The sequence below is a fragment of the Poecile atricapillus genome, chromosome 2 (assembly GCF_030490865.1).
Source record: "Poecile atricapillus isolate bPoeAtr1 chromosome 2, bPoeAtr1.hap1, whole genome shotgun sequence".
NCBI classification, from domain to species: Eukaryota; Metazoa; Chordata; class Aves; order Passeriformes; family Paridae; genus Poecile; species Poecile atricapillus.
Window position 1 is genome coordinate 150204355 of NC_081250.1, and position 71096 is coordinate 150275450.

The window sequence follows — 71096 nt, forward strand, 5'->3', positions numbered from 1 at the left end:
AAGAACAGAAATATAAAAAAAATGCCAGTCAACGTGGTTTTCTGGATCAGGGGTCTTGTCGTTACTTTAGATCATAAGGTTGGCCCATAAACATAACTGTGTATGCAACATGCTTGTAAAATATTAGATTTGTACAGTGCAGTGTTCCAGTGGGGGTAAAAAGCACCACACATCAGTAGAGCACGTGTTGAATGAACTAAGAGTTGGCTGTCTGACAGATCTCAAAAAGTGGTGGTCAGTGGGCAATCACCAGGGCCTGGATCTGTTTCTTCAGTGGAAAATCCTTGGCCCAAAGCTGTGTAGCCTTTTTCTCCTAGAGCTAGAAATGTGAAATTGCTCCTGAAGAAGCTGTGAGGGGAGAAAAATGGGGTGGAAAAAGGACAAACACCCATAGGGACTGGTCAGGCCTTCGTAGTATGAAGCTAAGAATCATAGAATCATTAAGGTTGGAAAAGACCTTTAAGTGCATCAGGTCCCACCATTAACCTCGAACCACCATGTTCTCCACTAAACTGTGTCCCTAAGTGCCACATCTATAAGCCTTTTAAATACCTCACATCCCCACTCCAGGGATGGTGACTCCTCAGCTTCCCTGGCTGACCTGTTCCAGTGCTTGATCACCCTTTCTGAAAAGAAATTTCTGAAAATAATTTTTTCCTAATGTCCAATCAAAACTTCCCCAGGTACAACCGGAGGCCAAATCCTCTTGTCCTGTTATTTGTAACCTGGGAGAAGAAACCAACCCCACCTGGGTCCAACCTCCTCCTTTCCTCCAGGCCTCAGCTCCCTCAGCCACTCCTCATCAGAGTTGCTCTCCAGACCCTCCCTCAGCTCCACTGCTCTTTTCTGGGTATGCTTTGGCACCTGCATTTCCCTGCAGACTTCAGTCATCCATCTGGAAAGGACTCCAATGGTGGGTTGAGGGATCAAAATGTGAGGGGCCCCAGCTCAGACTCTTCAGGACATGATGGATCACATGGCAACAGCTGATGGAGGCAGAGACATCTCTTTGCAGGGCTTTGAGTGTGGTAAATCTGCATCTCATGATAGGAACACTCTCAGAGAAAACAAGACAGGTTGAGTTGAGGGTGCGTGTAGGGAAGTGATTTAACTGCTTTAGATGAGCCTGAAATCCACATCTGATGAGTTGTGGATGATAAAATCCTCTGACAAGCTGTGGATGCCCCATCTCTGGAAGTGTTCAGGGCCAGGTTGGACTGGGCTTGGAGTAACTTGGGATAGTGGAATGTGTCCCTGCCCATGGCAGGGAGCTGGAATCAGATTATCTTTGAGACCCTTTCCAAGTCAGACCATTCTGTGATCCCAGGATTCTGTGACACTCAGTACAATCACACTTGAGAGAGGATACTGAGCTGTCTGTGGGGGGAGCAGGCAGCCTGACATAATTCCCTCTGCAGCCATGGACATTTTAGCCATAACAGACGGAGCTGGAGGAGACAGGTGCAGTGTCAGGAGAAGATACATGCCCCAAGGGGAGTCTCTGGAATCTCCTTCAGTAACCCAGTTTTGCACTCTGTGAGCTATAAGATATCCTTTCTTCTCCAGGATCTTCATAGGACTACAGGATGATTCAGGCTGGAAGGAGGCACCCTGCTCAAAGCAGGGCAGTTATGGGGGTCAGCCCAGCTCCTTACAGCTTTACCCTGAGATATTCCCGAAGTGGAGACTGGATAGAACAAACTGGGAGGAACTGCAAACAGAAGGACTAGACTTCTCTTCCCAGATGTGTCACTTCTGCAGCTGGGGTAGTCACAGTCGTGCCTCTGCATTTCCCAGCTGTGTTGTCTCACTCAGCCTGGCAGATTTGCAACACAGAGACACGAGATAGTATTTGGCAGCTCCAGGTGAGTTTTCATGATAAGCCCTTTATTACAGCCCTTGTTTTGAGTGCTGAGCACCCATCCATGAAAACCGAGTGCCTTGGACTGGGCCCCCCAAAACCAGCCTGGCCGTCCTTGCCTGTCACCCACGGCTGCCAGAGCGCTGCAAAACAAGGCGGCGTTGTTTGCTTTAAAGATCAAAGCTCATTTAAATGCATTGCTTCTCCCTGTCTCCACCTGATATCCAGACAAGATGCCCTGGCTTAGGTGAGTCAGCCCCTGGCTGAAGTCAGCCGCAGTTATCTCTGCGAGGCGGAGGCAGCTCTTGCGTCCTTCTGCCAGCGCCGACCCGCCAGGTCTCTCTGATCACCTCCGCCCCCGGTCCTTGGACCGAGCCCGGCTTGGCCGTGGCACGTCCCTGGAGGCTGCCCGGCTGCTGTGGGAGAGCAGCGCTGCCTCTGCTCTGCGAGCCCCAAGGGAGATGTTGCAACAGAAACCAGCACCTGCAGCCAGGGAAGGGCATTTTTCACAGCCACTGCTTCTGCACGGAGCTCCCCGGCTGCGTGCGGCACATTCATCTCTCCAGTGGGATGCGGGAGAGGCTATCAGTTGAGTTTTTTTCCTTTTTTTTTTTTTTTTTTTTTTTTCAAACGATGAGCTGACAAAGCTCCAGGTGGCTGCTTGGCAGTCACGCTTTTCTCGGTTGCTGACGCCGACAGCGAGTGACTCAGCCCTTTCCAAGCTCCCTGCAAGCCTCTTCTCCTCCTGCCACTCAAATGTTCCTTCTCTCCGATGGTTAAAACAAATTCTGCCTCGAGGTTCTGCCCAGCGAGCGGCTCAGACAGGGCAGCACGGCTCCTTGCTGTGGTCATGGCATGGAGCAAGGATTTGCAGGATTCCCTTTCTGAACCGTGGGGGTTGTTGTGTGAGCCTGGGCAAAGAGTTTCTCCTTCCCCTCGTTCGGTTTCCCAGGGAAAGCTCCCAGGGCAAAACCCACCCCTGGTGATCTGCATTCCTGTACCTTTGCCAAGCAGTGCCTAATTCCCCACTTGACTTTTCAGCTATATTTGTTGCAAACATTTTAATTTTCTTTCCAACCCAAGAGCTGCCCTACATTTTCATCTCTACGAGCACGGGAGTTTCCAGGTACTGCAGCGCAAGCAGGGCAGCGCCTCCCACCTTCCAGCACCATGTGCCCAGACCCACCGGGTCTGCCAGGTCCTGGGGGGAGGTGAGACCTTTGCCCCTGCACAGCTGATGGTTCAAGACTCCCTGGGCACAGGGGGAAGTGGGGAGACCCTTTCAGGCAGCAGGATGTCCTCAGGTGGAGGGGTTGCAAAAGGGCTGATCCCCAGCAGGTAGGTGGGATCAGTGATGAGAGCTGTGCTGTCCCCAGGAAGAGCCAGTGTTTGCCATGGCAGCCAGCAGCAGTCCAAAATAATCAAAGGAAGGTTTCATCATGGTTCAGAATGTACCAAGGCACCCCTCGGAAAACATTTTTTAATCCAGTCTTATGAGGCTGGACTCTGGCTGGTTTAGACTTTACTGGAGACCCTGCAACCTTTGCCTCCTTGCTCTGTGGAGTCCTGGCTTGCTCAGGTGGGTTAGGAGCCTGGACAGGGAAAGCTGTGAGCCATGGGTCATCTCCTAAGGCTTTGAGGTCTCCAGTATGGATGTTTCTGTGTGAGCTGAGAGTTCTGGGGGTTCCTCTATGGTGGTGGAGCTCTGAAAGGAGTGTCCATAACCATCTGAGATCAGTCCCTCCTGAATCTGTGGTGTCCCTTGATCTGATGACTGGAAAGGGAGTCAGGGATAACCCAAACTGTGGATGTCTGCCTTGAGGTGGGGGCAGATCTCACTGATTTTTTTGTTGGCAGGACTGAACACACTGCAGTGGGGCTGTGATGGGCCTTGCAGGTACCAACATCCTCTGCTGAGAACAATTTAAGGCACTGTGGACCATGGCACCCACTGGAAGAGATCAGAGAATCATAGAATAGAATCATAGAATGGTTTGAGTTGGAAAGGAACTTACAGATCGTCCAGTTCTACCCCTGCATCCACCATGGGCAGGGACATCTTCCACCAGATCAGGTTGCTCCAAACCCCATCCAACCTGGCCTTGTGTTGTAGTTGATAGCTTGAAATGTATTTTTCCCCATCTTTTAGTTGTGATTTCCCACCCCCCCCAGCTTCTCTTTCTCCTAATTGTTTACCTGGCGTCAAGTTACCATGGTTACAAGTTTCTCTCCTCAGCCCCACGGCGAGAGGCCGGATAGAGTAAACAGAAGACCGTGCTGGCACCTCCAGCTGCTTGAAGTTTCTTTAGCCCAGAAAAGCACGGGGTTAGGGGAAGAGAGACCCTTCTTTCTAATACGGAAGTTTCTAATTTTGTTTTTCCTGTCCCAGAATGCCTCTGACCTATGGAAGCTGAGCGGGCATGCTTACCTTGCCTTCCCTTTCTTTCCCCCCTGTGTTGCCAGGAAACCAAGCCCCCCTTCTCTCCCCCTCTGCCCCTCTGTGGAGAATACTCCTACACCTTTGTGGGCATTTGAAGAAGTTGGTGTCTGTTATTTCTTATCTTGGTGTGTGTAACCTTGATTTGTAGAAAGTTTGTAAGATGTACTAACTGAGAAAAATAATTGGTTCTCTGATGTTCCCTCCCTCCGAGAAACCCTGTTAAAAGAAACCCCCCAGACCCCAAATCCTTGGTCTCTCGTCCTTTGGATTCCTCTTCACAGAAATAAACTGTGGAATGCAAACCAGAGAGAGAGAGTCCTCCCCTGATTTCTTTACTCGCTCTATAGACTTGGATTCTTGAAGAATATCAGTGAACCCCACAAACATATGCTGGCTCGAAACTCGAGTGAAGAGAAACCTCATCACTGAGCTAGCCGGGCCACTCGAGAAGATCAAGTCAGCCTTGAACACTTCCAGGGATGGGACATCCACAGCTTTTCTGGGCTGATCCCTGCAAGTGGCCAGCTTAGCCTTTTCCAGAACCCCTCAATTTAATGAACTTTCATAGTACTCCTCTTAGGGAGGGCAGGGACTTGTGCATGGAGTGGCAGCAGCCTAGCATGGAGAGCTGGGATCTGGCCTGCAAAGGGGTGCATGTTTTTGGGTGACGGAGAGCAAGGAGGAATGCAGCAGGTAGGAGACAGCATGTACAGGCAGGAGCGCGGGTGGGTGTTTCTCCAGCACACAAGCCGTGTTCAGCAGTCCCCCTGGCCCTCCTGCTTGAGAGGAGAGGCAGCAATTAGGCTGATTGAAGGCCCAGTTGCTTCTTGCACAAGGAGGAGGCAGTGCCCCTTGCAGCTGCGGTTCAAAGCCTGCAGGAGATAAGGATCTGCTGTGCCAAGCATTTGGGAAGTGCTGGGGGAATCCAAGGACAGCTCTGGCCACGCCACACTGCTTCACCTCTATCTTCTTCCCAGCTGGCACCTGGCTTAAAAGCCTTCCTGAGCCTAGAGCAGCACAAGGGGAGTTTCCTCCCCACTCTTCCATGCAACCCCATGTAATTACTTGTGAGCTAGCACAATTTTGTGTTAGCTTTCCTTGCTTACCAGCCTGTTTATGCAAGCTCCAACTCCTCAGCCTCCATGGAGACTCTGGTCTTTGCCTTCCTTGGTCATGGGAGCAAAGTTTAAAACCCAACTGATTTCATGAGACGATCAGGGGGAGTGTGTGTAGTGTCTCCTCTGGGTGTATTCCAGGGTGTCCAATCAAGGTTAGGCCATACTCTACTGGATATAAAATCACAGAATGGTTTGGGTTGGAAGGGGCCTTCAAGATCAGAGTTCCAACTGCCCCACCATGGCCAGGGAAACCTTCTCCTAGATCAGGCTGTTGTTCCAAGCCCCATCCAACCTTAAACACTTCCAGGGATGTGGCAGCCACAGCTTCTCTGCGCCAGGACCTCACCACCCTCAGACAAGAATTTCTTCTTTGTACCTAATCTAAAGCTCCCCTCTGACAGTTTGAAGCCATTCCCTGTTTTCCTGTCACTCCAAGCCCTTGCAGATTCTCTCTCCAGTTCTCTTGTAGCACTGGAAGGTGCTCTAAGGTCTTCCTGAAGCTCTCTTTTCTCCAGCCGGAACAAACTCCCCCATACACTTCCCCCCTTGGCCAGAGTTCAGCTCTGCCTTTGCCTCCCACATCCTGATAATTCCCATTAGCAGGCACACAGGGATGTACAAAACAGTGAATGCTTTTTATTTCGCTGCTGGAGTGTAACCACTGTAATTTCATAAAACTCAAAAAAACAACAAAAAAAAAAGTGATTACCGAAGGCATACATTTTTTTTTTCCTTTTTACACAAGACATTAAGTAAACAGACAAGTTTCTTTTTAAAAAGGTTATAAAGTGTCAAGATCCTATACCTCATCTGCATATTCAAAGTGATGCCATCTGATACAAAAAGCATTTGGGTACAATAATTTAGCTATGGCTCAGACCAAAAAAAAAAACAAAAAACAAACAAACAAACCAAAACAAAAAACCAAAACCAAACCCCTCCCCCCCCCCCAAAAAAAAAAGTCATCTGGGCTTAATCTACACACTACTATGGTCGCCCAGGGGGTTAAAAAGGAAAATATGCAGTTCTTTGTTGCACAGAAAGGAACAGCAGGGAAGTGGAGAGTTCATTGGGAGATCAGCGTCTGAAGGGAAGCAGTGGAACGCCCCCTCCCCAGGAATGTCTGCAAGAGCCCAGCCCAGGACCCCCCCTCTGTGCCAAGAAACCAGCCACATTTGTCTCCCACCAGACAGAATCCCATCCAAACCCACCCGCCAAGCTGCACCTACCCAGCATGCTGGCAGCAAATAAGACACAAGACCTTGGAAACTGCATGGAAGTCACGAATCTCCCTGTGCGCTTTCCCACTGGGACTAATAAAAACCAAACAAACCCAATGAAAAAAATAAAAAAGGAAACGACTCGTTCTATTGTGGGTAGAGCCAGACTCTGCTTTCTCGGGAAATCTGTTCCTCATAAACCTCTGAAGCTCCCAGTCCAAGCACCAGTGTCAGCCTTACAGCAAGACTCATAATATGAATTTACAAATGCAAAGTCTTTAAATGTGTGTCACCAGAACTTTCTTAAATGAAGAGCTGGACATTTGTGATAGCCACGTTTCCTGCCTTCCCACCATCCCACCCCCTCCACGTGCTGCATCTGACTGGAAAACAAACAACAGAAGGGATATTTGAGGGCAGATGTGTGCTGTGTGCCACTGCTGAGAGGACACAGCTACAAGTTCTTGCTCAGATTTATTCCCTCACATGAGGCTAAGCCATGACTGACTCCTGGGTAAAGGCTACAGGCTCTTGGTTTGATTACATTCCTGCTTTGCCATCCCTTGGGTCTCCAAAGTTCTTACACCAATTTGGACCCCTGTCCCTGCAAATTGTGGTGGCTTTCCATGGAGGGTGAGCGAGTGCAAAGGGGTGAGAAATTTTAAAACTCAGTTTGAGCCTTTGCTTCTGGTGAAAAGGGCAGGATGAGGTGACTGGTTTGTAGTCAAAGCCACGGGGGTGTCTGTTCCCTGCGACATCTGCCAAGACTCAATGGAAACAACCGGAGCAGTGACAGCATTGGCAAATACATCAGATTTTTAAGGCTCTCCTTTCAGCATCTTGGCATTTGAGGTGAAATGAGGATTAGTGTACAAGGAGAGAACTCAAGACCAGCCCAAACCATGAGCCCTTGGCTGCTTAAGCCTCGCTGTGGTGTTGTCTACTGAGCTTCAACCTTCCCTCCTGCTTAACTGCCTCAAGACTTTTGAGCTCTTGAGTTTTCTAACCCAGATTCCCCTTGGAAGACCTCTCAATTTTCCCAACCTGTTGCTTCTGTAACCCTCCCTAGGCTGAAACATTGAGGAGCTGGTACCTCAGAGGAAGGAGTCCAAGTCCATATAAAAAAAACCCAAATATTTGCCCGTCCAACCCAGAGAAACTTTTGAATTCAGCCCTCCATGCAAAACAGCAGCTCCTGGTCTGCCAAGGTGTCCTTTCCACTGAAGCAGCACATTTTAGGGTTAAAGGGGAGAAATCCATGAGAAAAAGAAAAAAAATATCTAGTACAATTAAATCAGCATGATTTGGTTTGGTGGTTGTTTTTGATGTTTTTTGCAGTGACTCATAAACTGAGGAGGATCAAGACGCCACTCTGCTAGCCAGATGCCCTCAGGATTTGGCCACACGGCCAGGTCAAGGACTGCTTTTATACCAGAAGTTCCCTCATTTTAAGGTGATTGGGTTGATGCTACATAAAGCAAAGCCTGTCCCACTCATGTTCCCTCCAAGCCAGCCCCCCAAGTTGAGGCCTGAGTGAAGTCTCACTCAAGAATGGCCAAAAGAGGCTGAATTCAAATCCCTCTGTCCCCAGCCTGACTCCAACTCAAAGGCATCGTGGCTGAATCCCAGGACCTCTTGCCCTGGTCAATGTTCCAGGTGATGCTGCCACGAGCATGGGTGAGGAAACCTCATCTTGCCGGGGCAGAAACGTCTCCAAGCCCATAAAGCAACAGGTCCCATAAGGAAGGGCATGGGATCAGGAGGTTTCCTGGCTAGCAGAGATTGGGGCTGTCACCACCACAATACCAAACCACCTCCTATGTCCCTGGGGAAGAAGCAGCACCTATTTTAGCAGCAGGAGGACAGACCCAAGCAGGAAGGGGATGGTGACCCACCCAGCAGGGTGCTGTAATAGAGGGTAAGGCCTTTTTATCAGCCCAATTCACTATTCCAAATCAACCCAGACCCTTTGGCCATTGCTGCCTTCTCCATGAGTCATGGGGACCAACAGCCTGGGATAGAGCAGAAGACTCCAAGGGACTGAGAGCTGTCCCACAGTGTTGGACAGGTCCAAGGTGTGTGGTTTGACAACTCCAGGGCCATGTGTAGAAGATCCCCACCTCACTCAGCACCACAGCTTATCCCAAAGGATGGCCTTCCCTGCACTGCAGTGGGGTTGGCCCCATCAGAACAGGTGAAGTGGTGCTGGAAACAGCTCCAAACATCTCTGCTGCCCACCCATGTGGTGGTACAAAGCAGTCCCCAACCTCTGCAGGTACTGAAGGTGTCTAACCAGCCTTCCTCACCACCTGTCCCAAGGGATGAACACCCTGAAGCAAATGTCTCTGGATATCTACGTTTTGGAAGGCACACAAACCTTTTGGAGAGATCCAACACAGGGCACTGAGGGCATCTCAAGCAGGTCAGCCTAAAACCCCACGAGGTGGATGACCAGCCCTCCTTGTCCCAACAACTGTGATGCTCTGCAGCTGAGGGGTGAGCAGCAGCAAGCCCAAAGGCCACCTGGAGCATGCCCTGGGCCACATGTATGTCCTGGTGATAGTGGATGGCAGCCAGCTGTGACAGTGCTGGGGATCAAGTCTGGGGGACCATGGGTCACCTCCTGGGCTCTACTGGGCAGTGATTGGAGAAAATGCCAGAGGATGTGCGGAAGACAAACAGGGTATTTTTTAAGTTGGTTTTTTTTTTCCTTTAATTAGCAAATTTCTTTTTATCCTCATTAAAAGAAAAAAAACATCCCCACACCCCCTATGTGCCCACTGCTCCAACTGCTGCAAGCATTCAAAGGCAGAAAGTTGAGAGATGTTTAATGTCCCAGCTCAGTGGCAGCTCTGAGCCCACCCCACCTGGGTGTGTGCCAGGGGTGCCAGGTGCCTCGGTACAGATATGGAAAAGGCAGGTGCAAAATTTGGTGATGTGCTCTTGCCAGGAACACCCAAAATCCCCTAGGAAAGCTGCAGCCGAGCCCCTCTGCCAGCAAATGCAGTGGTGGTGGTGGACATGGATGTGCCATGAAAGGCACACTGTGTCCCCAGGGCACTGCAGCCAGAATTGGGATTTGTGCCACAGCTCAGGGATGGGGACACGACAGCAGAGAACCCACCACCCTGGGCACTGAATTTGGAAGCTATAAATAAAAGTGCCCCACACTTTGGGGGACCCAGTACTGATCCAGCATCCCAGCAGAGCTGAGTGCCTAAAAGCCCTGCTGGCATCCCCGAGGTTCCCAGAAGTTCTGCCTTCACTGGAGCAAGTTCCTAGCGAGCCCCATCTGCAGCATTCTGGCTGGCATTGAGGCAACAGAGAGGTGGTGAGGTGACAGAGGGGCCAGGAGAAAGGGAATGGTGCTGGAGGTCTTAGCTCAGCCCTTCCACTGGTCACAAGGGTCACTGAGTTAAGAGCCCATCACCTCTCCCCGCTATCATCACTTTCCCCCCTGAGGCCACTGTGCCACCCCCACCTCCATCCCTGCTGCTGCAGCCCTTATTTATGGGGAAGAGGTGGGGAAAGGTTTTTCTGGGGGTGCTCTGGCCCTTCTGCACCCCATCCCTTCTCAGCTGGCACAGCCCTGCCTGCATCACCCCAAACCAAGCACCCTTTGTCCACCCCTCTCAGTGCAACGGGAGGGGAAAGGAGGGAGGAGGATGGTGATGAAGAACGGTCACACGAGCTCATTGCCTGCTAACACTGAGAGTCAAAGGGCAGTGCTGCCTTCCCTCCTCAGGGCTGCAGCTGGAGACAGCAGCCTTTTTTGGGGATCCAGCAAGACGAGTGTGCTGTGAGTGCTGGAACACAATGGAGATGTTCCATGTCCCCAGCCCAGCCCTGGCACAGGGGCAGCGTGTGGGGAGCACAGGGCTGGGTGAAGAGGTGAGGGGGTGGGATGTGTGCGAGTGCCTGGGGGTCTGTGCACGGATTTTGGCAAGAGGTCATTGAGGTTACATGATGCAGCATTTGTTCTTGTGGTTATGAGGGTCCTTAAATCGGAGTCTCTGCTTTGGTCGGTATTTTTCCAAGTACGTCAGCTGCTTGCTGTTGATGGCTCCTCTGCGCTTCCTGTAGGGACAGAGAAATGCCAGAATAGTCAGAGGTGTGGCACAAGATCCCCCCAACCCCAAACCACCCCTGTTGGGGTGCTGAGCTCTCCTGCCTGGAGCAGGAGGGGATTTTGGAGGCTGAAGCCAGGTGCACCCTCCAAGGACAGAGACAGGCACTGACCCCAGCAGCATTCCTTGCTCACCCAGGAGCAAGTCCCAGGACAAGGAGAGCTGGAGAGGAAATGTGGGACAGAGCTGGGGTGACTGCTTAAAGTCCCTCAGGGATGCTTCCAGCAGCTGCCCCAGCAAGGGGCAAAGGCACAGGATACTCCATGCCAACACCTTGTTTACCCGTCCCCAAAGGAGAGAAAAGCAACCCAGGTGTCACCAAAAAAACTAAACCCTGGGAGGACATGCCAGATCTCTCCATTCCCTCAGAGATGGACTTTCTGCCCTAACATCACAACACTGCTTCACTTACTGTCGGATGAACTGGATGGCATCTTCATACTTCATCCCACTCTCGATCAACGCCAGTGCAACAAGGACGGGAGCGCTGAAAGGCAAAAGCAGTGGCTGTCACTCCCTAGTCACACAGCCCAGAGGCTGATATCCATCATTTAAAGGTCAAGGAGAAGGCCAGGTAGCAGATCCCCCCCATGAACACTTATTCCCACTAGGGTTTCACAAAACCCTGCTCAAAGAGGGACTGGGAAAAGGAAGGAGGAGCACTGCCATGGTTGTCCCTCTCCTGCCTTTGTGAAGAGGTGGCAGCTGGGAGAAAACCCTACTCAAAGGGGGACTGGGGAAGGGAAAGAGGAGAGCTGGCATGGTTTTCCCTCTCCTGTATTCATGAGGGGTGGCAGCTGGGGTGCTGGGCTCAGACTCACCGCCCCAGGCCAGCCACGCAGTGCACGGCCACGCAGCAACCGGGGTCCTCGCAGAACTTGGTCTTCAACAAGTTGAGCCAATCTTCCACAATCTTGCTGGGAGGAGGCGCTCCATCATCAAATGGCCAATCCTGCAAGGTAGGGAAGAGAGAAACTCTGTCAAGTCTTTGGGGGAAACCTTTAAGGGGTTGTTTTTTACTCAGGGTGATGGTGTTTGGGGTCTCAGCTACAGGGAGGTAGAAGAGTGCCAGAACTGGCATAGCTCTGTGAAGGCTGTTTTGTGGCATCATCTGGGCCTGATTGCTTTGGCTCAGGGTTTGAAGCCACACAAATGAAGGTCTGGAGTCTTTCCACCTTCTATGGCAGGTTCAGCCTTTAGGAGCACTTGTAGGATCTGCAACATGGTCCCCATGACCTCCTGCCTCTGCAGCCCAGGATGGCCACCCCATGCTCCATTCCCCATCCAGATGACCTCACTGAGCTTTGGGGTGATGCAGTTCCCATCCTCCCCCCCTGCCAGCTCCTAATTCCAGCACTGCATAGCACATTGTGGGGGATTTGAACGAAGGTGGCTTGAAGATGGTTGAAATCTCAGAGCTTGCCTGATGCAGTGCTGAAATTCAGCTTCCTGCTAGCACAGCCCTAGAGAGAGAGTCAAAGGGAGGGAAATCACTCCAAATGGGGCCATTTAAATACCATCCTTCAGGAAAGGACAAAGAAAAAAAAAATCCCGTCTTCTGAGCTTTATTCTCAAGTTGCAGGGCTTCAAAATTGGAGCATGATGAGGAAGCTGGTCAAATGGGTTCTGCATTTGATACCTCTCAGCCATGGGCTCAGTTATGAGGGGTGTTGTAAAATGGTGATTTCTTTCCCAAAACAGATTTGTCAGGAGGAGCCTGGCCACTGGCTATGCAGTAGTGGAAGAGAGAGTCAGGAAGGGCAGCATCACTTGGAGAGGATGTGGCTTGGTGAGCCCCAAAGGGTAGGGGGGTATCAGGCCCTAATCCTAGATTTTGAGGGGTGAGTCATTAAGCTGCTGTGCTGGAGTCATCCTTGGTGTGAGATGGCAAAATAAGCTGCTTCACTGCAGCGTTTGAACAGGTGGTGTGACTTCTGCTGGGATTTGATAGTAAAGGAGCATACTGGGCTTCAGGGTATTTGTAGTGCTTGAGCCAGCCACCTGCCTGGCCTGTGCCTGTCCTGCAAGGCCATCTTCTCCTGCAAGGCCATCTCCTCCTGCAAGGCCGTCTCCTCCCTGCAACCATGAGTGCAGGTCAGGAGCTCACACCAGGGATGACACAGCACACCACAGCATCATCTTCTGATGGAATGGCTGAGATGGAAGGCACCTTCAAATATCATCTAACCCAGCCCCATGCCATGGTAGGGACACCTTCCACTATCCCAGGTTTCTGCAACCTGGCCATGAACCCTTCCAGAGACAGGGCAGCCAACAGCTTCTCTGGGCAACCCGTGCCTCACCCTTCTCACGATAAAAACCTTCTTCCTTATGTCTTATCTAAATCTGCCCTCTGTCAGTTTAAAGACATTCCCCCTTGTTCTATCACTACATGCCTGTATAAATAGTCCAGCTCTCCTGCAGCCCCTTTAGAGGCTTTAAGGTCTCCCCAGAACCTTCTCCATATATAGACCTATATATGGTCTATATATAGAAGCATAGAATTGTTTAGGTTGGAAAAGCCCTCTAAAATCATCAAATCCTACTGTTAACCCAGCACTGCCAAGGCCACCAGTAAACCATGCAGATGTGGTCTCCAAGTGCCACATCCACAGGTCTTTTAAACCCCTCCAAGGATGGTGACTCCACCACTTCTCTGGGCAGGCTGTTTCAATGCTTGACAACCCTTTCATTGAAGAAGTTTTTCCTAATAACCAATCTAAACCTCCCCTGGAGCAATTGGAGGTCATTCCCTCCTGTCCTGTTGCTTGTTACCTGTGAGAAGAGACCAACCCCCACCTGGCTATAACCTCCTTTCAGGGAGTTGTAGAGAGGATAAGATCTTCCCCAAGCCTCCTTTGCTCCAGGCTAAACACCCTCAGCTGCTCCTCATCAGACTTGTGCACCAGTATATGTTTATATGTCAAATATATATATCAGGATACAGATAAAAAATATACCAAACTGCGTATACCAAATAAAAATATATACCATGATATGTATATATATATATATTTAAAATATACAGAGATTTTTATATAATTATATAGTTCTGTGTCTGCAGAAATACATCTATCTATAGAAAACCAGGTTATAGATATCTCTTGATTTACTTTATATATTTTCTATGTGGTTATAAAAACTTTGATATAGAAGCTATTTAATTTCTATTCAGTGTCTCGTATAGTTTCTCTAACTCTCCATATAAAACATATCCTAGATATGTATCTCTCCACATAAGAGAGATATAAGAGATGTAAAGAGGTACATATATCCTAGATATAGAAACTCAGACTGGAGGATCCAGTTAGAAATGGGGTAAAATGCAGACTTTGGTGTCTAAGTGAGCAGACATGATCTCCAACATATGGATTCTATATATGTAGGATACAGCTATCTTTCCAAGATATATCCTGTAGAGACACAGATTGCATCTATATCTAGAGACATCTGCATCTGGAGGATCTGTATCTAGAGAGCCACGGGATTATCCACCTATATCCCTGAGGATCTAAGATAGAGCCTCCTCTCTCTCTAGGATATACATTGTACAGACAGAGCTATATGAAGAGGTCCTACACACAGAGGACCACCCCAGGAGACACGAGGCACTTCCAAACCCTTCCCTAAATAATGAGCAGAGCCTCACTTCCCAGCTGGAGCTGAACTCCCTGGCAGGGCTATCATGCCTGACATCATCTCCAATTACTTATCAGCCAAGATACAGCCCAGGCAGCTGCCTGCTCTGCCTTTCCCAGCTTGCTGCCTGCTCCCTTTCATCCCCCCCAGCTGCACCAGCCGGCTGCTGGAAGAGCAAAAAACCCTCACAGCACCCCCCAGGATAAGATAACGCCGCGGGTAATGAGAACCACGCGCATCTTCCACGTGGGATCAGGCGCTCTCATCCCTGGACGTTTCAGAGCCTGAGCAACAGGCAGGGAAGGCAGCTGCCGACTCAGCCGGGTGAGTCACAGTTTCGGCTGCGTGGGCAGCACTTCTCTTTTTAAAGCACCAGCCTCAGCTCAGCTCAGCTGGGCTTCCAACTCTGCTGCTGCCTCAGTGTGATGCTGTACTGGGCTACTGGGGTGTTTAACAGCCCCAAGGGATGAGATATTTAAGGGTGGTGTTGGGGCAGCCCCCCCAGTCCCCATCCTGCTGCACACCTACCATGACAGTGATGCCGTCTTTCTCCAGGGGGGTCTTGTCATAGGTCACTTCACACACTCGCACGACCGTGGTGGCACCGTATTTCTTCAGGTCCTGGGGAGGGAAGGAGAAGGAGGGGTCTGAATAGATCCTGCCAGATGCACCCCAGTTAATCCAACACACCCAAGCCCTGTTATGACCATGTGGAGCAGTATGGACCCTAAAACAGTGCTGTGCCCCTTCTCTGAACCTTTGACTCGTGGTCCACCCAGCCTGGCAGGCACAAGGAAACATGAAATCCCGGGACACCAAAGCCACGTGGCCTCATAGGATTTTTAACCAGCATCTTCATGACTCCTCACTCGTAAGTACCAATGGAACCATTTATTTTTAAGCCCTCACAGCCACATCAGCAGGGATTTTACACCCCAGGCAAAGAAACATCCCTGACATGGGTGCAAGTTCTCTGAAGGAGAAATTATTTGTGCCTGGGGAGGTCACACTCCTGATGCAGAAATGCATGGAGGCAGCTGTGGGGGGAGTCGTAGCATGCCCCACAAACCAATCTCAGCATCTCACAGATGGCTCAGGGGCTCTTTCTCCACCTCACTGCTGTATCCCATCATCATTCCAACATGCTGCAGGCTCAGGCGTGGGACTTGGGATGTTTCCAGCATGGCTCATTGCCCGGCGAGAGGATTGCCCCCGGATAACGTGCCCGGTGCGCCGGCCTCTCCAGGCACCATGAGATCATCCCTACCAATGATCCACCTCCTTTGTTCCCCATGTGCGCTCACCAGACCGTGGTGAGCCCCACATGCTCAGCAGCCCAGCTAAAAGTCTAAAAGACTGGAGGAAAGGGAAACTTTTCTCTCTTCCCACTGGTGTGGTCCCATTGCCTGCTGCACAGCATGCAGAGTATGGGGTGGCTGTCCCCAAATCACAGCCACCTTCCTGTCACTTTGAGGCAGTGGCACTCACACAGCTGCTACCAGTGCTGGCTCTTCAACACCAAGCTCTCCAGCACTACCCAGCACACTCTGGGCATTGGAAATACGCTGGGACATTTGGGATGAAAAGCTATTATTGAGGTGCTGGGAGGAACAGGGCAGGTTGCGTGCACCCATGTGCATCGCACCAAAGCCCTGTGACATGATGTGCTACTGGATCTGGCAGGAGATGGAATGGGAATGGGGAAACTCTGCTCCATCTCTAATGTGTGCAAACATCACATTTGGGGTCCTGAAAAACATCCCATCCCAAAAAGCTGACAATGATTAGACCCACTGCCCCAGGATGGCACCTAGGGCTGTGGCACCAAAGGGGATGTGCTGTCCTCTCATTGACATCAGCTTTTATCCTCAAAAGACACAACTGGACCCAGGTCCCCACCTTCCAGTCTCCCCTCCTTACCTCCAAGAAGGTGCTGAGTGTGGCATTGGTGGGGTTGTGGGTGATGAGGAACCTCATGTTTTTGTAGCAGACCTCCACGGGTGCAGGGCGGTTCATCCGGGCCATGGTGGGGACAGTGGGAAGGTGAGGTGGTGCTGACAGTGGTGGGGGAAAAACCCAAGAAAAGTGTGGTGTGGAGGGGCAAAAAAACCCCAAAACAAACAAAAACCCAACAACCCCTCTGCGCTTCAAAAATAAAAATAAAACAGGATCGAGAACTCAATATACAGACGTTGTGCAAATAATCCCAACTCCTGGGAGCGCGCCGGCTTCCTTGACACACCACAAGCTCCCCCAGGCACAAAAAAAGCCAGATGGGGAAAAAAGAAATAATATTAACGACAATAATAATTAAAAAAAAAAAAAATCCCTTTGCTGTAGTGTTGGCGTTCTCTGCGTGTGCGCGACGGTGAGCGGCTGCTGCCTCCGGTGCCGCGCGCTCCCGGGCGCTCTAGAAAGGCCTCTGCATATGGGGGGTGGTGGTGGCGGGAGGGTGACCCCCGTCACGTTACCCCATCGGGGTATGTGGAGTACTTGGGGGCGGCACGGGGGGCCGGGAGCCTACGGGGCGGCGTCGGCGGCGTCCGGCAGCGGTGCCTCGCTGGGGCGATCCATGCACAGGAGCCTTGAATGGTTGAGTCGGAGGGTCGGGGTGCTGGGCGAGACGAGGAGAGGCGGCCGGGGGCTGCTTCACAGGGCGGGCTGCCGGGGGCTGCGGGGCTCACAGCTGCTCCTCAGCACCTCCATAAATCCCAGCGGAGAGCGAGGCTGCGGGGGAGAGAAAGGAAAACACAGTGGTGAGAGTGTCCTCCTCCCCATGGAAGCCCCTGCCTGGTGTGGGTGCCCCTGATGGCACCATCACTTTCTACATCCCGTACGGGCATCCCTGACCAGAGCATCCCTGACCATTGTCATCTTCACAGGAGACCATAGATTAGAAAGTGAGGTGGTATTTAAAGCTAAAGCTGAAATATCATCTGGAGAGCTGAAATGGCATTGGAAAGCCAGAGAGGGTAACTCACATTTCACCCGCAGAACGGAAAAGCACATGGCAGGGAAGGCCTTGCTTCAATATGCCACCCAACATCTGCACCTGCTGGTGGATTTAAGCACCCAAGCCACACCAGCTGACCCCCTGACACCCATCCAGACCCCCCAGACCTCACCTTTGTGTCCCCAAAAAGCACGCTGAGTATCTCCACCCCAAATGCACGCTGTGTCTGAAACCAGCTGCCGCTGCTGCTAATCGGCCACATGCTCCTGGCGCTGGGCTCATGTCCACCAAATGCACCTCTAATGCTCTTAGGAGAATTAAGCTGCCTGCAAATGAGCTATCTTGGGGAGGGGGGGCCGAGGAGGGGGTTGTGTGTGTGTGGTTTTGCCGGGGTTAGTGATGGATGTGTCTCCCAGCCTGCTCATCCACATTCCCACACAGCCAGCACATCGCTCCCAGTAACGGAGCCCGGCCCCTCAACCCGTGGCATCTTTGCTTTCAAGGATGGCAGTGGGAAGAATTAAAAAAGAAAATCAGTTCCCACTGTGGAAATACCCAAATCCATGAGATATTTGGCCCAGCAGGGAGGCAAGCGCTCTGCCAGCCCCACTCAGAGCTGAGGAAAACCCAGCTGGAGCCTCCCCAGGTTGTTCCCCGCTGGACTCTTGTTTTGAAGCTGGTCCTTTCCCCAGGTCAGCGGCTGCTTAGTGCTGGGTGGCCAGGGTCTCAAAATAGACCATAAGCACATAAGTAACCCGAGCCAGGCCAGCAGGCACCCCTTTGCCTCTCACAGCAGCCAGAAACTTTCCCCTCTGGATTGCTTCACCCTTATGCAATGAGACAAGGTGAGAGCAGGGAGATAAGCTGAGCCTTGATCAGCTCATCGCAGCACCTGGGCACTGACAATGGGTTCATCCAGGCATGAGCATCATTTACAACGTGTTTAACAGCTCCTGCTTCTCCAGTGGTACCCAGGAATTAAAAAGTTAAATAGTAACAGGAAAAAAGCTAGATGAGGTGAAAGGAAGCAGAGATGCTCTGCTAAATGTGCCCAGTTTGGCTGCTAAAATCATGGACTCTTCCCAACAAGCATCACACCTGAGTCATTTTTTTGCCCATGAAAAAGGGGATAATGCTATCCCACAGCCCTGTGAGGATGTTCTGCAAAGTTCAGACCCTGCCTGAGCTACAGGGGATGAGTGGGACACTCAGGGGGAAAGATTTTCCAGTCTCCATTGAGAAATCAGATTTTAGCAGTTGATGGAGGCTGGGAGCTTGGCTGAGGCATGGGAGTGAGGTGGGAGCTGTGTCCCTGCAGCATTTTAGGTGTGATTCAGAGCAGCTCAGCCCACAGATGATGCTGAACCCCCCCCGGATAGATGACCCTCCCCCCTGGACCACAGCAGCTGGAATTTTTGCTCAAAGCTTGCAATGATCCTGCGAGATGGGCTGAGAAACCCGCTCTCCTCACAGTGTACACCATGCTTTTTCAGTGATGATCCCATCCATTACTTTGTTTGTGGGATCTGCTTCTCCCCAAGACAATCTCACCACAGCTTGGTAAAAACCAATCTGGTATTTCTGGAGGGTAGTTTTGGGCTGGTTTTGGCCATGTGGCTCCTACATGTCCAGCTGCCCATCTGCTGGCCAGCACAACCATAAAAAGAGGCAGCAAGCCAGTGAGTGAATGCTTCCCAAGGAAAGCCTGCTGGCAATCCCCTCAGCAAAGTTCATCTTTTTAATTTCAAGGAAAAGAGCGCTTAAAACCCTCCAAAGGGATAGGAGGTGCAAGAGATGGGCAGCCACAGTTGCTTGCATAAAGGGAAGAGCTGATGTGAAATAGGAATTGCCCCAAAACATCACCTTGAAAGCCCAGTTTCTCTGAAGCAAAGGACTTTTGCTTTTACTTCTTATGCCTTTGCTCTGCAGGCTTCCAGTGTGTTTAATGCCATCTATCCTAATGATTTGATCTGATCCTGATGATCGATCTGATTTGACGCACCAGCACCAGAAGTGCACAAGGGAAAGCATTAAAAAACTACTTTTCTCCCTCCAAACAACCTCATACCTTGTTCTAACCGGCTGCCAGGGACATTAAAACGAACTGTGCCCATGTTTACCCATGTCCTGGATTAAATCCCACCCACTGAGCAACCCCATGGGACTGGCAGCTGCTGCCAGCACCAATGCCTGCGCTGCCCCCTGTCATCATCTGAGTTCATGCTCCATCGGCGCTCCGGATCCCGGACAATTTTTTATTGGCTTGGGTGTGCTTGCTGCCAGTAACGGAGGCTCAGTGGGAACCGCCTGCCTACGGGAACAGCGAGTGCTCCTTTCCCACAAGGTCTCCTCTCCAGTGGAAGCGTTTCAAGTATTTTGGCAATCGCATGTCCCAGCAATTCAGCCCCGAAGCCCGTAAATCCCTAATGGATATTCAATCACAAATCATCCCCGGCGTTTCAGGCTGCAAGGCTGATCTCCATATTAAGCATGGCAGAACAATGTGGAAAAGGGAATTTCAGCTAGTATTAATAACCTGCCAAGTGGAATATAAATCCTTCTGATTTGAGCACTCCGGGGGATCTAGAGGAAGCATGTGAGGACACAGTGAACAAACCCTGGATGAGGATGCTCAGAAATGCAGCACTGGCCTGTCAGGCTCAAACCCATCTTGGGGAAGCCCAATGAAAGGAGCCTGTAGCCACGTGGGGGCCGGTCTCTTCTTCCACGCAACGAAGCAACAGGACAAGATGAAACAGCCTCAAGTTGTGCCAGGGGAGTTTTAGATTGGGTATAAGGAAAAATTTCTTCACTAAAAGGGTGCTCAGACACTGGAGCAAGCTGCCCAGGGAAGTGGCAGAATCAGTATCCCTGCAAGTGTTCAGAAGAGACATGGACGTGGCGCATGGTTTAGTGGTGGACATGGCAGTGCTAGGTTAACAACTGACCTCAGAGATCTTTTCCAACTTTAATGATTCTGTGATTTTCTTTTCACCTTGACTGTGAAAATTTCTGATTCTTACACAAGAATTTTGCAGCCAAAAGCCCACTGAGGATCCCACATGAACACAAAACAGTGTGGCAAGAGAGAGTGAATGATGCTGCTCTAGGGGATGGGGACCCCTGAGCCATCGTCTCCTTGTCTTACACCTCCAAAGCTGAGGAGATCACAGGGCTCTCCAAAATATTCCTCTGCAGTGTGGCAAGACCATTAGAAATGTCTTGGCCTCATCCCAGATGTCCAGGGACTGAGCCTCCAACAGAGGCATGAGGCTGATTTTCCTCACAGCAACTTGATAAAAAATAAAGGTCAGATCTTCTTTACCCAGTGAATGCAAGAGCTTGGTTGGAGCGGTGAGCAGATGCTTGACCCGCCAGCTGTGCTGCTGGTACCCGGCTAGTGGGACACAGATGGTGGAGTCAAGTTTTCCTAAACACAGCACATCCCCAAGAGAAGGAAAAGGAAACTCTGCAGAGCCAAAGTGTCGCTCCACATGGGCTTTAGCAGTGGGACTCGGAACAAAGGCTCTTACTCACCCAAACAATGTGTATGTCACCCGTATATAAATATAGCAATCTTGGAGTGAGCACATCTCCTGTTCAAAGTTCACCTTCAGAGAAATCCAACAAAACATCCAGCTGTGTCATGCTTTCTTGACCTCTCTCCTGCTTTCAGCTCACGTAGCAAGACACTGACCAGCTCTTTCCCCTTAAGGCTGATGAAGTCCTGCTCTCCCTGCTCCCAACACGCACTTCCATCACCCCAAAAACTGACTCCAAGTTTCTGAGTATTTCCAGTTATCCCCATGCAGAAGTTTCTGCATGCATCCGTTGGCACTGACATGAGTGACCACGGGGAGCAGGTCTGTGAGGCTCACTACACACGAGATCTGTACCAGTGGTACCACCACTGTCACCGTTGCCACCAGCATGAGCAACACCACCAGCATCACCAGTGCCACCAGCACCACCACTGACACCATTGCCACCAGTGTCACCACTGCCACCATCATCACTGTAACCAGAATCAGCAGCACCACCACTGACACCATTGCCACCCACAACCAGCACAATGACCACTGCCATGAGCACTGCCACTTCCACCAGTGTCACCACTGCTATCAGTAGGAGGAGTGCCACTGGCATCACTACCACTGCCAGCAGCATAAGCAGCACCACTGCCACCAACACCATGTCACCACTACCACAGACATCAGCAGCACCACCACCACTGCCACCATTCCAATCATTGCCACCAATGTCACCACTGCCACCACTATGAGCAACACTAGCACTGCCACCACCATGTTCCACCAGCATGAGAAGCACCACCACTTCCACCAGCACTAACAGCATCACCACTGCCACCATCGCCATCACTGCCGGGAAGGACAGGTCCCACGACACAGAGAGCCACAGTCCTGCTCCTGTGTCCTCAGCCTGTGGCTGCAGCTGGGACACAGCCAATGTGCTGAGATTTCCTCCAGTTGCATCCGCACGGAAGGAAACAGGAAAGGTCCAGGAGGAGAGCGACGGAAACAAAACACCCGGCAGGAGCCGGCATCTGTGGGGAGAGGTGTAAGCAGCCACTGGCACGTCCTGCTCCAGGTGCAGAGCTGGACAAAGCAGATGGGATGTCCTGGAAAAGCCATGCTGGGTACTGTGGTGGATGTGGGGTACCTGCTGCCAGGAGTGAAGCAGTGCCTGGCACCATCTGCCAGGGAAGCATCGTGGGGTTATTTTTTAGGTTGTTTCTCTCGCTGCATGTGATGTTTTCTGAGCAAAACGTGACAAGGAGAATTAAAAATGTACAGGTGCAGAGGGAGAGCGACGGGAGGCTCTTGGCAGCCCATGAAAACACACCTGCAAGATAAACCAGGTCATGCATCTTTCCCCACCTCTTTTTTGGTGTGCAGTAAATACCACCTAACACAAAATTTCACCAAAGAGAGCTGTGCAGCCCTTGATTTTACAGCTCCAGTTGGACTTAAGGAGTTTAGTAATATTTAGAGAGCAGGGAAAGACACCGACATGATGTTGGCATGGACATTTGCAAGCAGGAGGGACTCAGGACACCAGAAAAGAGAGAGGAATGGGAAGCTGAGGCAGCAAGCCAGCCAGCCAGATAAAAAAAAAAGCACAGTCCTCCCAGTACTGAGCAAGCTGGGGAATGCACCAGAGGCACTGGTAACATGATCAACCCTTTCTTATCTTGTATGTGCACCTTTTGTCTTTGAAGAGAGGCTGAGGCACTGTGGAAAGTGTCTACAAAGGTCCTTTGGGAGTTGTTTTTCCCTCTCACCCAGACTCACAACCCCTGGACATGGACCCTGTGCCCACACTGGGATTCCTTTGATGCCAAAAGTGTCAGGGCTGCCTCTCCTCTCCAGAGCTCATGGGACAATGCCCTGGAGGAAACATGATGCTTTAAGCACCCCTTCAACAGCTCTTTAGCTGGAATTTCTGCTTTTCCCTTCACATGCATTCCCTCCCCAAGCAACTCGAATTTGACGTCTCCATGGACAGCTTTTTAATCTAATTCCTGCTGGTATCAGAAGAGATTCAGCCATCAGAGGATCATAAAAACCACAAAAAGGCACAAAAACTTCCACACTGTGAGGAAAAGGAACCCCCCCAAGCTGAACACAGTCCCCCATCCATCCCTCCCTCCCTGTCCCCAGCAGTGGACAACTCACAGGCAGCCACCGGTGGCCCTGCTCACAGCAAGATCCTGGTTTTATGGTCGGGGATATCCCCTCCACTGCCTTCCCCCAGCAGCCACAAGGAGCTTGCAGCCGTGGTGCCAACGTCAGAGGCTTTTCCTGGCTTGGATTTGAAGGGAAAGGAGGAAAAAAACCAGAAAGGGGGGAGGAAGAGAGGCCAACTCCAAAGGGAAAAGTAATAACAGGCTTGGGGCTGGCTGCCTCCCAAATCTGCAGAGGGTGTGCCCTAGAGGGCTTTTCTGGGGAGGGGTGAAAGGCTGGGTTGTTTGGGGACGGATGGTCCCCACGCTCTGGTGCCCGATGCACAGGGAAGTCAGGCACCCCAAATACTGGGGGCCAGCTCCCCACATCCTCCAGGGATTTCTTTTGGCCAGAAGTATCAGGAAAAAAAAGCAATTTTGTGTGTGATTGGGCATTTCCAGGCTTCAAGCCTTGTCCAACAGTATCTTTGTAAAGAAAAGAATCCAAATGTAGCATCCTCACCCCAAAACACACACTGGGGGCACACTGACCCAGTAGTCCTCCCCAACAAGTGCCACTGCCACGTGTCTCTCCCACCCTGAAACTCTGGTGCAGCTTTTTTCTTGTGGTTTCTCAAAGTATTTTGAGCTAATTTAATACTTGTGGCAGGTGGCAAAGTTTGGGGGTGGGGGTGCAGAATGGTGCAGTTTTTTTGGGGGGAAACATGAGAAACAGCAGCACACTCCTGGGAAGGGCAGGGAGGAGCTGCCATGACCTCCCCTTTAAGGTCAGTTTGAGCGTGAGCCTGTGCCACCAGACCTTTGCTATTTGCCATGTCCCTCCTCGGTGGTGGGATCCTGATGGGAAATTGTCCCTACATTACCTGGTTTTACCTTGTCAAGCCACCAGCAGCCCTGACCCAAGGCCACCAGAGCTCTGTCTGCGTCACTGGTGCCTCTTGCACAACCCCCAACCCAGACAGGCTGCGGCGGCTTTGATGGAAGTTGCTGATGATGAAGGGGGCTCCAGGGGACTCAAATCTACCCAAAGGGTGGATTTTGACCTGCAGATAATGTTGAAATAGTGCTCTGTGACATGCTGGGGATGTCACAGGACAGAACATGCTCTGCCTCTGATGTGTCCCATGGAAAGACCTCTGGTGGCATCAAGCTATGGTCAGGATTGCCCAGAGAAGCCAAGCTCTGGAGAACGGCATCTCTTCCAAGTCAATGGCACCAGGTTTAGAAGGTGTTTATGGGTCTCTGAGCTTCCTCCACTATCCAGACCCTGTGCTGCCTTGGATTGTCCTCCCAAACCATCTCGTTCTTGCTCTGCATTATTTAGTTTACATATTTCACTCCATGGAGACAGGGTCACACATATCATGACAGTCTGATGAGAGGTGGCAGCACTACCAGCCCTCTCCTTTTTGTGGTGGACACCAAAGCACCTCTGAAGGCAGCCACCAAGCCCATGGGGACAGGAGACAACCCCTGGGTTGTATCCTCCTTATCCTCCCTAGCTATGGCCATTGTCACTTTAACAGCAGAAGATGCTCCTTGAAATAGCCCCTCCAGGGATGTCCCTTTTCCAGCAGCATGGGACAGAGATGCTGCATGTAGGTGAGAGGTGACCCCTCAGGACTATCAACAATACAGAGATCCTGGGGGAAACACCACTGAGTGTTAGCCGGGATAATTAAAAGCCATGGAGCAAGTGAAGGGAGATGGGAAAATAGGCTGCTCCTAGGTGGGATGTGGCAAGGTCTGGCAATATTATCAAGACACCCCAGCATGTCATGCTCCTGGCTCCTCCCATTAAGCCCAGGTCCTGCAGAGATGATTTCCCCTAAAACCCTCTTCTAGAAAACTCCTTAGCTCCTGCAAAAAGCCACAGCAGAGCTCCATGGGTGCCACAGGACAAGTGCTCTGCAAAAGCAACGTGTCCACAAAGCTCTAGGGACAAAGGCGGGTACTTCCAAGCTGCAAGGTTTGGATGCATGGCTACAGCATGGCCTGATCCTGCACCCTCTCTTGCTCCCCTGCACCCTCTCCTACCCTCCTGGACCCAGCCATCCTCAGGAACAGGGACAAAAACCTTTGGTTCTGCCGCCCTTGCGCAAAACCCCAGAGCTGTGCCAAGAGCTGTCCCCCACCCGTGGGAGCTCGCAGAGCCAACAAAGGTGGTTTTCTTTCAAATAAAAGATCAAAGGGCACGAAATGCTGAAAGTCACAGATGTTCTTGCTGCAGGGACATAAATGTCTCCACTTGCTCTGCAAAGCCTGCCTCGTGTGTAAAGCACTGCCTCATGTCTTCAGCTTGATTTGCACCTTGTCCACATGGGAGATGGGGGACTAAACTGGAAGAAGGAGGGAGGATCAAGCACCACTTTGGAGGAAGGAGATTAAGCCAGTGCAAAGCTCAGACTGCTCAGGGTCTGCAAACCAGAATCACAGAATTGTAGAATCATTCAGGTTGGAAAGGCTCTCCAAGCTCATCAAGCCCATCCTTCTACCAAGTACCATCCTGCCCACCAAAACATATTCCTGAGTACCGTGTCTACCCATTTTTGAACACTTTAGGGATGGTTTGCACCACTTCCCTGAGTAGCCCATTCCAGTGCTGAGTCACTCCTTCAGTGAAGAAACTCTTCCTGATCTCCAGCCTGAACCTCCCCTGGTGCAACTTGAGGCCTTTTCCCAACTACAGAACTTTTCCCAACTTTAGAACTTTTCCAGCTACAGAACTCAAAGCCCCTTGGAAATGCACCTTGCAGCTGGGCTCAGATAGGCATGAAAAGGTGAGGATGTGGCTGTGGCTCTTTCTACAGCTCAGGAATTGGTGGCCAGGGAGACCTCATAGCAGGTTTTCAATGTATTAAAGGGAGGTTGAAAAAAGAAGATGGAAAAAGACTTTTACACAGGCCTGTAGTGACAGTACAAAAAGCAACAGCTTTAAACTGCAAGAAGGCTGGTTCATCTTGAACATTAGGAGGAAATTTGTTATGATGGTAGTGGTGACACACTGAAGTAAACTGTCCCCAGAAGCTGTGGCTGCTCCGTCCCTGGAAGTGTTCAAGGCCAGGCTGGATGAGGCCTTGAGGAACCTGGTTGCAATGGAAGGTGTGTTCCTGCCCATGGCAGCACGGCTGAAACTAGATAATCTTTAAAGGTCCTTTCCATCCCAAACCATTGCATGATTCTCTGAGTGCCTGATGGCCAGGGTGGTTGGGTGTCACCATGATCCTTCCCCTGGGTTCTCCACATCAGCCCCCACCCAGCTTCCCACTTGCCTCTTCATCAAGTGGGGTTCAAACTGGATTCAAGTTTAACCAAGGAATTAAAAAAGCCTTGCTGGAAGAGGATGCTCTGAGACTTAGGTAAATGGGGTGAAAAATCCTTTGGGCTGGAGCTCTACAATGCTGCAGCTTGGGACATGGTCTTGGACCGCAAAAATGGGCTCCCCAATTACCATCAAGACTGCTCCTTTCTGGACTGCACACTAGAAGCAGAGAGCAGCTGCTGCAGCCCCAGATGAGTACATTTTAAATCACATCCTCACTTGTCACACAGAGATGCTCTGGCATGCCAAGGCTGCTCCCAGCCACTGTTGGAGGCGAAACCAGCTAAAAAAAGATGGCAAACTATACAGATCCTGGCGCTTCTTGAACTTAAATGAACTGTCTTTCGATACAGAAGATGAACAGTCATCCAATCCTGTTCCTGTCATTCACAGGAAGGATTTCCAGCAGTGGCTTTGTAAAAGCCAGTAAACTCCCTGATATCTCAGGAAGGGAAATTGCAATGATTTGCATGAGCAAAAAGCTTGTGTCAGAGCCACTGAGGGATGATGATACTTGGTGCTCTTCCCATCCTGTGAGGGAAAGCAAGGAGAAGGTCATGCAGCACAGCCAGCTGGCTTTGATGGACCGCACCCAGGTGATTTCGGAGATCACCGAAGGAGATGGATCCTCAGGGGAATGGCAAGATGAGGAAGAAATCCATTCTGTCTAGAGTGGAAACATCACCTGAACACCACAAGAGGGGATGTCACATCCCATGGAATGGTGACCCAGGAAAAGCAAATCCAACAGCGGGATGTTGCAACCTCAAAGCACCTTTCCAGATTGATGCCACTCTTGGGACAATGTGGAGGTGAAGTCATCATCACCAAGTGTATTTGGGGCTGGAGGAACCTGTAGTCAAGCATCACTTCTCCCCAAAATGCCAAAAGGGTGGAAGGAGAGCATCTGACTATTCAGGAAGCGCCCAGGAAAGCTTACTCATGAGCATGCTTTGCCTTTGACTTTCTTTCATCTACATTTTTGCATTAATCTGGTGCTGCCTTTAGGGAAATGCAAATTCCCTGGAGAAAGGGGAGAGTTTGAAGGTGCTGGCTGCTCTGACGCGCCAGGCAAGGAAGCGACGCTTTTATCACCTGAAAATTAAATAAAGGCTGAGATGTGAAGCCTCCCCACCCTGGCTAAGCAGGAAAACTTCCTCAGCTCCTACGGCCGGATCCAGCAGGGATGGGACAGGCAGGATGCAGTGTTTCATCTGTGCTCTGCACATCCTCCCCAGCCCCAGGGGTGAGCTTTAATGGCCTGGAGACACGCAAGCTGCTCCGGCTCCGCTTGGTTTCCCGGCTCTGCTTGGCTCCCTGGCTCCCGGATGGTTTCTGAGGCATTTTGACACCCCGGCGTGGGTGGCATTTCCCAGCCACCCTTGCTGCGCCGGAGCAGGCTCTAATCAAGCTGAAAGCAAATGAGCTTCCCTGGGTAAAGAAAGCTGCAAGACCAAATTCATCATTTATGATGAAGCCGACTGATGATAGTAAATGTTTCTGGGGATGTACACGCACATGCTCTGCCTCTCAGCAGGGAAAAAGGGAAAGGAGGTGAATGAAAAAGTAAGACCAGTAACAAGCTGTTTGGGTTTAATATAGCCTTTGAGATCCATCCAGAGTGGTCCCTGTCCCTCTGCTCCCAGGGGCACATAAGAGGGTTTCAGCCTGGGGAGGAGGCAGACAGACATTCCCTATTCTGTTGGCCATGGGTGTATCTTGGGAGGGTTTTTCTCCATCTCTTTTTCATGCTACTTCCTAAAGAGCCAGGCTGCTGCAAACAGAAAACAAAACATTGACGAATATCTATGGAGACTTCGCAGAAGTCTCCCAGTACTGACTTAAGGCTCAATTAATTCCCCCATTGTAAACTCCTTTGGTACAGAGGAAAGGCAAAATGAGGGCATTCCTATTAATATACCAACTATCCTAGAAGAAAAACCGTACAGGCACAGATGTGTACGGAGTACTCTAGCAGCCAGTGCAAAAGTTGTTTTGCTACTTCACAAATAATTTAAATTTGGCATTGCACGTGAAAACCAACAGCAAAACCAGCCTGGCATGGTCTGGACCACAGTGGGACAGAGGGAGCAGAGACAAGGGACACTGAAGATGTCCCCTCCAGCCACAGGACAGGGGGCTCATCAGCTCCAGTGCAAAGCCAGCAGGTGCTGGTTTGGCTCAGTTCTACCAGCACGAGGCCATCTTGGCAAAGGCACCATGGAGTTGATCTTGACTTGGGGGAATTAAAAAGTAAATAAAAAAGTTTATTTTCAGCTTGATCCGTTCCCAGCTCATCTCTCTACAAACAGGCAGCTGTACTGGCAGGACACTGTGGGCAGCACTGGGACAGGCAGCCAAGGGTTGCTAAATGAGCACTGTAATTCAATGCCGAGACATGGGGTGAAACTCTGCTGTGCGTTCCCACATGGGAATTTCTCTGGCATTTTCTTTTATCAGCTGGTCGATAAAACATCCCCATCCTGTTTCCAGATCTCCTGTAAGTGTCATTCGTCAGGCAGATGGAGCACATCCTCTCTGCTGTCATTAGCACGTCCTGGACTGGCATTTACAAGAAACGCAGCAGAGGGACTTCCCTCAAGCTCCACCAGATAGTGGCACCTGTAAGATTGTGGGGACCTCAGCAAGGGACTTCCCCCACAAGGTTTGGAAATGCCAACCAACCTCTCCCATATAGCTCAGACCCTCGCAAGCTGGCAGGACTGTGGTGATCTGCATCTGCAGGGGTGCACCCATCACCTAACTCAGGCACAGAGGAACACCCGCCCCAAATCTGCTCCCAGAAGACTGGCACAGTGTAGGAATAGGAGCTTTTAGTTAACACTAAGGATCAACTCTGAGCTCACCCATTTCTCCAGCACAGCTGCAGGCAGGAGCATCATTGTGGCATCACTAAAGCTGGTGACAACATCCCCAACTCCTCACCAGGAGCACATCCCAGCCACCCTTTCAGATTGCAGCCACAGCATCAAGGACGAGGAAGATTCACAGCATCCAGGACCAGTAGTGCATCCTCTGATGCCAGGGAGTGATAAAACCCTGATCTTCGACCTGTCCACTTCAATAAAACAAACAACAGCTCCATGAAATCTCCCCTAACTTTAGACGATACAAATTTTAGCCCAGCTGCCTGCATGATGCCTCTGCTGCATTTTTATGCCTAGCTTCAGGCAGATATTCTGATTTTTGTAATGCCTGAAGACAGCTGTGGGGAATACACAGCCATTCTTAAAGCAACGATAAAAATAAATCAGTGTTTTAAAGGGAAACAGGGAGGGAAATAGCCTTGTTCTGATTTGCTGACAAAAACCACCAACATGTGAGACACTCCTATTCTGACCCCCATCTCTGGGCCATGAAATCACAAAGCTGGACCATGGGCTGCCCCACTTGTCCACAGTTTACTGCCACTCTGTCCTTGTTATCTTGGGGGAATGGAGTAAGGTTACATGGCTGTCCTCTGCAAAAGCTTTCTGCACATTTGCTGTCATTCAGATGGGTCTAAAATTTGATTTGTTTTTGTTTTTTTTTTTTTTAATTTCCATTTTTGGAAGTGATTTATAATGCCTGTACATTTTAGCAGAGAGCACTAAATGGATGGAGGATGCTCAAGAGCAGCTCTGGGATGCACAGAAAGTATCTCCATGTCACATTAACCCAGCCTTGCACAATACGAGAATTTGAGACTAACTTAGTCTCCAAACCACGCCTTTTTCAATGAGTTCATTTTCAGGAAGCTGTCCCATCCACTAACCTCAAAAAATGTCTCTGGCTCACATCCATTCAACCAGATAAATGAGAGTTTGTAAGTTCATAACTCAAACTGAAATCAGAAAGTTTCGTCTTTCGTTTTCTAAAGCTGATTCACAGCCAGGCTGACCCAAAATGTGGGCTTGCTTCAAGTTTTTTGTCATTTCAGGGTTCATTTGCAGTTTAAAGTGATGCTCTCCTCCTGCCTTAAGTCTCCTGTGCTCTCATCCCAACTCAATGCTGACACAGCTTCTCTCTGCACTCCCCAAACCCTGTGTGGACACTTTTTGAACCTGATCAAGTGAAATACCCCTGGATTTGCTTCTTTGCCAGAAATTCAGAGGGACATCAAGCAAGAATTTTGGTCCTAGGGCTACCTGAGCAATCATCCCTGATGCTTATCACTGGCAGAGAGCACCACCTTGGACTTATTTTTATCTCTAGACATTTGAGTTTTTCCAAAGTGAGCTTTTCCCCCTCTCTGCTGCACCAGTACAAGAATTGTGAGCTTCCTTATTCCACTGAACCCAGCTGTATTTCTGGTCTGCAGAGTCAACAAGAGGAGCAGCCAGCATTTTGGCTCCCTTGGAAACTCTGCAGTCCAAGAAAATCAGACGAAACATTTGAATGCGCTCAAGCTTGTTCATCAACAGTCTGATTTCGGAGGGACCTGACCCTGCGGCCAGGCCGGCCGACGCTGCACTGACAGCAATATTTCTGGGTCCTGTGTGGAACACTCCTGCAACAGTCCTGCTGCCAAATCTTGCAAAAGTTCCCAGGCTGAGGAGCTGAATGTGAGGAGCATCCACTGCAGGGTTCATGTGAGTTGCTGAAACATCTGAGCTCGCTGGGGAAGGGTCAGAAGTGGGGAAGGACATGCATCATGTTGACTACAACTCAATAAAAGCAACAAAATACCTACAGAGGACTGTCTGACATCTCACATGGACTGTCACAGGAGGGCTGAGGTTGGAAGGGACCACCTCCAACCTCCCCAAGGGGTGAACCATCGCTATGGGCATCTCACCACTGATGCCTTGGCACCCTCATGGACATCCTGCAGATCACATCGTCACTGCAGTCACGCATTACTGCCATGCCTTGATTGATGGCTGAGATTCCTGGTCCTGGCTACTTGAACTGTGCTCCTCTGAGGAGATGTAGCATCTAAAGCACACTTCTGGAGTTAAAGGATATAATTTCCTCCCTTTGCCCTGCCCAAGGTCACTGAAGGACATGGAGCTGCATGGAGACACAGATCTCCCTTCCCAAACACTCTCTCTCAGCTCCACAAACTCTTTCACTAGGGTCCTTCAGAGACAGTAAATGCTCCCTCAACCCCAAAATGTGGTAATCACTCTGGATCCACCAAAGAGGCTCATCCACAAAGCCCATCCGAGGCATGGTGCCCGGTCATGGCCCAGGATGAGGCATCTGGCTGAGCCCGCAAGGTGGAAAGTTCAAGTGGCTGCTGTTTATTTGGCTTTGCAGAGAGCAGTCGCCCAGGCTGAACGTGGGCCAAGCACCTTCCCATGTCAGGAAGTGCTGCTGGAGTCTTTAAATAACCAGCAGTGGTCAGGGCTTTGGTTTACAGCTTCTCTGGATGGAAAACCATCCCTCACTCTGAGTCTGCTCCAGCTCTCTCCTAGGTGTAAATGTCAACATTTGTCTCATTACCTGCTATGGACTTCATGTCCATATCCACCAGCCCCATGTGGAAGATTGACAGAAGCAGAAAAAGTTCTCCAAGCACAGGCATAGAAACACATGTGGGCTTCTCAGCCCTTGGGAAAGATTAATTTTGTGTCCCACAGTCAAAGCTTCCCTTTGCTTTTGTGTAAATTTGTAGTTCCCTGGGGCTCTCCTCACCCTCCTCATCCTGCTTTAAGGTCCACACACATCTCCTCACACTCCATCACTGAACTGCACCACCAAAAGTGATCCTCACCTTCCTGCAGCCTGACTGGTGCATTACCAGTTCAGAGGATTAAAATCAAGAATGAAATCCTTCCTCCAGGGCTAGTAGGAAATGCCAAGATCCCTCCACAAAGGCTTTTCTCAAGTATTTCTTGGGGTACTCAAAATCAGAAATCTTGCCAAGAACCTGAGTAGAATGGGTCACCCAGCAAATCCTGCTTTACTGATGGAAAGTTCCCAAAAGCTGTTTCACAGGGAAGCCTGGCTACTTTGGGATTTTGGCTTGCCAAGACTCTGGGGAACATACATGATTTTTTTTTACCTATAGCTGTCATTAACATATTAACCTAAAATGATGGCTGGTGAGAGGAAGCTCTGTAAATAAGCAAAATAACATTTTACAGTTGGAAAACAAGACCTTGTCCTGACCTCCTCTCTTGGGCATATTCACTGGCGCAGAGCAAACCAGTATTTTATTTTAAACTGTGCCTGTAGAAAGTTAAAAAAAGGCTGCTTCCTTAACACTTAAGTCAGGTAAGGACACAGCAGGCCAATTTGCCATATAAATAAGCCTGCTCTTGTATACATATGTGTTTTAAAATAAGCTTATGAAATGTAAACACATGGGCTTTAACAAAAAATAATTCAGCCTCGCTGAAACCATTTAAGTGGGACTGACCCAGGCTTCAGAGATCTGCACAGGGCATGATAACTTTGACCCAAAAACCACTTCTAGACAAATAAAACACTCTAATAAACATGCAAAAAGGAGAAAAATTCAGTATTTTTTTTGAAGAATCATCCCTAGAGCTGCATTTCTGTCTTGGCTACAGGAAAAAGAAACTGGGGGGGAGGGGGGGGGGAAGAGTTTCTTCCAACCCATGTGAGCATTTTCCATACTGTCCACTTTCTTTGTACCACTGAGATGGGCAATTTTTCTATTTATCCCTGGCCTATATGCCCCAGGAGAGGAGCCAACCACCAAGAAACTTGGGCTTTCAAAATAAAACACAGCCTTGGCTTCAGAGGGGCAGGTGCAAGGGGAAAAAACTACTTTTAACCCTCATTCTGCAAGAGGGGAATGCTGGGACCCCTCTTGTAGTACTTGTCTGAGTTTAGAAGATTTATTTGGAGTCAATGAAGGCATCTGACTGGTGGTTAATCCTGGTGCTGGGCACTGGGGCTGGGGAAGTGGACATCAAAGCATTCCTACATCTGCTGGGGAAATGGGAGAGGCGGCAAACAGGGCTCTGCCTCCTCCCTGCGTGGCTGCTGGGGTGACAGGCAGCACAGACCTGAGCTTGGGGCTCTCCAGGACCCAGAAAAGCTGTCTAGATGTCTGAGAAACCCCCAGATGGATCTTCCCACTCAGTTTGCTCGGTTTCCATCCTGCTGCAAACACAAACAGGAGGAGGTGCTCCAGCCCTCTGATAATTTTTGTGGCCTCCTCTGGGCCAGGTCTGACAGGTCCATGTCTTTCTTGTGCTGAGAACCCCAGGCCTGGGCACAGTTCTCCAGGTGGGGTCTCACAAGGGCATGTTCTTTAATTCTGTGAAGGTGAGTTCTCAGCAAGCTCACGAGCTCAGTGGCTGGTCTCTAGATCCATCCATCCTGGGGATCCATGGTGGAAGCTTTTCCTACCACTGATAGAGGATGATTCAAACCTCTCGTGAGCTGGTTCGGCAGCAATCCAAGGGTTAGCATCTGGCCTGGAGATGAAGAGCACATTAAGGATTTAGCAGGACCTGACAGCTCATAAAGGGTGGCTAAGGTAACTTTGTCAAAGGCTGGCATTCAGGACTTCTCCTAGAGCCAAGGAGCCAAACATCCTCAGGCAAGCTGTCTCAGGGGAGTTTTGGGTACACTGCATAAATCTCCAACCTTATTAAAGCTCCAAAGACCACAGAATCCAGCTCCTGACCTTCTCTGGAGTAGAAAATGACAAAACATTTCCTGTTATTTATAGCAGCTGGAGAGCCTGATGGGAAAACCCCACTTGTGAAACGTGGGCTGCTTGCCACAGCTGCTCTCAGGGAACGGTCAAGCTGCTCTGAACTCCAGCCTGGATGGACCATTTCATCCCTGGGGCCACTTCAGCCTGGGCAAGACCACGTCCAGAAGCTGAGCAAGAAGAACAGGCAGATGGATCTTGTTCCCTTTGGCTCTTCTAGGTATTTTTTGCATGGCCCAACTTGAATTAGACAAGGCTGAGCATCCCAGAGTGGTGGCTTCACCTGTGGGCTACAAGGCACGTGGCCACTCTTGAGGAGCTCAGTTAACCTGTATGAGGCTCCACCTGGATGTGGCTGACCTCACCTAGGAGGCAACCAGCTTTTTAGAGAAACTGAGGAAAAGGCATAGCCCCTTTGCCCACCTCCACTAGGTGCCACCCCCTCCTCAAAGCATGGCAGGACAGGCACTGGCATGTTTATCTGCTGGCAGTTGGAATTCCACCACTCTGGCACTCATGGAAGGTGTTTTCCAGCACATTCAGTCATGCAGGTGCAGAAAACCTCACAGCCCAAGGCAAGTTCTTCCTGCACCGGGACGGGCTTTGCTGCTGGGAGCCTCCCAGCACTGGCCCTGCTGGAGAGGAGCATTTGCTGTCATGCTGTCGAGGAGGATTCCCAAAGCTTCTGTCTTGGGCTGGTGCCAGCACGGGTGTTCTGCTCACTCCCAGGCCTAGAGAAGCAAGCTGTTTGTCATGCAGGGCCATGAGATGCTGTGAAGGAACTTGCCAGCCACGGGAGGAGCAGCTGGCTCTGGAGCTGCCATGATGGTGGCTGAAAGGCTGAGATGGCACCAGGGACATGCACTGACCGCTGCCTTGCCACAGTCAAAAATAAGCCACTGGGCTGAGGGTAGGGTGACAGTGAGTGTCATCAGTGTCAATGCAGCACTGAACAGCTGCTGGGATTTAGGACCACACTGGGAACAGTACAGGTCACACTTTGGAATTTCACCTTCATCATGAAGCTTCTGCTCCTGTCCAGGTGTAGGATTCAGCTTGAGAGCAGACACCTGAATTTAGGGACCCAGGAGCCTCATTAGAGTCATCACAAAAATCACAGAATGGCTTGGGTTGGAAAGGAACTTCAAATGTTGTCCAGCCCAACAATATTTAGTCCTGAAATGAGCAAGCAATGAAAAAAGCAAATAATCTTCCAGTAGATCAGGAGACCATTTCAGTCACCTGGTCCCAGGCTTCTTGACAGGCTCCTCGTGTCCTTCACTGCTACAGCTCTGCTGCTGGTGAATCTGTGTGGCCCCATGGCCAGTGTGGGAGACTGAGACTGACACATCCTCAACAACAAAACCCCAAACCAGAGCCATGGCCAAGGCCTAGGCGCATCTCCAAAGAGCCCAGACAGATCTTCTCCCAGGGAGATCTCGGCCCTGGCGATGGACAAGTTCCTTCTAAACATCCCCAGGCAGTTTGCCTGCAAGTTCAATTAATAACACTGTATTTTGTCAACAGTCGGGTCAGCAGCAATTCATAGACTTCATGCTGGTTAACCTTTTCCCACCAAACAAGCCCAGGGATATTTTGACTCTCTGCCCTTGAGAAGTTTATTTGTGTAGGATCCATCCACTTACCAGCTTCCGGCAATGAAAAGACACACAAGGAGCGTAACTGCTTTCTAATAGTTGGGGAAAGACCTGATGGCTGTGGCCAGGGCTCCCCGGCACCAGCAGCAGAAAAGCAGAGCACTTGCCAAAGCCACCTGAGAGAGTCCAAGAGGCTTGTAATTAGCCTGGGAGAGAAATCAGAACAAGTGCAACAGATTGTCCCCAGATGCAACAAGATCTTCTGCAGAGAACCTGGAGGTGTTCTACTTTCTGGAGGCAAAATGTGTCGACTGGGATTGTAGAATATTGAAAGAAGACTCATCAGAGAAAGCCATCCCTGCTTTCAGCCTTGTCCATATGCCATCACCCAGGAGATGACTCAACACCAAACCACTTCAAGCTTCCCCGAAGCTTTTCACTGCCACTTCTCATCTGATGCTCACAGGATTTTGAAGCAAAAGTAGATGAGTGGGATCAAGGAAAAGTGCTACCTCAGCCTTGGCCTGGCGAAGATTTTATCCCTCTTAGAAGAAGAAGGACCAAGGAGAAAGATTTCTCACCTTCCTCCTGAGATGTGTGGGATGCATCTCTCAGACCAGGATCAGAGGCTGCTGCAGCTCATAGGTTGTTTCAGCTCCAGGTAGCCCAGAAACCTTCACTGTGATTCAAAAGGATTGGCCAACTGGGATTTAACTTGAGACTCCCTCACTGCCTGGGCTCTCCTGGCAAATGATTAACAGATGCTGCACTGGCTGTCAAGCTCTTCACCCAGACAGAACAGCATCTGGCAGGCCCATTACTGCCTTGTGTGGTGGGTGTGCCCTGGAGAGCCTGGAGATTTATTGCCCAGATATAAAGTGACTGAGCTCTGTCCCAGGAGCACTTCGAGGGAAAAGCAGAATTTCTCCATAAAAGAGCCTGCTTATCACAATTTCAATTATTTGCACATGAAGGGGAGGCCAGGAGGGCAAAGACACCCCAGGGTGATATGGGGAGGTGACACAGTGCTGGCTCCATTGGGTGCTGCCAGCTGGAGCAGACTGTCTGGTTCAGTGAAGGAATGGCCATCCCAGAAAGGGGCAGGGAAAGCTGTGCCTTTTAACAGCAGTTGGGATATTTTCCTCAGCACATTCCTCTCCCTCCAGTAGTCTTGTGGGAGCCTGGAAAGACGGGTTGTGAAATGTAATTTTTCCCTGCCAGAAGCTCTGTGGGGATGCCAGGAGCCAGAGCAGCCCTGCATGGAAGCAGGACCAGTGTCCATCGTGCTCCAAAACATGAGACACCAATAAATAAACTGGGAGGTGAGGAGAAAGCCTTTCCCACCATACACTTCCTCCCTGGCCTGGCTAGTCCCTGCATCAGGATGGACTCAGAGAGTCTCAGACTGAGGCAAAAGATAGGGGTGTGCTCATTGAGATGCAATATTTATCTCTTGAGATCTGGGTGAGGTCATGCATTTGCATCTCTTTGGGCTGTATTTGCTCAGGGATAGAGAGCAAAATCCCTTAGGTTTCAGAGTAAAGTTACTCCAGTTTGGAACAGTAACTGGTGGCTACTCCAGGCCACAAGGGTCCTTATGTGCCTGAAATCTCAGTGCATCCCATGGATGAGCAGAACATTGGGCTGTGTCTGGCAGCAGGTTGAGAGGACTCTGGTCACAGCCACGTGCTGGGCTGAGCCATGCACGCCATGGTGTGTCTGTGTGACGTGCTTTCATCTATCTCTGCTTTCAATTAAAGCCACTAATGATTTTAGCAAAAGACTGAACCAAGTGCATCCCTGGAAAGCTCACTAAGGCTGGCCAGATGTGCTGCTCCTGGCAGGTGCCACAGTGGTTGTGAGTGTGCAGTGGTTGTGAGTGTGCAGGGGGAAAGTATGGGAAAAAAAAAAAAAAAGTAAAATGAAAAAAAATGTTATGGGTCATTGCCATCAATACAGATCTTCCAGACTCAGAAAAACTGAATGGAGCCAGTCCTGGATGATTTGTGGTCTGGGCTTGGGTGAGGCCCCAGGGCTGTAATGGTTTTATTTAGGGCATGCAATAACCTTTGGCTCCTATTGTATTTGGGTTTGCCAGAAAGGCAGTTGGTCTGGCTGGATTAAAGCTGGCGGTAATTACATGCCAATGCCTCCTCTGTAGCAAGGAAGGGCGAAACCTAAAAAGAAAACCACTTGTGCATCCCCTTATTCCCCACTTCATGTGGGGACACCCCTTAACCTCCCACAAGCAGAAATCCAGCTCGTGCCCAGCATTAATGCTTTGGAAAGTTATTGACAATGCAGTCCAAAAAGGAGGAGAGATGTGGGAATACTCCTGGTGTCAAAATGCATTTCATAAGCAACCAGACTCATCTTGTGAAGGACAACCTCTGCCTCGCCCAGCCGCTGACCCACCCAGCAGCCTTCCAGCCTTCCCTGCTTTCCCCAGTAAATGTGCCAAACACAAACCAGATGCTCCAAAATGCCAGCTTGAAGACATTCCCTTTCATCTGGTAATTGCTGCTTCCGAGGGGAAAAGATCTTAAGCGGTCCTCAAACCCTCTTGAATGACCCAGACACCTATTTTTGTCCCTTTAGGGCTTCTGAGCATCTTTGTCTTTGGAATCCAAGCCACCCTTGCTGCTCCTTATCCCCTCTTCCCGACAGCTGATGGCCAGTCCCAGCCTCCTTGGCAACATTTGCACCCTTAGTACTGGTTTATTTTCACCCACTTGCCATCAGCCATGTGCAATCCAATCCCACTGCATGGGGTGCCCTAATGCCACTGAGATGGGCACCACTGCTCCCCCGGCATCACATGGGCATGGTGCAGGAAGGTCAGGCTGGGGGGGTGCAAAAACGAGGTACAGAAGGCAAAACCAAGATGTTATTTGCAGTAATGGCAGTGATAACAGCTCCATCTAAAACTGTAGTGGGAGGAAATCCACAACGCCCAAATATGACCTACACAAGCCTAAACTTAAATGAGGTACATCTGCATTGAGGATTTTCTCTCGTCCTCTTGAGTCACTGCATTTCTAACTTTGACAAATAAACAGCGAGTCCTCAAACCTCAGGCTCTTTATTGCTTGTGGCTCCTTCCCCTTCGTTTCTAAGAAATTAGTAATAGGAGAAGGTTGCAAAACACACTGACCTCTCCTTTAAATACAGTGAGAAATCAAATAATCAGGGAGTGAGGAACAAGGAAGATCAACTGCAGGCAGAAAATGCCCAGCTGTACCCACTCTGAGTGCTGGAGGCTGTGGATGCTGATTTAGGCAGTGAGAAAACACGATGCACAAAGCAAACCCAGCGATGAGCGCAGGATGTGATGCATTCCCGTGCTGGAGCTGCAGCTGTGAAGGAGCCCACAGGCTGCTCAGAAAAGATTCAGGAGGGGAAGTTCATGCCCAATATGATGTGCTAAACAACCACGGCCTGAAGGAGAGGAGCTGGGGGTAAAAAATCACTTAATGTGGAAAGATGTGAAGGGGTCTGCTGGTTTCCTCCTGGTATCTGCTGCTGGTGCTCAGTGCCCCATCAGCATCGCTCTCCCTGACAGTGGAGATGAGCATTAGTAGGAATTGTGTTACACCAGCCCAGCAGCTTCACTGGAAACCAGGAGATGAGAATAATCCTGCTAATAACCGCAGAGGCCAGCTCCTCCTCAATGATGCCAATTTACGCGTGGTTTAACGAGGGCACAGAATGATGGAAGGACACTGCAGGGGAATATAAAATCCTGCCTCAAATGGACACATGCTGGTGCAGTTTAGATTAGGCAGAATGAAAAAAGAAAAAAAGAGGTTCTTAACTAAAGGGAAACTTGGAGGAAATAAGGAGCTGGTGAGTGATGGCACCCGAAGCATTCTTCCTTCCATCAAAGGTACCAGTCAAGTTCTACCTGCCAAGAAGAAGGCAGGGGTCTAAACTGGGATGGATAAGCCAGCATCTCAGCATCACCAGGAATAAGCACAGAGCTCCCAAAGAAAGCACATAAAAGGCAAAACCCATGGCAAAGATGCCAGTAAAGGTGTGGTGAAAAATTATCATCCTGGGCAGAAAGCAAACACCTTGCAGCTCTTGCCATAACATCCTAGATGGTTCAACACGTCCAAAAGCAGACCAGTGGTAAGGAGCCACGTGTGTATTTTGACCTGGTGAACTTTCACATTTCAAATCCACTTCAGCCTTTGAGCAAAGTGCCTGGCACAGCTGTGCATGGGAAATGTCTGCTCCACAACACCAGGGCTGAGATTAGCACAGGCAGCAACACGAGCCCTGGCACTACCAGAAAGGAGAGGGAAAGGTGCTACTGAAGGCTGCACTAGGAAAAAAAAGCTCATCTTCTGCCAAAATGGCATTTGCATTCCAAAAGAGAAGTGTGCTAATGAAATTAGATAATGGTTTCAAATCGAAGAGCCTTTGTCAGTGGTGAGGATGGTCAGGGTTGTCCTTCTGCAGACCATCCCCAATGAGGATGCCAAAAGGAGGCACGGTGGATTTTCCTTTTCAATGGGTGAGCTGCAAATTAAGTCACTGAGGCTGTCTCCACTGCAGGAATGAGGAAGCCTAGATGCCCTTACACCCCCTCCAGCGATGCTCCACCAGAAGCTCTGGGGTTATTTAGGTTGGCAGACCCATGGCACTTGGTAAAGCCTGCCAGAGGATAAATACCAGAGCAGGGAAAGGAGCCATCCAAGCTAAAAGCCACTGCGGGTACAAGAAGAACAAGGCCAAATGGGTACGAGTCATCCACAAATAAATTTAAACTGGAAACAAGAGCAGTTTGTATCCGTGCGAGCAGCAAGGCTCTGGCAACAGCTTTCCCAGAGGACTTGCCAGGGTCAAACAGCTCATTAGTTTTAAGAAGGAAGCTGGCAAGGGGTTTGTGTCACGGCTGCTTGTGAGGGTGGGGAGGGAGGGGAGAGACCAGCCAAAAACTGGTGGTTGCCCTGGGGCTGCCTTAGCAGGACATGGGTCTGCAGCCACAGCCCACATCCCACCTGTGCAGGTGGGATACGCAGGGATGCATCCACTCGCTCTCGGAGGGAGAGGGAAGCTACACAGGAAGGAAAATAAAAACACACAACCCCGTTTTTCCAGCTGACAGGAGTTTAAACACCGGCTGGGAATTGGGCTCAGGGCCCTGTGTGAAATTCAGCTTGGCTTGTCTTGAGACAGCAGCTCTACTCCCTGAGCACCCTACGAGCATTTTGGTAATAGCAGGGGGAATCAGACCTACTTGTCAAGCGTGTTGCTATTTGTGCAAACGCTCTGTACCAGAGGGAAGCTTGAAGAACAAGTCCCCTTTTTATAGTGCGTTGGATGCTGGCAGTGAGCCTGCAAATTAGAAGGAATTCAGAGAGGAGCAACAACAACAACAACAACAACAAAAAAGCCTAAGGGGCTGGAGGGATTAGCTTGGGAGGGGAAAAAAAAAAGAAAAAAAAAAGAAAAAAAAAGAGCTAAGTGTGTGGTCCAGTAGATGTGACTTTGGGCTGGGACTGTACCCAGTGTTGTCCCATCCACAGCAAACCTCCCTGTACCATGTGTAGGTTTACCTGCCTGTCCTTAAGGGGAGAGCTGTGTTTTCTGCCACCTCAGAAGACAGCTCTGTCACGTTCACACAGAAAAAAAAAAAAAAATTAAAAATTACATATATGATAGATAGAAAGTTCAGTAAGAAGCTGTCAGAGTAAAGGTCAGCCCATGAACGAAATCGACTTGAGCTGAGAGCAGCTTAGCCATGGCAATGAAGGGTATGTGGGGAAGAACCCCCAGCTGCAGTGTTTTTTCTAGGGTGGTTTTAACCCAAATTAGCTCAGTTCACCCCCACACACACTGAACCACTCAGAGAGGTGTGATATCCCCAACTAGATGTAGTTTTCTATCAGCATCCTTATTTTTTGGGGCACTGAGAGGGGCAGGAGTGACCTGGATCATGGATTTAATCACCAGCCTTCAGCCTGGCTGCACTTGCACTGGTGCCAGGGCCCTGGAGAGGGGACTTGGGCAAGAGCCCAGCACTGTGTCTGCAGGGAAGAGCTTGGCTGTCCCCAGCTTGGGGTACTCAGCTTCACGGGGACATTCCCGTGACCAAAAAGTTGCACCAGCCGGGATGCAGTAACGCATCACCCTGGGGAGCACCAGCACAGGGACATCCAGAGCCTTTCAGGGATGAGACCAACTTTCCAGTTTGTTGACCAAACCTCCCCCTTTTAGTGCCTGTCACACAAGCATGAATGAAGCTGTAATTTGCCGTGACAGGATGTAGGAGAGGAGGGGACACAGAGGCTGGGACAAGCCTTCCCTTAAATGCCCCCTAACGCCACCTTAAAAAATAATGAACTGGGGGCAGTGGAGGTTACTGGTTTGGTATGAGAATTTTCATGAGCATGAGAAAAAGAAAGACCACATTGCTCTGAAGTTTTTTGTTTTGTTTTTTTTTTTTAAGCAACCTTCAGGGGCTCTGGGAGAGCAAAGCTTGCTGCAAAGTTTGTTTTCTGTTGTGCCCGTGTTACCAAGCAGAGCTGGCCATGGAATGTGCAGCGAGGAGCACCCGGCTGTGCTGCCCCCCTGGGTAAGCACTGGTGGCCAGGTAGGATGGCACAGTGAGGGTCACTGAGCCTTGGGCATTGCCTCCAGCCCAGGACACTGCTCAGCCACCCATCTTCCCAGTTTAGCCCAACTCTGCCTCCAGCAGTGCCTCATTTCCAACAGTTGTGTTGCACATGCAGCTAATAAATAAACATCATCTAGACATCAAAAAAGTGTTTTTTAGATGTTAAGATAATCAGGGCAATTGCCCTGGCGCCTTTCCTCAGCGTGCCAGGGTGCAGTGCGGTAGCCGGCAGCTCCCAAACCCTTCTCCAGAAAAGTTCAAACCCTCAAATACTTGGAATTGCTCTTTGAGGGAATTTATTTTAAAGCCGCTTTAACGGCAGCTGGGAATTACCAGGGAGGCACTTTGCTCTGCTATTTCCCAGCTGCTGACCCCGTTTGCATGAAGGGGGCCCCGGGCAGCCGCCCAGCTGGGACACTTGGGGACATGTGCCGAGCCAGCACTGCCTGGAGTTGCACCCAAAATTCCCCCTTTCCCAGCTCGCAGCAAAAGCACAGAGAGGGGCTGTTGTGCATGGCAGGAGTGAGAAAAATTGACTCCCACATCCAGCAGTGAGGGTGTGAGCTGGGATGTGGTAGGGTTATCTTTTAAGACCCTGTTCCCATGAGGGCTGAAAATTGCACTCAACCATGTTGTTTCTTCCCCAGAGCAAAAGCAGAACTGGGAGGCTGTGAGCCTCCCAAAAACCAAATCAACATCAGAACATGTTGGTGGCATGTTGTTTCTTAAGCAGCATTTTAGTGTTAAAAAGAAAAGGGTTATTGAGCAAAATCAGTGACAGCAAGTCAGCAGCTAAATGTCATCAGGCCTGTGAGCAACAGGTCCTGATGAAAGGCTGGAAAATGCCACCACCAGAGCTGTGGTTGTTCCTCCTGCAAACCCTCCATGTCTCCATTTACCTGATAAGGCTACGGAGCCCTTCTCTCCTCCACACCAGAGGCATACCATGGCCACCCCACCTGACTCAAACCCAGCTCAAAATGAGCTGGGAGCCTTGGAATAGGTGCAGGTGACTGGGTTGGGTCTGGTGGCAGACAGAGACAACTCCAAGCCCAACAACTGCCAGATGTGAACCCACCTGCAGCCACCAAGTCACCAAAGTGAAAGGGCCCCCAAAGCCACAGGCAAGGGTTGGCCTGATAGGCATCAGCCCCCTGCAGCACTTGTGGCTTTCTTCTCCCTGCTGTCACACATGAAAAACATTTGTGGAAAAACACAGCAGAATGAAGAGGGTTTGAGTGGCAAGCTGGAGAAGGAGCTGGGGGAAGAAATCAACTTGGCAAGGAAGGAGGAGCTGAAGGACACAAGTGTTCCCATTTTGGTTCAGAACTCCCTAGGGCGCCGCTTAGACCGTTTATTGACCAACTTGCCTGCCCTCCATGAGCTCGCCTTGCGAACTGTGGCAGGAAGGAGGCTATTCCTGGTCAAGGCATGTACAACAGCAACACTTTCTTAACTCTATAATAAACCGGTGACACACAAAACACACAGACAAGGACTTTCCTGGAGAGGGCTCTGGATCTGCAGTTACTGCGCTTGCAGCATCACCACAAAAAGCCATCAGGTGCTCTCATGAAATGCTTCAGTGGTCCCCCAAAAAAGAGGAAAAAAGAGGAAAAATCTAGCCAGGCAGATACAATCTGCTTAAAAAAAATCAAGGTGCACCCTTGACTCCAGCAATGCAGCAGAGAGGACTGAGTTGCGTCTCTCAGTATTAGAAGGAAAGTAATAATTGTCACGATAAAAAAAATGCGATGCAGCCAGGTCAGGTTCATTAAGGGTGAAAGGCAATGGTTTGACTCCAAACCCAGCTGTTCTCCCCAGCATTGATATGATCTTCCCAGCACAAGTCTGTGCGGGACTTCGTCATCCCCCCTGTTCCTTGCAACATGATAACGCAGCACATCGCCCCCAGCTCACAAGTTAAACATCTTATTAACTGCAGTGACGTAAAAGAGGAAATCTCCGAGAACTATCACAGAGATGAGAGGAAACACATTTACCATCAATAGGCAACGATACTGCTGCAGAGAGATCTGCACATAAAACAGCACCCAGCTCCTCCTTCCCCTCCCTCCTCTAATCACTCCATGTCATGGGAAACTAAACCTGACATCCAAACAGCCCCGATACGAGACACGCACTGTAAAAATATTTTTAAGATTGAAAAACAACAAAAAAACTTGCCTTCCAGGAAACCATTTGGATACAAACCCCGCGCAGCTGCAGCCACCCTTGGTGCTGTATTCATCCCTCCTGCTTCGGCTTAGAAATCAGGCAGGGTGGGGAAGGGGAAAGGAAATGAAAAAAAAAGGAGAAAAGAAGAAGTGATATTGCAGCTGATGAGCTGCGAGAGGCTGTTGGCAAAGTGGTCCAGCAATCATCTGAAATTCAGACGGTCACGTGTGGGTTCTGTCTGCAGCTCCCGCACAGCCCGGGCTCAGCACTTCACCCAAGTGCACACGCAGCAATTCCCTGCTCTGAGCATTCCCTCCCCACTCCCACATGCTTCCCAGCCCGTGCCCCATCCCAACCATACCCAGCAGGTTTTGGCACTGCAAGGTGACCCAGCTGCTCTGGCCACAAAGGTGGATTTCTGCCATGCAAACAGGGCACGCTGAAAAGCATCACTAAGCTGCAAAACCACCCTCCCTTGGAGCTTCTCCACCTAAATCCCAGCCCTGCAGGCAGTGCTGTCTTCTCCACCAGGATGTGCCAGTGGCCATCACCCCACTGCATCATCTGGGGCTGGTGGGGGGTCCCATTGGCCTGGAGGAGTGCCCAGAACACGCTGTACCCACTCCCGAGGCCAGCCTGTCCCTGGGCAACCCTGGGCATGTCCAAAACCAGCCCCCAAGCTCCCCGAGCTGCTGTGGTTGCGTCAGAGAGCAGTGGGTGAGCCCAGACACCTCTGGGGTGAGGTGGCAGCCAGCTTCTTTCTTCCCTTTAATTTTCACCTGGGACATTGCTTTAGAGCCAAGGGATGCTTCAGGCTCCATCCCACACTGCCCTGCAGAGCAGCAGCTCCTGGGAGCTCACCAGGACCAAGCAATCACCAAAGATCCCTCTGCAAAAGGCCATGATGTGGCTGCAGAGATCCAGCCCCACTGTCCCATCCCCAGAAATCTTCAGGAGAACTAAAACAAATTTTTTTTTTCTCTGCTTGCACCCATTCTTCACATAAATTAGCAAGAGGAATCAGGAGACTGAATGTTCCACACCGCCTCGGCTTCACCGCCCGGCTGGAGATGCATCGCATGGCACTAAAGTCAAGCAGATACAGTGGGACTAAAAAAAGAGCATGGTTGCTTTTTTTTTTTCTTTTAAAGCCGGATTGCCTTTCACGGTGACTATATTTATAGGTAGAGCTGTTGAAATTTTAAGGGCTCCTTGCCACAGGAATCCGGTTGTGTCTCGTGTTCGCAAAGTGGTGTAACTTGGCAAAAATGAACATTTAATAGGCCAATGGGTGCTGCTTCCTTTCCTTAATTTTGGGTTAAATCAGAAAGGGAAAAGGACAAGATGTAAAATTAGCCATGCAGGCTGCTGCCACGTGCCACAGTCTGTATTTTCCAGATTAGGAACGTAATGAACACTGGACTTCACACCCGCCCCTAGACCAGCACTTTCCTTTTCTGTCAATGACCAAAAAACCCCAGCTTTCACAGGTGTTTATTTTTGCTTTCAGTTTGGCTATCTGTGGCACAGAAAAAGCCTCCTCTGCACTTTGTTTTATGGTTGAAAATCCCCATCAGGGTTCAGCTGTAGAGTGGTAAAACTTGCTCTCCCCATCCAAAGCTGCCTGGGAACACCACCCGCCAACATGCCACAGCACACGATGCCCAGAAACCACGCAGTCTCAGCCCAAAAGTTGGCAGTTTTCTTACACAACAGCATGCTACGCTGCTAAACCCCTTTTTTATTTTAATTTAAGCTATAAAAGCGTGTTACACCCTGTCCAAAGACGCTACCACCCCACTGAGCACATCTGGATGCTAAACTTTGATTCCCTATGACAATGTGTGTCTATTTAAGACAAAACCCAAACCATAATTAAAGTTATTGATAGGAGACGATGTTTACTGTTCACTATTTTAACATCAAGTGCTGCTGGATTTCAAGCCACTGATTTCCATGGCTTGCAAGGGATGATGAAGCTGGAAACATGCCTTAATGTTGGGGTTTTTGATGTTTCTCTGGGCACTTCTGCTGTCAAATCAAAGAAATGCACTTAACAGGCCAATCACAGCAGATGTGTCTCACCCAGGATTGCCTTGACTGGAAGCCTTTGAGCTATCAAGGCACACATAAAAATAAAATAGCTGTAACAAAAGCTTTTTGCTTCTGCAAGCAGCCCTCTCCCTAAGCAGAGCCAACAGGGTGATGTCTCATCATGTCAAAGGCACACACCTTTGACACAAGTTAACCAAAGTTAAAGTTTTAATATTCCCAAAAGGAACAAATTTCAGGTTGGAGCACTTACCAGAGGTTAAAAGTCTCTTCACTTGCCCAGCTGTCAAATTTTCTGGCATCTGAGATCCCCAGAAAGTGGCTGGGTCAGGGGATTGTGCTGCATCAGCCCCTGCCAGCCAGCATCTGGGTGGTTAACTCTGAAGCCAACTGACAACAAACTGTTAATACTGGTGCAGAACATTGGTGAGCCCACAAGGCCCTCAGCTTTAAATCCACTTGCAGAATTTTAAACATCCACTATCAGAAATGATGTGACAAAAAAAAAAAAAAAAAAAAAAGGAGTGATTCTTATAACAGTGGAGTTTAAATCCAGCTCACAACCTGGTAGGGAGATTCACGACATTTTGTATACAAACAAGCCACTAGCCCCATTTATCCACATTACTCTTTTTCCACTGCTGCCAATAAACATACAACTTCATTAAGGCTCAGTGTTTTTGCTGATCGTCCTTTGGCCAGAAAGACGTACATAAACCCAACCCAGCAGCTCCAGGCACTCGGTTGCCCGTTTACATTTGAGTTCTTTGACCAGAAAGATGAAGCTGTAACCAAATGAACTGGAGAAACTGGCAGCAGCACAAACTTGACAGATTCCAGCTAATTGCTTGGATTAGTAATTCCAGGCGCATGCAAAAATCCACTTTACCTACGGCAGAGAAAGGCATGGCACGGGCTGTCCTCCTACTATGTGACCTGCCTGCCCAGGGAATGGGAGCTACCGGCATTGCCAAGCCCCCACGCCATAGCAAGGCTAGGAACGGCTTGTTAGCCTAACGAGACAGGCTCAAATACGGATTCATCCAGGTTGGAAAAGACCTCCAAGATCACCAAGTGCAACCATTAATGAATGCACCACCACCATGTTCACCACTGAACCATGTCACCATGTGCCATAGCCACGTTTTCTGAACACTTCCAGAGATGGTAATTCCACCACTTCCCTCGGCAGCCTGCTCCAAACACGACCCAGGAGAGGCCATCCCTGCCGCAGCTACCGACGCAGGTTAGCCTCATTCGCTTGACGAAGAGGGAAACATCCTTAGGGATGGCGAGACCGGACAGCCTGGAACACGGTGCTTCCCCCTTGGGCCCCTTGTGACACCGATCGCTGCGTCCAGCCCCGGACGGGGGTGGAGAGGCCCTGTGGAGCCCTGACAGTGCCCACGCCAGGTCCCACCCACGGAGCGCGGCGGCATGGGCTCCGCCGGGATGCTCCGTGTCCGCACCATGGGGTGGGGGACTGCGGCATCGCGCGTGGGCTCCCAGCGGGGCTACGGCGGGGAGGAAGCACCGTGCGTGATGCCCGCACACCGGGGCTGTAACTCCCCTCCCTTAACTTTGGGTTCAATCTGAAGGTGAAACGCCTCGCTGGGGGTCGGGGGGGGCCACGCACGCTGCTGCCCCCCCACCACAGCCCGAGGATGGCTACAGCGGAGCCATCACCCCGCTCCGGGCAGACATCGCATCGCGCAGCCTCCTCCGCACGCCGCGGTGGCCCCGCAGCCGGCGGCGCACGGACCCCTCCCGCCCGCATTGTTGCGCGGGCGGACCCACGTGCGGCCACCGCCACCGTCGCCGCTTCCCTTCGCCCTCCCGCCTCCGCGCCCGCACACTGACCTGCGTGCCGGCTCCGCTCGGCTCGGCTCCTCTGAGCTGCGCTCGCCCCGCGCCCGGCTCCGCTCGCCGCCCGCCCGGCCCCGTTCGCCGCCCCCCGCCCGCACATGCAGCCGCCGCCGCCGCCGCCCCGAGCGCGCCCGCGCACCCGGCCCCGCCCCCGCGCGCGCCGCCGCCGCGTCACGTGGCGCCTGCAGCAGCCAATGAGGAGGTAACAGCCGGCCGAGGGGGCGTGGCCTCTGGGTTGCATGGGCGTGGCCGGGAAAGGGGCGGGGCCTGTGGGAGTGGGCGGGGCCAAGGGGTGAGGGGAGTGTGAGGGAAGGGGGGGAAAGGAACGAGAAAGAAATGGAGCGAGCGGCAGCACTGGAGCACCTCGGCTGTGGAAACCGGACTGGGCTGGGAGAGCTGGGGCGGTTCAGCCTGCAGAAGAGAAAGCTTCGCAGAAAAGTTAGAGCCCTTTCCAATGCCTAAAGGATCTCCAAGAGAGCTGGAGAGGGATTTTGGACAAAAGTGTGGAGTGACAGGAGAAGCAAGAATTGCTTTAAACTGCAGAGGACAGGTTTAGATGGGATATTAGGAAAAATCTCTGTGGGGGTAGTGACGCATTAGCACAGGTTGCCCAGAGACGCTGTGGCTGCCCCATCCCTGGAAGTGTTCAAGACCAGGTTGGATGAGGCTTGGAGCAATCTGGGATAGTGGAAGGTGTCCTTGCCCACGGCTGTGGGTTGGAACAGGATGACCCTTAAGGTTGCTTCCAACACAAAATATTCTATGATTCTAAGAAAAAGAACATGAAGATGATGAGGAGGAAGAGGAGGAGGAAGAAGAGGAAGGAGAAAGATGATGATGATGAGGAAGAGGAGGAGGAAAAGAAGAAATAAGGAAGAGGAAGATGAAAGAAGATAAAGAAGAAAAAAGTGATGAGAAAGAGGAAGAGGAGAAAGAAGAGGGAGAAGAAGAAGAAAAGAAGAAGAAGAAGGAGAAAACAAAGATGACAAAGAAGAGCCTGGGGGCAGAGTCAAGGGGAGACCACACAGGCCTGGGCTGAGTGCAGCAGTGTCCCCTGTCCTCTGGGAGGAGATGCCCTTAGTCCCCTGACCGATGAAGGGAGGAGGCTGCCCATTCCTGAGGCTATACAGGATATATTTAACAACTCCCATTAGTGGTTCTGAGTACTGTGAGGCACAGGGGTGACCCAGCTGTCACAGACTCAAGCTGGGATTCAGGAGCTGATGTCACTTTATAGCCAAGGCCCTTGCCTCAGGTTGTCAACCTTTGTGTCTACAACTCATGTCTAGATCTGTGGTGTAAAGAACCACCATAAATTCAGAGGAACAGGAGCAGAGCACCTGACACCATCACAAGTTTTCATTTATTTCTAACTTGTCGAGGTCTCTCTTACCAGAAGTCACTGCAGAGGCAGCCAAGGGCTTCAAAAACTGAAAAAGAATAATAGGGGGCTTGGGGTCACAGGCACAGAGGGATGAGGTGATTCCTCAGTAGACACAAACATATAGAGATGAATATCAGGAGATCCTCAGATGTTATTTTTTTTTAAGGATATTTTTACCTCTTCCCTGAAAGGCACTAAACCGGTATCCTCTAAACCAGAATGGTCTGAGAGTGCTTTATGCTTCTGATAACATTGTTCAAAGTATGCAGTCCTCCTCTGTGGTTAAGGGATGACCTGGAAGCATAGATCATAGAATATCCTCAGTTGGAAGTGATCCACAAGAATCATCGAGTTCAACTCCTGGCCCTGCAGAGGACAACCCCAAAAGTCACACATGAGAGTTCTGTCCAAATGCTTCTTGAGCTCTGTGAGGCTTCGTGCTGTGACCACTTCCCTGGAGATCCTATTCCAGTGCTCAGCCACCCTCTAAGTGAAGAACCTTTTCCTAATATCCAACCTAAACCTTCCCTGACACAGCTTCAGGCTGTTGCACAACACAACCTTGACATCCCAGCCTGTTAGGACCTACAGCAAGTCCTCCAGCAGGACTTGAGAAGGGCGATTTGGCATATGATGGTTTCAAAAGAGTAAAGGAAATAAGTAAAATTTACCAAAGTTTCTTAACACCATGAATCTTATGCAACTACAGTGTTATATGTGTAAATGTATAAAATGGATCCTTGGATAAAAATTTTGGAATCTGTTGATTGATTTCAAAGGATATTCAAGACATTTGGTGTCTGCAAGTTTGAAACACACCACTGGATGAAACGGTTTTTCCTTCTCTCCGTCCCCTTTCCCTCTCAACACAGCATAAGTTTAACCTTGGTTAGGCATCAGCAAATTCACACCTTGAAAAGAAGTCTGCTGAGAACAGAAAAAAACCTGTGACTTCCCTTGCAGTTGACATTTAGGTTCTGCTGTCTGACTCCCTGCTACTTTTTCAAAGTGAGAAAATTATCTGTTTTTCACATCAGCGTTTTTTTAATGAAACTCAGAGCGTGACTTTTGGTGGTGCTAAAATCAGTCTGGCAAAGCCCAGGGAAAGCTCTGGAGGGCAGAGGTCCCCCTGCTAACACTGGTGATGGTGGGACCCATGGAGAAGTCTGCCTGTGACTGCTTTCTTTAAAAGCCAAAAAACCTGAGAACTGAAACAGACAAACAAATCCAAAGAAATGTGTCGCAGTTGCTGAATTTGGTTGGGTATTTTTGGTCAAATCTTTTCTTGTTAGAACAGCATGATGCCTTTCCCTTCCATGGGATTCCCAGGCATGAAGGGAACTGTGCTTGGCTCTGAGGGAATACGTTTGTTTTTCTGCACCCTTTATTGTTTGTAAAAACGACAGACCTGCCTTTCTCTCAGACACAGCAAATGTCAGTAATCTGGTTTTTATTTAGTGGAGAACCTGAGAGCGGTGGTTGGCAAAGCTGTTCTTTTGCTTCCCATCTGAAATGTCACATGGCAAACTGTAGCGCTCGAGCACAGCCTCAGCTTGACAGCTCTGGCAGAAGAAAAAGGGCCAACAGCATGAGGCTCCACCACATTCCCTCAGAAGTGCTGTCAAACCCAGCTTGTTCCCTCTTGCATGGGTGAGGCTGAAGGGTTGCTGTGCCTGGGAGTGTTGCTTCTTGGCCGGGGGTGTAAATTCATACCAGTTTTGGCTGACACTCTTGGGCACCACAGAATCAGAGAATATCCTGACTAGGGGAGCTTTTGTCCATTGTGAGCTGGAGGGGAAATGGAAGCATTAAAAATTGATGGGCAATGCAACTGGGGAACACCTTCAGGCCTCCTGGCAAGACTGAATCCATCTTCAGTCAAGCCTCTGCCTTGCTTCTCTGTATTTTAGAAAAACAAGCAAAGAGAAATGTTTCCACAATCAGGTCACAGCCTTAAGAGGATCAAGAAGGCTTCATGTTAGCTTTAATTTCTGAATTTGAATGGATTTTCAGCACAAATATCGACAATCTCCCATGCACGTGAGCATCCTTGAGCATGTTTTTCAGCCTAATGCACTGAAAAGCAACGTGGAAGGATTGTAACCTCTGCACAGATGCTAATCCCAGCAGGTTGTGTTTGCCTTAGTGTTAGTGGAAAGCCTGGCTATGTTTTAATATGTGCTTGTCAAAGTGCTTGTATTACAGCTGGGACACTTTCCTGGATCTAGCCCACACAGCCTCCATGTTTGCAGAAAGGATAGAAATGCAATCCATACACCTGCTTTGTCTAAAGTTCTGTAATCTTTTCTTTCCTGCCCCTTCTGTCATTTCCATTTCAATCAAACTCAACTTTCTTCAAGCCACAACACCATTAACAGTGAACTGATGTAAAAAATTACTCTGCTTTTTGCCACCTGCAGACAGCACTTCTCACAGCTGCTGTGTTAGAGGGGGAAGCAGCAGAAAAGTGATAACTCTGGGTTGGAAAGGTTGCAGGAGGAGCCACTCCTCCAGGGTAGGAAGTGAAACATGAATTCTTGAGATGTCAGTGTTGATGTTACAGCACTGATACCTCGTTCCCATCCACTAAATGTTCAAATTGAGCAAGTCCTCCACCGAATTTCTCAGCCACTGGAGCTTGTGTCTTGATCCTCTAGACCAGCTACTTCTGGCCCTTTGGTGAGGCAACTATCACATCATGTTCCTCTGGGGCTGCAACATCTCACTGAGGTTTCCTGACTCAGACATCACATTCATGGGCATGACAAGTGACCTGGATTTTTCCAGCTTGCAGAGGTCCCAGAAACTGCTGTGTGTTGACTACTGGTTACATTTTTTTTTTTATTTTTTCTGGGAGAGATACAAAAGTTGAAAAATGCGAAAAAAAACCCACCACAAAAACGCAACCCCAAAGCCTTGCAATAGTTCTGGTTCAAATATTATTTTTAAATTTAGCTTTTTCTCCAGTAGAGGCTAAAAATGGAACACTTAGCTCTTCAAGAAGTCATTTAATAGCTGGACCAGCACTTGGAATTCACTTGAAGGCACTGACTAATTCAGCACATGAGTGAAACTGAAGTTTACTCATACATGGTAACACCTTTCTTTTTCCCACACTCATCAAAACCTTGTTTGCCTACTTCACAGATTCCCCAGGTATTAATCGCCAGCAAAGGCTTCAGAACAGAAAGAGCTCGGTCCAGAGACTCTGAGGTTGCACTTGGATGTGAAAAAGATGGAGTAGGCTATAAAGGGAACTCCACCACTGCTGCAGATATCCTGGTTTCTTGCAGCTGCCCTCCTACACAGCTGAAGCTCAGTCCTGCTTTCTCAGGCACAGGGCATAGTCCAGAGCTCTCCTCTGGGCTGAGAACATCGTTAAATCCTTGCAGGCACCACAATCTGGAATGGCATTTTAACCACATCAGGGAAGGCGGGATGGATCTCCCAGGGCAGGGCTTCTTCACATGCGGTCCGTGCACTACTGGTGGTCCCCAGTGTGCCTGAAGGTGGTCTGCAGGATGATTACAATTAGGAAAATGAAACCATACATGTTGCATTCCCATGCACGCGAGCCAGCAATCAGAAAGGAGGATGAAGTAACAGTAGCAGATAAAGATTTTGAGTTTTAGATCCTGGTGATGGTTCCTTCATTGATGTTGTACTCAAATTTTGTGCTTTTTTTTGATAGAAGCTGAAGTGATCATTTGGTTTAGGGAGGCTGATGTGGGGCAGCTGGTTGCCCCACTTCATCTGGCACTGGAAACGAGGGTTGGTCCCTGCTGCAAGAGCACTACTGTTGCCAGAAGTTACCTGCAGCCAACCCCACATACCTATTCAAAGTACCTTTTTTCCTCATTACAGGACATTCTTGCATAATCTCTCTTGTATGATAAGGAACAGTGCCTACTTTCTGTCTCACGCCCAGGCCTCCAGACTTAGCCAGGCCCAAGGAACGGACTATTCTGCTTAATGGGCTCCACCTGGGAGTGTAGACACATCCTAAGGGCAGGATACTATCTGGGTGGGGGGAGAGGGTGCTGCCCCAGGCATCCAGCACTGGGGCTCAAAGGCTGGTGTGGAGACAGCCACTGGAAAAGGGTGAGAAACAGCACTCAGAAATTTCTCTGTGCCTCAAAGGAGTTTCCTCTTTGATCCTGTTAGAGAAAAAAAAAACAGAGTGCTTAATTTCTTTTGTTTGGGGTGGTTGCTGTTTTCTCTGGGGAGGATTTTCCAATGGTGCTGCTGTTGAAAATTGAGGGAAGGGGGCTTGCCCACCTTCACCTCAATAATGAACTGTCTGGATTTTCAACTGAACTTCAAATAAATTGACCTGACACCATTTAAACCAGTAAAGTCCCGAGGCTGTGCACGGGGTAGATCTCTCAAATGGCCCCAGCCATTTGTTCTCCTATGAGATCTGTAGGATCCCACTTGGCTGGTCCTGCATTTACACCTCTGTTTTCAGTACTGATGAAAACATCTTTGGTGGGGTTTAGCTCAGACTGTTTCCATGAAACCTAAAATTTTGGTAAAAAACCAAGCACCTGGAGCAGGATCTGGCCTTTCCCAGGAGGTTTGGTTGCATTCAGTGATGCATGTGAAAGAAACTCATGGTTCCTGGGATAGCCAAGACAGGGGATGAGTGAATCAATTTTCAGTTAGGTGCGTGGTAGGGGGTAACAGGACTGTTTTTCCTTGCAGAAATACTTCAGGTGATCCAACACAGATCAGAAGAAAATAGCAACTTGTCTTTAAGCTTAAATGAGAAAGAATTATACTTTCAGTCCTCATGGGCCATGATTAAATACTGGTGGTGGCAGCAGAATGAGTGAAGCCTTCTGATGATTTCCTCTCCATTTCACGGAAGGTGGAGGCAGGCAAATGTTAAGTGACTTTCCCAAGGTCATGTAGGAAATCAGTAGGGCGGGAGCGGGGTCATTAGAGCATCCTTTCTCCAGAATTTAACAAGAAGTGGACCAGAGGTGCAGAGAATGAACGTGACTTGCCCAAGATTGTGGGATCATCCCATCTCCTGAGGCCCTGACATCAAGATTATCACTCATTTCCCATATTTTCACTGCAAAAGGTGAATGGGTAGGGGTGTGTGGGGGAAACAAGGCAGTTGCTATTAATTCAGTTGAGCTTGACTGGACATGCACAAGCAATCTGGAGAAGGAAATAGCTCTAGTTCTGTCTGGTTCAGCATAAACTCCGCCCACCAAAGCTTTCCGGCAGGAAATCAAGTTACAAACATTAAATGATCTGAGCAAATTCTCATACACTGATCCTACCCTGGGGACAGAACACTTCTTCGAGCTGCTTATTGAGGCTGTAGTTTGATAAACCTTAACCCTTTCTGCAGTGGCACTTTAAGGGCATCACAGTTTCTTGTGCTGGCCAGGTAGGAGAGATCAAAAGCAAGGAAAAAAAAAAAAAGGGATTTACAACTGTTTGGAGTCATTCTTCATCAATAAAGAAGCCCTGAAAGCTGTCTTCATGTGGAGAAAAAAAGGGGAAGGCTGGAGTGGAGAGTCATTCTTCTACTTGCTTTTCCTACTGAAAAATTGAGATCTGTTGACAATATGTTTCCTGGAACACCCTAAAGATGACCAAAAAACGTGTGGTTTTTGGCACCAGCCTGACTGTGCAAGTGAAACCTCTCAATGGAGAAAGGAACCAAATTGTACTTGGACTATTTCAGACCCTTTGTTTTTCATTAGGAGAAATGCCTGAGAAACAATGAGTTGTCATCGTAATAATCCACCTACTGCTTCAGCTAAGGGTTAAGATAAGTTGTAATCTGCATTTAAATTATATGATGAACCTTAAGGAAATAAACTTGATGCATGGTAATAGCCCTGAGATTTAAAACTAAAAAGCACAGTGAGGAGGGGAGCCTTTCTTTTCACGGAATAGGAAGCAAAAAGAAGCACAGCTCATATTTTTCTCTTTATCCAATTACCAGTAATGTAGATGAATGTCTGACACTGAGGAAAGAGGGGAGGTGGAAACTGCCTGCAGAGACAGCGAGGCTGTTTTTCACACGCTGGCTGGTTTGGGGGGCTTGCAGCCCCTCAGTGCATTGCTGGAGAGTGGGAGGGTGGGGATGGCCCCTGCAAACAGTGCTTCCTTCCCGAGCCAGCCGTGTCTCAGGTTTCCTTTCTTTTTGCTCGAAGAAGCAGAGCATCTCCCGATGAAGGTCACAGCTTTGATCCCCACAGCTCGCTCTCGTGTTTATGGATGGCCATTATTAGTAACACAGGGTAGTGCATGCTCCGTGCCTGCCCTTGTCTGACTGCAAGGGAGCAGGGGCAGGATAACAAAAGAAGGTATAAATAGACCCTTTTTAAAAGCCTGTTAAATGGGAAGAGACTTTTAGGAAGGAGAGAGAAAGAATGAGGCAGGTTACCATAGGAACTGCCAATAGTTTATTTAAGAAGGGCAAAGAAACAAACACCACAAAAAGATGAAGCCAAGAGGACTTGGGGATTACTGAAGGTGTATGTGAGGGTACGGACAGGAAGGGCCAGGTAAGAACTGTGAGCTTCTACAAAAGCTGTGCTGAAAAAATTCATCTCACTTTACCTCTTGCAAAGTGGTCTAGAAAATGTTACTATGAAATGTGTGTTTCCAGTTAGGGAAACTGCATTTCCAGGTTTTTTGAGGGAGATGGAGGCTGAAGAAAGGCATGAGAACAAATGTCATGTTGGTGAAATCATCAGGAGCAAAGGGCCATGTTACCTCTGACTAATCTGAACCCATTTAATACAAACTCATGTTTTTGGTCACCCTGATGTTAGAGGAATAGCAGAGGATATTCTGATGTGTTGACAATGAGTAATATTTTTGATTATGATGATGATGGTGATGATGATGATGTGGTTGCCCCATCCCTGGAAGTGGTCAAGGCCAAGTTGGATGGGACCCTGAGCAATCTGGTCTAATGGAAGGTGTCCCTGTCCATGGCAGTGAGTTGGAATGAGATGATCTTTAAGGTTCCTTCCAACACAAACTGTTCTGTAAGTCTATGATTCTCTGTTATTTATTGTTCCTTTTCCCCCATTGGAAAGCTCTCACTGGGTCAGGAGCAAATACTGAAGAGTGAGAGTGCTTCCACCTGTGATGGACAACAAGGCTGTCTGTCTTCCTTATCCCAGCTGCTGTCTTCACTTCTCAAATGTTTACTCTGGGATTATGTATTTTGTACATAAAACACCTGATCCTAACAATTCACCTTCATTTTTCCTGTGCCCAGAAGATGCATGCTGCCTGAAGACCACCTTGTGCAAAATGCTGCACATTCATAGGACAGAAATATGCTTTCTGGTCTGAAAAGAACTCAACACCAGGAAAGAAGCAGCAGATAGAGCAGGTGTGATAGTACTCAGAAAAATAATGCAACGGGACTGTCCCACTCTTGGTTTTAGAAAGTCAAAGACCAGAAACAACTCAAAAGTCCCTGCAGTTGGGGTGTCTCTTGCTGTTTCATTTTTAATCTTTTAGTTTCTAAATCAGTGTAAGGATTTTCTAGTTACTGACTTGTAATTTTGAAAACTTCAGGTCTGGTACTACTGGAAGAGTTTAAATGATGGAGAAGCCACGAAGAGAGAGTGTGTCTGGGAGGAGAGCTAAGAATTGCAAAAAATTGTTATTTCATTTAAGAACTGCACCAACAACTTTAGCAGAGAGAGAAACAGTTGCAAAAGTCTCCTGCCTCTTTGCAGTGGACAAAGAACACTGGAACTTCCTAGTCCTTTTGGTTTCATGATACCATGTAAAGAAAATTCTGTATTTTCACAACAGAGCAGGAGACTTTCTGTTGGGTTTCTATCAAGAGGCCCCTTCCTCACTGAAAAGGAGGCAGATTTTTTTTAAAGCCATGGAGTATGAGCTGAAAGCCCTATTTCTACTTAGAGAAATCACAGAAGCATAGAATGATTTGAGCTGGAAGGGTCCCTAAAGATCATCTTGTTCAAACCCCTCTGTCAGGGGCAGGGACACCTTCCACTCGATCAGGTTACTCAAAGATGCATCTGACCTGGTCTTTAACATTTCCAAATCCAAAAGTTTGTTCTCAATTTATTTCTCCAGCACCTCTCTGCTCACTGAATGCATTGCTGCAGCAGCAGCACCACAGCAGCAGCACCACATTACTGATCCTCTGGATGAAGTCTGAGGCACAGCTTGAAGGGCTGATGCTTCTTCAAGCCCATTAACACAGACATTTTTGCCAGGGGATGGAAATGAATTCATCCAAAAAATGCCGTAGGTTACCTAGCTCAGGCCAATTTTTGTGCAAAGCCAAACCTATGGGTGGCATATTTATTTTTAGGTTTTGAGCTAAATTCTCTTCATTTTCTCCCCCAGAGCAAGAGGCAAATCAGAATGCGACTGCTCCGCTTTCTACATTTCCCTGACCCTATGGAGAGTTATCCCATATGCCCACCCATGCATGAGAAATTCAGGGTGAGCATTTTCGGAAGGTTTCACACAGCCTTTGATGTCTTCCAGCCTGGGAAATTTGTCCTCCTCCTGCTTCCCAGCTTGGAAGGTCTCACTGTGGTATCTGCAAGAGATAACGCTCCCTTTTGCAGTCTGCACTCCGGGTCAGTCTGACTGTTTGCTGTGGGACTGCAAAAGGGATATTTCCCTTCAGATATTGCAGAAGGGCCCTCTTGGAGAGGCTGGCCAGCCTACAGAGCTGGGCAGTTCAGGCCACTCCTCCCTTCTCACAGAGATTGAGTTATGCCAGGCTTTGACCTAAGTGAAACTGCTGACGGTCACAGGGATTTGACTAATCTCCTTAGGTCGCTGTGAAATTTGTGATTCCTTTTACGGAATAGAACTTTTTTTATGATTTTCTTTTTTTCCCTTTGGGCTAACTTGCAATGTAAAAATAAACTGGAGCCCACGGTGGGAGATTAATTTCCTCCCGAACTCAGGAAGGGCAGTCAGTCAACGCAAGATCCTCCTGGTCCATCCCAGGAGGATGCTGCTCCTGGATTCATTCCTGGAGACAGCTGCTGTCCGACCTTGCTGTAAGACTTCCTTCCCCAGTTCCATCCTCCTGGTCCTGCTGTAGCCCTGTGGGGTCTGAGTGCAGCCCCTGGGCACAGCCCAAGGCATTTCCTTCCCTCCAGGCTCTGCTCTGACTCAGAGTCCTCACCTAGCAATACTTCTGGGGCTGGGAAGCTGAAATTATAAAACCCTATGTGATGGATTTCTAACCATACTTGACTTATTTCCTAGTGAAGAGAGAGCCAACATCTCCACAGGTACTCAACATCCAGGGGCTTGTGAGTGATATTTTTTTTCCATTTTCATGGCACAGAGAGCTTCTTTGCAGCTTCCTCCCAGGGTAATTTTGTCCCTTCTGTGCAGAAGCCTTCATTCCTGTGGTTTTCCCATCAGTCCTGCTTCCAGTAGGCTCCTGCCCTTTCCAGAACTTGGTAGGGTTTGCCTCATGCCCATGATACACCTCCTACTTGATGAGCATTAGCCCATCTTTCCAGGCACTCTGATCCTTCCTGACCCAAATTACATTTAAGGTCAGTTCCATTATAAATTCCTCAAACACCCTGAGAAGAGTTGCAGTTTGGCATTGTGCTCTTGTACCCAAAGCTCTGCAGAAACCCTGGGCCCTTGTGGAGGTTTGTACACAGGTGACAAAGAAACTTCCACAAATCGCTCAATGCATATGGTTGCTGCACAATGCTTGTGTTAGTCAAATAATTAAGAACTGGTTGCTCACAGAAATCACAGAGCCTGTCTCATTTTTTTGTTGTGCTCCAGGGGTTCCTGTTTCTGGACATACCCATGAATTAAACTGAGTGAGCTGGCAGGGAAGAAAGAGTCTCTGAATGTTGGCATGAAAAGCCCCGCCACAAATTCAGCTGTCATTGTCCCTCTGCTTTGAAAGTTTTAAGCCCTTCAATTAGGGAGAAATGATAATACCCAGAGTGGGATTCCTTTGCTCTTATTTTGGCACGTAGAGTTGAGATGTCTGCCTTTGGCTGAACTAGTCACTGTCAGCTCCCTTCGGTGCCAATGCAGAAAAATAGGAAGAACCAGAGTGTGATTCAATCAACAATAGTGTGTGAAAGAGGTCAGATGAATCACAGACTGTAAAGGAAGCTGAATCTGCGTGGCCAGACATAAGATTCTACATTTTAGAGGTCTAAATTTAAGTGGAATGAATTCTACTCCTGTGACTCAGGTGGTGGATTGTGCTGCAATGACAAACTGATTATGCTGAGTAATGCAGCTCTGATTTCGTGACTTACCTTCACCTCTTTTCCTTGCCTGTGTAAAGGTGTAGCACTGTCCTGTTGATTCACTTCTTGGCCCTCAGTGGCAGAACTGTGCCAGGTAGCATCTAGCTGGGCATGAAGCATGTGCTTGTCTTCTGGGGCTACAACCATGCGGCCTTGCCTTCTGCCTCCAGGTTTCTGTCCTCTAAGACAAGGCAGCTCTGAGTTAATAAAAGTGCTGAAGCACAAAGTCACAAGCAAAGTCTGAAGAGCTCAAGACTGCAATGCTGAGAGGTCAAGAACAGGTTGAGGGCTCATGGTGGCTCAGGAAGCTGGGGAGAGGCCCCAAGATAAGGGCAAGGGGGCAAATGTGGTAGGGGTGAACATGTGAACATGAATAATTAAAAACACAAAATAACATGAGAAAATACTGGACTCACAAAAAGTGGGGTAGAAAGGTGGGCTTGGGGCCACCACGCAAAGTCACATCTGGGTTCCTAAAACCAAGTAATGAAAGAGGTGATTTTGCTGGAGATTTTGCTGCTTGTTTCCTGATCCTTGGATCTGTGTCCAGTGATTCACATGGTTTATTGTGCAACCAGCAGCATTGCCTCCTTGTGAGCTGCAGCGATGGGGATTTTATTCTCACAGTGCATTACTAGAAATTCTTTTAACATTTTCCCTAGAATTCCCTGGCTAGGTTATCCCTAGAAATCACCAGCTGGGAAGCAGGATTAACAAGCAGTTGTGTCCTCCTTCTCTGAACCTCAAGGGCATGTCATTGACGCCACTCTGCTCCAGGGCCCCGCTTCCCCGGTGGGAATCTGTTTCTTGTTCCCTGTGATATGTGGCAATCCTCCGCATTTGAAATAGATGTGCCAGACTGTGACAGGGAAAAGTGCCTTGGGCAGGGCAGATTGGAGAGAGCTGGCAGGGACCAGAGTCACAGGGTGTCTCTTGGGTGCATTTCTGCCTCTCTTGCTTCTTCTGACAGGGAGATGAGGACATGGCTGAGGGCTGTGCTTCTCTGTCTGAGCCAAGGACATGGAGAAGCTGTGCTTGTGCCCCTGGGAATGTGTTCAGAGCAGGAACATGATGCAGACAAGAGGACAGCAGAACTTCTCTAGGTGCTGCTACCAGGTAGCATCATCCAGGTGGAGAAGGTGGTTTTGCAACAGGTATTAATGGGCTCAAATTCAGATGTAACCTGCTCAGTGAAGCCTCTGGCAGAATGAAGGGGACACTTTCCCCTATCCCAGGTTGCTCCAGGACCCATCCAACCCAGCCTTAGAACACTTCCAGGGATGGGGCATCTACAACTTCTCTTGGCAACCTGTTCCAGGGCCTCACCACCCTTACTATCAAAAATTCTTTCCTATTGTTTAATCTAAACCTATTCTGGTTCAAATTAAAGCCACTTAAATGGCCTCTCTAGTCACTGAGTCCTCTCCTGGCTTGTGCCAGTGCTGTCTGTAGGTCCTTAAGACTCACCTGGAACTTCTTTGCCCGTGGTCTGGGCCAGTCTTGCCTAGAAGATGTAGAGTCAAGTAAGTTCAGTTGTTTGCCCCAAGTGCTCAGAGACAGGGCCAGGAAGATGTTCCACTATGTCCTGTTGTGAGGTTCTTAAAAAACCCAGAAGGTTTTCTTCTTCCACAAAGCCTAAGAGACCCTGAATACTTTAATTCATGCTAGCTATTAGTACAGTGATAATTAAATAATGATGAATGCTCCAGAGGGAAGTGCTCAGTAGATACATGACCTTGCTGCTAGAAATTGTCCCTTCCTTTTTGCTCATAATTCTGGTTGTCCTGGGGTGACTTTATGATACTGGTATCCTCAATCGTCTGGTTTATGTTATATATTAAGTTCTGCACTTTTAAGACTGGCTCTGAGAGCAAGAGAGGGAGAAGAAGAAGCGCGCAGTTTGTGTTAAAGAAAAACATCACTAACTAGGACACTGGTGTAGCTCCAATTAACCTTTGAACTGCTGAATAGATCCACATAATCCCAAAGAGATTTCCATGCCAATCTGGTGGAGACTTATGGGTGAGAGCAATGCCTTAAATTGCAAGCTGCTTGGGATGGGAAAAACTCCTTCCCATTTCCTCATTCTTTGTAGCTTTGAGTTACTGATTGCTTGGTGTAAACACATGTTGGGTGGTGCATTAGGCTGTGGTGAAGCTGGAATTTTATCCTGAAATATGTATGTGGTGATAGGATCATTATTCATCCCTGCATGCCATACCTGCTCCTGTGGGCACAACTTGTTTTGCCAGTGGATGCTGACGGCATGGAGTAGTGAAGAAGTTTGGATCCTGGAGGAATGGGTCAGCCTCCCATGAAGTGGTTTGTGGTACTCCACACCTGAAATGGACTCTGTATTCAGGGTGCTGAGATGATGAGTGCATCAAGAAGTCAAACCCTTTTACCACAGAAGGACAAAGGTTTGGAGGTCTGGGCTCTGTGTCCAAATGCTCTGCTGTGGGATGGCTGATGTGTCTTTAAAATGCACCAAGATCCTGTGCCAAATGTTCTTGTCTCAAAGCAGTAAAAGTTGAGTTATTCCTGGGAGTGCTTTTCTGCCTAAGGGAGAGAAGGATCTGACCCACAGATAACCACCTCCACCTGAAAGTGTCAGCCCATGCAGAGGAGTTCAGCTGGCAGGAGAGCCCCTGATGGAGGCAGAGAGTTGAATGCAGGGATTTGGAGCCATTCATCCTGTGCTCCCATGTGTTTGTGTCTCCCCTCGGTTCCCACGCCTCTGCACTTCCTTGTTTAGCCCAGGCCCGGAAGCAAAACTGCTGAAATGCAAGGAGGAAAGTTATTCTCATGGTGTTTCCAGTCCAAACAGAACCAGGAGGGAGAGAGAAAATCTCATGAGAAAGCTTGACAGATTTTCAGCCCAGTCCCACTCAGGGCTGTGGAGCTTCTGGTGTTTCATCTGAGCCTGTGGGTCCGGAGCTCTCATCACATTTCCATGTGCCTGGAAATCCCGCAGCACCAAAGCGGGATGACAGCAGTGCTGATGTCCTGGGCCCTCCTGCAATCCCATGGATTCCAGCTTTCCTCTGAACCAGCCCAGATTCAGTGAGAAGTGGTGTGTTTGCTGCTTGTTCCCATCATGGATGAGGATGGTGAGGCTGTGGGTGACTTCCGCAAGTGGGAGATTTTTCTGCTGGAAATGAAGCTCCTCCTTTCCTCACACTCAGACAGGATATCCAAGATAGAGCCAGGGACTTCAAACTGGAAAGCAAGCCCAGTGCTCTGCAATAGCACCAAACTTCTGGGTATCTTCTCTCCTCAGATATCTCCACATTTCCCCATGTGTGGCCTATCAAGGGAAGAGGTGGGGTGGAAGAGCTGTCCTGGAGCATCTCTTTTGAATGCAGAGTCCTAGAAATTGGCAACAATGCAGTCTCCTGGCAGTGTGGGAGAGGACATCAAGGAATAAGTTGGATGTTGCATCCAGGCACTGTCAGACATCATGCTAGGATGTGGGAAGAGCAAGAGGCACCTGTTTGTCCTTGGATGGTGCCTGCTGAAACCAGGATGGTCAGCTCTGGGCATTGCTGTTTTACCCAGTGCCACCCTAATCCCTGTCCTTGCTCACATCCTTTGGATGCCTGGTCTTGTTTGCCTTGATTCCTTCCCAGCTGTGGTCTGTACTGGCTAATTGCAGACTGTGCTAAATCAAAAAGTGCTTCCTGTGTATTTGGCTGTAAATTTATCACCCCTTGCTGAATGATGGTGGCAATTAGGAGTTTGCTGCATCCCCAGCTTTTGTTCTGCAGTGCAGCCAGTGCGGCAGCAATTAATCCCCCAGCAAACACAGCAGAGGTGAATTCAGCAGCGCTGGGGACAGAGATAATCTTGGGATAATTTATAATTGTAAAGCCATGCTCAGAGCAGGAGAGACCTCTGGGACTTGCTTTGCTTTTTGTTTCAGAGGGAAGGCTGACTGACTGACAGAGAGCTGGCGTTAGCTCGTGTATTTGTCCTGTTTGCATTGGATCACTTCCATCTTCTGGCAAGGAGGGACTGGCTTTGCCATGAATTTTATCTCACATAGGAGAGATGAGCAGTCTGAAGATGGTCTCAGCTGAGCAGTGAGAGAAATGCAAGCTCTGGTTCTTCCATGTTGTAACTGTGAGCAACTTGCCCCAAAATGGTAGAGAATCCCTATCCCCACTAGCAGGGATTCATGCTCTCTACCTTGAGGTTCCCTAAAGACCCTCAGGTGTGATGTTCTGCCATTTCTTTGGTTGTATAAGGACCCCAGGGAGCAGCTTTTAGTGGAGGTGTTTCAGTCAAGTGCGTTTTAAAGTCTCCTGAGGCCACCTTAGCACAGGTCTCAGTCGCTTCATCAGGTATGAATAAGCTCCTACACAAAAACCCTGTGGGATGCTGCTGGGGGGGAAACAATTCTTCACTGAATTTGGATTTTCTCCTTGCTTCTCAGCTCAGCCTTTGTGGGAATGTTTTCCTTCACAGGAGGACAGGGGTATGGGCTTGGCTGGGAAGCGCTGAAGAAATCCTGGGTTCTCATTTCTCCAATGAGGTGAAAACAAGTTGTTTCAACGTGTAAATCCATTTCACAGGTGTTCTTTGGAACAGATAAGCATCACCAGCATTTTTTTAACCCACGGATGGAGACATTTAGTCTCCACAATGTTATGAACCAAAGCCAAAGCTCTGCAGACCTGTGGTGAAGCTGGGGATATGTTGTGTACTTAAAGTGTTATTTTAGGGTCTAACGGACTAAGATTAGGAATGGAAACCCAACATTCACTGAAGGCACTGGGAATGTTTAGCAGATATGTTTTGAAGGGGCTTTTCTCCCCTTAGTGACATGTAACAGGGCTGTTTCCTGCTGAGGATCAGGGATGATGAGGTAGAGCAAGACTGGGTGTTCAGTACCTGTACAGTAAACTGGGAGAGTCAACAGGGTAGGAAACACACACTCTTACAAAAAAAACAAGTGAAGGGCAGGTAGTTAAATGGCCATTTTATAAACACATGACAGGTAATGAAGGAAATTATTATCAGCCATTAGGGACTGGTCAAGAGAAAACTTTTGGATTGATCAAATTCTCTTTGCTGGAGTTGTTCTGGAAAGGAGAGATGCAGTAGCTGCCTTGGCTCCAGCAGGGCTTTCCTCAGGAAAATGATCATTCTGAAACAGCTGAAGCACAACTCAGATGCTTTTTAACAGGACTTCTGAGAGGGATGGTGATGGTAAGCATGGGTCTGCAGGGTGGATGGATGAATCCAGAGGAGGATTATTCAATCTGCTGGACATGCAGAGTCAGGAAGGATTGAGAAAAGCACTGAAGGATGAGATTGGGAAGGAGGGGGACCCTCAGTTTGTGGAGCAGCAGCCTTTCCAAAGTAGGGTGAGATTCAGCTGGGAGGTGCGTGGGGTGGAATAAAGCAGGAGGAACATTCAGCTGCACAAAGGCAGAATGGGGAGCAACCGGTTTGGGCAATGGGTTACAAGCACTGTGAGTCAGGAAATCCACCCTCTGGAGAGAGTAAAGAGAGTACTGGGAGTTGTAAACAAACATATCACCTAGTAGTAAACTCAAAGTTTACTACTTAGAAGTGGGGCAAGGTATTTCTAGGTATAGAAATATATACATATATATATATGCAAAAATATATAATTTCTAAGTATAGAATAGGGTAACAGAAAGATCTCAGAAATTTGCCTTAGGAGGAAATGTTTAAAGAACTGGGGTTTTCAGCTGAAGAGGAAAAGGACAATCTCCCTGGGTCATTGAAATGGTTTTTGTGATGTAAAAAGCCTACTGTAAACCAAAAAGAAATGTCAATACTGTCTGTTGAATTTCTATTAAAAATGTATGCTGAATTCTCCTGAGTTTAAATATAGCTCAGCTAATAGAAAAGGACTTTCTTCTGGGAACTGGTGTTGCATACACTTAATTAATGATAATGAACACTGCACAAAGATTTTGACTGCAAGGTATTCCAGCAACACTTAATTCAGTCTGGACATCTGTAATTTGATAAAGTGATTGCCAAACAGGGGTGGAGGGAAGGACTAATTATATAGACTACAATAACTTCTCTTCCTGACTGTGTTCAATATGATACTCACTGTCAGATGAAACCTCTTGGAAACTTTGCTCTTTTCTTTTATTAAGTCTGTCTCTTTATTGGCTTTTAAACAAGAACTATATTATTCATTTTGAAATAGCATGTCCAGTAAATTAACTGGTATTTTTCTTTAGGTCTTAAATTCAATCTGTTATGGATTAATTTGCAGTTCTGACTGGCTTGAGCAGTATGAGGCAATATTTTGGTAGGTAGATTGTTTTTCTGCCTGTCTATACCCCTGAAGATGTTGATAGATAAATCAGGGTGTGGAGTGTCTGTCCTCATCAAACAAGTGAAATGGTGAGGAGAGGGAGCAGCTGTGCTGAATACTTAGGGGAATGGTGGGTAGTGCTTCTCTGTAGATACCTATCATAGAATCCCAGAATAGTTTGGGCCAGGAGGTTCCTTAACAATCATCTCATTCCAACCCCCTCCCATGGGCAGGGACACCTTCCACTAGACCAGGTTCCTCCAAGTCCTGTCCATTCTGCCCTTGAACACTTCCTGGGAGTGTGGCAGCCTCAGCTTCTCTGGGCAAACCTGTTCCAGTGTCTCACCACCCTCACAGTAAAGAATTTCTTCCTAATATCTAACCTAAACCTACCCACCTTCAGGTTAAAGCCAGTAAGCCATTATGAGTGCAAGGTCTTCACCAAGGATGCAGGCAAAGCCACTGGGAGTGTGAGATTGTGTGGAATAAAGAAACATCCTCGACTGCTGTAAGGCTGTTGTCCCTAATGAAATGATAAGGAATATGAAACGTACTGAACTGGGGACCTGCTGCCCAAATCCTGCTCAAGTGGTGTCAGCACAGGAGACCCCCATGGTGCCAGTCTCAAGAGCTCATTGCCATTCTAGGATGTATTTGTAGGGGCGTCCAACACCTTCTGATCAAGGAGCATCATCTTCAGGCTGTTGCCCAAAGCTTTGATAGCCTCACTGGACAAGTGGCTTGTCATGGCTGCAGGTGGTGGCAGAGGCAGCAGATTCTTAAAGTCATAGAATCATAGAATGTTTTGGGTGGAAGGGACCATTGAAGATCATGTAGTTGAAGCTCTTGTGCCATGGGAAGGGACACCTTCCTCTTGGTTCCTTGGATGCTTGGACAGATCTGCTGCCAGCCTTCAGGGAGAAGCCAGGAGAACTCCACAAGGTGGCATTCCTTCGGTGGGCAAACAGGATACAGCAGGTGAATGCTGTTTAGGAATCATATAAAAAAAAAAAAATAAATTAGTACAACTGGGTGTCAGCTTTCTGCACAATGAGCTGTTGGATCCCATTTCTGAGTTTGTTCTCAGTTGCCACAGCCAGAAGCACACTGAGGTGTACTTAACCCTAGATGTGTGCAGAAAAATTACCTATCTCTCAGGTGTTTTTCTCCATTTTTTTCTGGAAGACTTCCCTTGCTGAGCTGCTCTGAGATAAAACAGCAAAGGGAGAAGACTCCAGGCCCTCCTGCATCCCACATGGCCAGGCACAACAGTGCTGCTGTGCTCTGGCTTTTGTTTGCCAGCGGCAGTGGAGAGGAGCTGACAGAGCCTTGGCCACATCTGCCTCCTCCTCTGCCCGTTCTTCATCTCCAGGAGCTGGGACTTCCTGTGGTTTGGCAGGAGTTCTGTAAACATGTTCCCCAAAGTGCCTCCCCCCGCCTGCCACCGCCTCACGCTCTTGCAAGAGAGGAAACACCGCAGCCGGGAATGTGGAAGGGGATTTCCATGGCTTTAACGAGGTCGGCCTCCTTCTCCAATCCATGGGATTCCTCCTGCCGGCCCCGGTCAGCCCTCAGGGAGATCCTGCCCCACTTGGTGTAGGGCTGGGACATTGCCCAAATGGCATCGGGGTGGTTCCCAGCGTGGGGCTGCTCAGCTGGCTCCCTCCCAGCTTTCCAGCCTCGTGGCCACCTTCCCAGGGTTTTGATTCCCCTCCTCTAGCAAGGGAACAGGAGACTGAAGCAGTCCTTGGAGGAGAGGGCGTGTGAAGGAGACCTTGAGCCAGGGGAATGGGGGTGCACCCTGGCTGCCTTTACACCATGGGGCTGTTCCCTGCACCTCTGTGCTCCAGTCTCCTCTGGGGACCCATTTCCTGGCCCTGGACATGTGTGTGGCACAGAACATCTAAATTCCACACAGCTGTACTCTCTTCTTGCTGAATTAGGGGTGCATCCCACTGGGGACATGCCTCCATACCCTTCAGCCCCCTCAAGGCTGCTGGCTGGCACGGGTCAGGGACAGTACAGAGTTAAACCTCTGCATCTTGGACCATCTCCTAATCCAGAGACCTGCTTCTGTCCTGCAAGGCCGTGGGGACGTGGATACTGCTCCTATCCCACCTCGTCCAGGCTGAGGTACCAGGTCCAGGCTCTGGACATTTCTCCTGGCACTCCAGGTGCCTCCCCGGTGCGATGTCCTGAGACCCTCCCAGCTTGAATCACCAGTCCTGGGGTGAGGTGGGGGGGAATGGGCTGTTACTGTCCCATGTGGGGACCAGGAGAGGGGGACAGGCAGTGAATGCAGTGCATGGGTGACATCTAATGTCATATTGGGGTAACACATGCTGGCTTTCACAAATTACCCTACTAATTGCAGGGTTTTTGGAGTGAACAGGAGGATCAGGCCCATCTGGCTCTAAAGGGGCACCTTCTTTCTCAAGGGTTTGTAAATTTGAACCCTCCCATCTTCAAAGCATTTTGGGAAGTTTAAAAGGGACTTCAAAGGTTTTATGCTTAAAATATTAATCTATAAATTACTTTGTACTTGGAAAGCTAAGGTTGTACTTCGATATAAAAACTTATAGAGTTTTGGAAAAGAAATTACAAGACTGAAGATAGTTTACTTGATTAGATCCACTTTTCAGACACTAAGACTTGACTTTTTGCCTTGCTTTGTGAGGGTATGTACATGAATGCATATATACATGTATAAATATTTAACTTGAGAAACTGTTGCCAGAGAGGAAAGAACTGTGAAAGAGTTCACACTGTCTCTTCCTGTGGGAATAGCTCTTTGTCTTTACTGCTACCACCTTGGAGTATGTCCAGGCCTAGGACACACCAGGAATGTCCCTGCTTTTTTAGGTCCTCACAGATAGACAGCAATCAGCAAATCTATTTTCCTTCATTGGGAAATGCAATTAAATTTGAGCTCAGGTTCCCAGCCTGCACCTGGCCTGAGCACAGCTATTCCTCTTTCAAACATGAAGAAAGCCTTTTATCAGTCTGTGGGATCTGGTGGTGCCATGGCCATGGGGGCTGCCCACCTCTGGAGCATCCTTGGGGAAAGTCCCTGCAGAGAGTTGATCTCTGCAGATTGCAAACAATAGATTGTTCTGGACCCTGCTGTAATTTCATAGAATCATAGAATAGTTTGGACTGGAAGGGACGTTAAATATCACTTAGTTACAACCCCCCTGCAATGGGACCAACAATTTCTAGTTGATATTGACCCAGCAGCCTCTCCTGTAATGAAAACTGAGGATGACAGAGAAGCTGTTGCTCTCTCAGCCAGGGAAATGTTAATTCAGGCACATCATAGCTTGATAGATCCTCTATGATTTTACAAAATAGATCCTCTATTTTGTGAAATCTCCATGTTCATGAAAGGCCTGTCTGCACCAGAAGTTCCTTCTCCACAGATGAATTTGGTAATGTCCCTAGAACCCCCTCTGATTCTTCCACAAACCATTCCCAGTTTTTGGCCAGATTTTTGACCAGAAGGTACAGGGAACACCTTGACTCTTGCTCCTTAGGCTAAGTTTTTCCTTCTCTTCCCCTGCTTTGAAAACCAGTTGCTTTCCCCCATCCTTCCTGCACCAGTCTGGCCCCATTCCCAGTTTCCTGCTCCCAGGGCACAGCTCCAGGTGCTGCACCAGAGCCACCACAATGCTGGTGTGACCATGTTGGATTTGCAGGGCAAATCAAAGGGTGAATGGGGATGTACAGCTCAACCCAGGCATTTTATCAGCCTGGAATAGCAGGAATAACTTTTCTTTCCCTTTTCCTCAGCGTGCCATGTTGAGAGGGAGGTTGGAACCTTCACTTTCCTGGAGGCTGTTGAAGAGCTGAATTAATTTGTTAAGGTTTGTATTTTCAGAACCTTCTGCAGTGCCTTGAGAAGTCACAGCCCCATCAGTGGCTCACTGATGCCGTAGCTCATTGATTCCAGGAAAACAAGCACCACTAGGACCAAAGCAAACCCTGATGCTCCTCTCCAGCATAATGATAGTAATTAGTGTTGGCTGGCACTTTGCAAGCATTAGTTAATTACTCCTCAGAGCTTCGTCTGGGAGGAGAGTTGATATTTTTAGCGTGTTTTACACCGAGAGAAACTGAGGCAGCAGACTGAAGGTTGTTGAAGGAGGGAGGGAGAAGGGGACAGAGGCCAGCGCTGTGACTGCAGCCCTGAATATGCCCAAAGCTGCTCCCTTTGCCCCTCAGTCCACTGAGACATGTTCGACTTGCACAATCCAATCACATAATTCCTAAAGCCAGAAGGTTTGTTTGGATTGGAAACAGCATTTTTTTATTTCAAAATGGCCCACTTGCCTTAACCCATCAAACAAAACTTCTTTTTTTTTTTTTTTTTCCTCCAAACTGGCCATTTTTGGAAAATGAAAATCGAGGGTATTTTTGGCTTTCCCATTGCTGCTCTCTTATTCTGTCTTTTCAATGCAAACCTGAATAAATTGAGAGAAGGGCACAACTAAAAATGTCCAAATGCACATACACAAAAAGGGGTCAATAAATGTTTCACATGCAGAAGGTCACTGAGATGCAAACCCTTGTTCTCCCAAAGCCCACAGACTGAAATCAGCTATAAAGTTGTTTCATTCTTTTCTGATGGTTTTTACAACTCCAATATTTTGAAAGACAAGTGTATTCTTTTTATTTCAAGTCAATCATTTATTGCATCTTATCTGGGTTTATTAATTCAGTTTTTACTGCCCCATAAAATCCCTTAGATGCTGGAAAGGAAAGATGTCTGGTAGATTTGCCTAGGTAAGTG

General features: G+C 49.0%; 1 protein-coding gene across 2 annotated transcripts; it reads right to left on the reverse strand.

Annotated features, from left to right (window-relative positions):
• Nucleotides 1–9450: 9450 nt before the first annotated feature.
• On the reverse strand, nt 9451–48491 carry PTP4A3 (protein tyrosine phosphatase 4A3). 2 transcript variants are annotated; one of them, XM_058831291.1, is made up of 7 exons: nt 48337–48491; nt 16326–17132; nt 14934–15026; nt 11588–11718; nt 11179–11253; nt 10879–10928; nt 9451–10716 (listed from the first exon to the last, which is right to left on the reverse strand). In XM_058831291.1, exons 2-7 carry the CDS (start codon nt 16428–16430, stop codon nt 10682–10684), a joined length of 489 nt encoding a protein of 162 aa, XP_058687274.1. In that variant the 5' UTR covers nt 16431–17132; nt 48337–48491; the 3' UTR covers nt 9451–10681. The 2 variants fall into 2 exon arrangements, with proteins under 2 accessions (XP_058687274.1, XP_058687272.1); XM_058831289.1 differs by lacking the exon at nt 10879–10928.
• Between the last annotated feature and the right edge of the window lie 22605 nt (nt 48492–71096).

Bases quoted from the DNA above. Each gene is read 5' to 3' on its own strand.
- PTP4A3 (XM_058831289.1), bottom strand. From the start codon at position 16,430: ATGGCCCGGATGAACCGCCCTGCACCCGTGGAGGTCTGCTACAAAAAC. The intron at 15,027-16,325 runs GTAAGGAGGGGA...TTCCCTCCCCAG, and splicing joins CACTCAGCACCTTCTTGGAG to GACCTGAAGAAATACGGTGC. The intron at 10,717-11,178 runs GTAAGTGAAGCA...CTGTCCCTACAG, and splicing joins GCCATCCAGTTCATCCGACA to GAAGCGCAGAGGAGCCATCA.